This window comes from Pholis gunnellus, assembly GCF_910591455.1.
Source record: "Pholis gunnellus genome assembly, chromosome: 19".
Taxonomy (NCBI): domain Eukaryota; kingdom Metazoa; phylum Chordata; class Actinopteri; order Perciformes; family Pholidae; genus Pholis; species Pholis gunnellus.
Window position 1 is genome coordinate 490665 of NC_136546.1, and position 60948 is coordinate 551612.

General features: G+C 42.2%; 1 protein-coding gene across 3 annotated transcripts; it reads right to left on the bottom strand.

Moving 5' to 3' along the window:
* Nucleotides 1-32446: 32446 nt before the first annotated feature.
* On the bottom strand, nucleotides 32447-60545 carry bcl11bb (BCL11 transcription factor B b). Of its 3 annotated transcripts, XM_079180780.1 has the most exons (4): nucleotides 60339-60545; nucleotides 59922-60214; nucleotides 52076-52459; nucleotides 32447-36259 (listed from the first exon to the last, which is right to left on the bottom strand). In XM_079180780.1, exons 2-4 carry the CDS (start codon nucleotides 59983-59985, stop codon nucleotides 34203-34205), a joined length of 2505 nt encoding a protein of 834 aa, XP_079036906.1. In that variant the 5' UTR covers nucleotides 59986-60214; nucleotides 60339-60545; the 3' UTR covers nucleotides 32447-34202. The 3 variants fall into 3 exon arrangements, with proteins under 3 accessions (XP_079036906.1, XP_079036907.1, XP_079036905.1); XM_079180781.1 differs by having other exon boundaries at nucleotides 52076-52456; nucleotides 59922-60545; XM_079180779.1 differs by having other exon boundaries at nucleotides 59922-60545.
* Between the last annotated feature and the right edge of the window lie 403 nt (nucleotides 60546-60948).

Consider the following 60948-nt stretch of genomic DNA (forward strand, 5'->3'; position numbering starts at 1 on the left):
AGACACATAGTGAAAACATTAGTATCACACCATCACACAGTAGTCTTTCACGCCATCGGTGCTCGTACCTACAAGGACCCTCCATTAGCCTGCCTGTGTGTTTACATTCCAGGGGTCCGTTCACAAATGATTTGGATGTATTCTTTTTTTCTGGCTACTATTATTTATCACATGCAAAATGGGCTGGGACACGGTGATGTATGCTATCAGCAGTGGCAATGATAACCAGGACAATAATTACACAAAGCCCGGCTCATCCATCACCGTCACTTATCACTTAAACAATCAGGCGTTTAAAGAGAAAGAGGGGCGGAGAGGAGAGGGAGGATCCTGGACTGGGAGTCTCTGTTCCACATATCAGTTGAAGACAATCCAGGCTGCCCTAATAAACAAAGTGCCATCAGTGTCACTGCAGTCACATGAGGTAATGTTTATTAGAATAAAGGCATTTTAAGGTAAGCTTCCACATTTAATAAATTGTTGATTGATACTTGAGAATAAGTTCCATAGCTGTCCTGGAGCTCTGGATCCTAGTTTGCCCAGTAGTCATAGAATTGTACATGTTCAAAGTTCATTCTTGACCTTGGAAAGAGCGATTAAGAAACATGAAAAATATGTAAAAGATTCAGAACATAAAAGAATAACCAAATCTAAATTTCAACATTACACGTTCACTGGGCAAAGCTCATGAAAATCATGTCAACATGACCGAATGCTCAAGAATGGAACTTGGGGTAATATAATATTGTTCTCTATTGTGTTTTTTTCCAAAGACAAGAATTCACGTTCAACCCCAAATTATTGATTGTTTATTGCAAATTACATTGCCCCCCTGTTTTTTTTTCTGTGATAAAGTTTTATTTAGTTTTAGACTAAATTGCAGGTACAAAACTCGTAAAAAGTGAATACTTGTTCAATATAATTGAAGTGATAATCTATCGCCATTCTAATACACATGATTGCACAACATATACAGAGAGAAAAGGTTAACTCACACAGTGTTTAATGCTGGATGGTCTAAACATGTCTGCGCTGCACTGACAGTGAACTTGAACCCTGAAAACCATGGAAGAAGGGAGTAATCTGGAGACTGAAAGATGGCTTGAATGACAGAAAGAGGGAGACAACCCAGTAGTGAGAGGTCAGAGGTTATGTAAATACTGAGAAAGCCCTCTGGGTTGGGTTGATGAGCTCTCACGTAATGACGTTGACAGTTCCTTGGACTCGTAACCTTTGAACTCTGAACCTACGATGTATTGGCCTATGAAGGGAAAAGAGAAATTTCACTATGGTAGACACACCCACATTCCAACTGTGGATAAGAGAGACAAGGGGAACCTGACCTTTAACCCACTTTTGTGCGCTGTGCTCCTCGACATCCTCACTTTAACAAATCTTTAACAGTATAATTTGCAATGGCTACATGACCTGTTTGAGAAAAGGTGGTTAAAAACTACAGAAAAGGAGGAGTGAACATCTGCTGCATGGAAGCACCAAATAAAAAGCACTTTACTCCAGTGTTTCATTCCCTTGTTTATTGCAGCAGGATTGTGAATAAGTTTCCTTTGAACATGATGGATCATTAAAGTAATAGTGTACTGTGGTTTTGTTCTTTTTTTGCTTAGATGTTTCTTCTTTTTAATACAAATTTCTATCTTCCTGTGTCTCTCCTGAGAGCTGCCATTGCTCTACTTACCAGGAAATACTTTCTAGATATGCAAATCTATAGTCATGAGAGAGACCAAAACTGTGTGCATTTGCAATGAAAGAGAGGGAGAGAGACGCACATGCTTGGATATCTTGTAGCATGAGCAAAGTAGGAGCATTTAAGTAACTCATAGCAGCACATGTGGGTCTCTGAGTTCATGTGCATACAGTGCATGTGTGTGGGTGTGTCATTTGTGTCTCTTAATGCAAACACTGGCATACTGTACATATTAATGGATGTTAATTATGTTAATTCTCGTATATATATATATATATATATATATATATATATATATATATATATATATATATATCTTTACATATAGCTCAATTTCCATCACTTACAGTAGACTCTACAAGATAGCCTCTCAATTAATGTTGGGCCTGGTAAACGTAGCAAACAATTTCATTAATTAAATGGTACAAGTTTAAAAAGTACTATCCAGTGTAACCATTACAAATACTGTAACAGGAATTTATCATTAAAATGTATGGAACCTACTTGTCTCACTTGATGTTGACCTGTCCCAGATGACAAAAGATCACTCCAGTTATGAAATTCCCCTAGTTCATCTTCTCTGTCGACAGATCAGAGACCACCCTCCCTCTCATGGTTATGTGTGGTCTCCTGATTTCATCCGCCTCCTTTTTGAAGCTCTGGGTAGAGTTCATCAGCGATAAGTGACACAGTTCAAAGGGCTGGTGGCCAGTCAGTCGGTTTCCCTATTGATCAAACTCAGCGCACTATTATATCTTTGACCAACAGTTTGTCTTCTGTCATACATCATCAGAGTATATGAAGCAAAAGTAAGGAGAACAAGTAAAGGCTGTATTGTATCGTCTTACAATCCTGCAGTCAGGGAAGTTCATCTGGGAAGCAGTATCATGATCTCGAGTGCAGTTTCCTCCTGTTTCTACACTCTATAAGCCTTGATTTTGTGGATTTTGGCAGTAAAAAACTTCATAACCACAACATCCTGTATGCACTGCAACTCCCTTCCACAATGAAACGTGTTTAATGGTATCCATCGCTGATCAATTGAATATCTTCAGTGCTGTCAAGCGAGCAAACAACTTCTGTAACATTGACTTTAACGACATATCATCGTAAAGTAACAATAGATTTTGACAATAGATCAATGACCATTCCGGGAAATGTATAGACAGATGGACACCATATGTTTGTATGTGCCAAGAGTCCCATGGGAAAACAGATCAAAACTTGTCAAAAGTGGCAACCAATATTTCCTATGGCAGATTTTTTTAAATGAATTAATTGCAGATTTAGAGTTCAACATTTTCACCTAAACTCCCCCAGTTGACTGATTCTCCCCTGCAATCAAATATGTTTCTCAGAGCTTGTTAATGTTGAGTTTAACATATTGATCTCAACAGTGGTGGGCCATCAGGGCCAGCTAAGCCTTCTCTGCTGTCCTAAACAGAATCATAAAGTTATAGCTATTTTATAATTTAATAATTGTTCACAAATACATTACATGTATTCTAATTATTTTTCCCATTTCCTTATTTTCTCATTGGACAGCTCCTGTCTTCCTCAGTTGCTCTGCTTCCAGCCTGCAGCACTGCTTCCAGCACAGCTTGTTTTAAGGAGAGCTTTTATCCAATCAGATTCAGCCTCTATTTCTCTATGTAAGGAGAGAGGCCCGAGATCCTCTCGGTAGACTTTGCAGTTTAAGTAAATTGGGACGATATTGTTGATTGTCATAGTCTTCAACCAATCAGATCTTTAGTTTGACATGTTGGGCGTATTCTTTGACGTGCCAGTGGCACAGAGGTAGCCTGCTAAGTACGTCAGCATTAATGTGCGCCGTGATTGGTCAGTGGGCCAGCGTGACTTTTGTCAAACAGAAAGCTAGCTAGCAGATCTTAGTATTTAATAAGAGTTCAGGTTGAAACATATGTAAGAGAAGTTATGACATTGACATGATATTTTTAGCGTTTTGCTTGGTGTAGATTCTTTCTTTCTTTTAACCTAGCTTTGTTTTTTTAACACTCAATGGCTGAAGGAGGAGGAGAAATGGATTTGGGAGTTACTGACTTTGTTAACAAAGAAAGGAGGATGGACTTTGTCGTTAAGTCAGTATTTCTCAAACTGTGAGGCGCGACCCTCTAGTGGGGTGCAGTGGTATTACAGGTGGGGCGCAGGGGGAAATGCAGAATTTTTTTATTTCAAGAACTTTATGGAGAACTTCACATATTACACAACTACAAAGTTGTGTAATATGCCTTTACTTTCATGTAAATGTTTAAGTTACGCCGTTAACAGGTTACGCTGCGCATGCGCGACGGCCAAAATCCTTGGCGACTCACATGTGTAGCTTAGTGTGCTTCCCTTCGCCACATCCTACCTCTGTGAGATCGGCTTTTCTATTGTTGCCTCTCAAAACAAAATACAGATCTCAGCTCAACATTGAGCATGAATTGAGAGTGGCCGTATCAAGTCTGCAACCCCGTTTTAAAAAGAGTTGTAGTGGAAAGCAGCTCATTGCAGCCACTGATACTGATACAACTTGATGGCTCGCACATATCTGCACTCATGTTGTTTGGTTTTGCACAGGTTGCACGTTATTGTTGTTTTGAAAAGATATGCAGTGTAAAACTCAGTAAAACTCTTTATTGCCAAATATTTGAACTTGTTTTGTTTAGTTTTTCACAGGTTGCACTTTATTGTTATTATCTTGAAAAGATATTCAGTGCAAAACAGGTTAATTGCAGCCACAATAAGCTATTTTATGCCAAATAGTTATTTTTTGCACAGATAGAACTTTATTTGCATTGTTCTAACAAAGTGACTTTACATTTTATTTGTTTTTGTCTGATGGAGCAATCTGGTTTACTTGAAAGTGATTGCAATTTTCTTTATTCTATTATTTGAAAAAGCACAGATGGAGGAGTCACAAAATGTTGTTATTTCAAGAAAAATTCAACATGGACCATTTTGTTATCATTTTGTTGGGGCGGCGGGGCATGAACATTTTTCTAACTCCAAAGTGGGGCGTGACAGAAAAAGTTTGAGATCCATTGCTGAAGGCAATTTTGGTAAGTGCACTGCCTTTGTTTTTTACATCTGCAGTAGCGTTACTACTGTGTTCATTTGTCTATCGTATCGTTTTTATGAATAATATGAATGGCTCTTGCTCTAGCGCTGCAGTGTTGCTGGATTGATTTGTCATGCTTGACATTTTATGTTGTCATTTAAATATATGTGACTGGTTTGTGTGAGTTTGTTGTTGTCATTGTGTTAATTACATTGATTCTGACTTGTCCATTAATGATGAAAAATCCCGTCATCGCGGGGTTATTTTGCACATTTTATTCTCTGTTTGAATCAGTAGGGAACAGCTAACTGCTGTTGTTTCCCCACTAAGCTAGTTAGCTTAGCCTCACTGAACACACGCGGGGCCTCAGCTGTTTTTTGTTATTGTTCCGGGTTCAAAAGGTCACACAGTCCGTTGTCTGTTATATATTATATATATATTTATATATATTTCTCACAATTTAAGTTTCTCCATTTTCCAAATGCACTAGTATTATTCAAACGTATTGTTCGGTTCGTAAGCCTCGTACCGAGCAGTTTAATACGAATACGTGTATTGTTACACCCCTAGAAACAAATAACCGTAGCTCAGTAGGACAGCACAGAAGGCCCAGGTATAAAATGCACGGCCCGCCACTGGATCTCAACAAAAAAAACAGCCCTCTGATATTTCTGAAAATATTTTCCACAATCTAGGTGAAATATTCATAAAAGCCAACCAACGCTAGTCCAGTGGTAATATATAGTATATAACAGGGTGGTTAGTGTAAGACTGGAAACGGGGGCAATCGCTGTCTGGCTATCTCCAAATTAAGCTAAAAACTACAATACTGATGAATTGACACATTTTGTTGGATTCATAACATTAACGAGAATATAGAACCCCCAATTTGTGGTTTAAAGTCAGAGTGTGGGACTTTTACATATGAATGTTACATTCAAGTCTGTGCCAAACAAGTTCACAAGATGCTGATTCAGGCTTCGGCCACCAGGGAAAGCTTTCTGTATTTCTCAATATACCAGAGTTGTGGTGTCTGGTTTTTATGGTGACATTCCTGCGCTGAGAGCACCAGGAGAATGTCAATTGGAGATAACGCGCCAGGTGCGAAAAGTGGCCAGGCTTATTGAGTATCGTTGCCACTATGAGGTTGCCAGGAGACCATTGGAGCATCCAGATGCTGGTTAACATATATTTTGAGATTTTAAGAGAACCAAGTTTGCTGTTTCCCACTGCTTCCAGAATTTATGCTAAACTACGCTAATCTCTCCCTGGCTCTTGCTTTATATTGATATTACAGACATGACAGTGTATCAATCTGCTCTTTTAGCTCTCAGCATGAAAGCCAATACCACTTCCCAACTGTCCTTTTTCTTAGCTGGGTGGGGGCTCCAGTTGGCTTACTTTATCAACCAAATCTTTAACTGTTGTCTTCACTCTTTCTTGCTAATTGGTTTAGCATTCATCATGTTAGCCTCTACTCATGGCAGTGGTTTCTTGTGACGCTCATCTTAACGCTTCTACAGAATCAAAAATTGTAGAAAAGTTAGAAAAACTTGATTATAGAATAAAACAACAAAAATGTCCTCGGCCAGCTCTTCTAATGGCCCAGCTTGAGTGACAAAAGAGGGTATGGCACCCTCGTCAGGAAGTCAATACCGTGATTAACACTGCCCTTCACTTGAGCCCTGGTTCACAATTTAGCAGCCAATTGCCTTGACAGTCATTACCTAACAAGTAAATCTCCACTTCCAGGTTGCAAGTAAATAACAATCAGTAAAAGAATAACTAAAACTATAACTATATAGGCAGCTATAACTATAAAGGTGAGAGGAAACGTGTTACCTTGTATTTTCACACAGACGCCTTCCCCTCCCACCCCCCCCTCTGCCAGTGAGTGTCATTCAAGATGTGGCTTTTCCACACTTATAAAGGACACATAAAACACACATTGTGCTCTCGTAAAGAACTAACAGAGGCCAGATTTATGTGCTAGGGTCTGGATCTCAAAATAGAGGCTGATGCTGTCACTCAAATATCTTTGATTTACTGCTAGTGTATTGGTATGATTACCAATGTGATTACTTAAAAATAGGAGATGAAGTCTGATTAGAATGAGCAGAGGAAATGTAAATTCTCATTGAGTGTACTCTAGAGGGTTCCCAGGTCACCCAGGAGCCCTTTCACTACCGCCGTTGATACTTAGAGACAACCCTGTTCCCCATCAAGCATGCAGTCATTAAACACTCCTCTACTCATACAGAACCAAATACTCTACAACTACAAAGAAAAGAAGTCAAGCCTTCTGCTAGAACGAGTACAGATGATCACTTCTGCTTAAGCTGAGAAAAGAATGAATTCCTTCTTCAGCGCAAGGTGTCACTGACTTTACTAATGTGTCTTTAATGCAGCCCATTGCGCTCTTGGATGTGAATATCAAAACGTTTAAATCGACCTGCTCACTTGAGGCAGAAGTAAGTCTTGTAAAATGAATTATTGATGCCATGCGAGGCTCCTCTCTGACTGGGAACAATGTAACTTGCACTGGTGAATTCATCTGAGCTCTTTAAAATCAAGGTCTCTCCGCTCGCTTTCATGTTCTGACAAGGATTCAGTCTTCGAGCCACAAGACATTCCTTGATTACCAGTGATGTCCAAGTCTTTCTCACAGGCACTTCAGTCCTGTTGGGACAGAGCACATTATTGTTGGGATACCTGCATAGTTGCATGATTGGTGTCAAATAAACATGGTTCTGAGCTACAGTGCTAGAGGTCTTTTTACCTGTAATTATGGCATGGCTAGCTTTCCACTGTGGGACGGCTGCCAGCTTGCTTTGGCTTTTATGGGGCTTCTGGTCCTTTCTTGTGGTTGTCATGCTGCAATTAAAACTGTCTCCAATCGCTGGGTGGCAAAAGGCGCTGAGACAGACTCTTGTCTCTCTCACACACAGACACATATGCATGTGTAGTTGTATACGCACCCACACAAACACACTATGGAGCCTCTGGCTGGAGGCGATGGGAAAGTGTGTGATATAGGAAAAACATAGTTAATTACATTTGACAGGTATCTATTAAAGTGCATTCTTAGACCTTAGAGGCCTTCACACATCTAATGGAAATACACACTCAACTGCTGCCCATGAATAAGAGGGCTTCTCAGCCAAAAGCTTGGGCTTTTTTTCCCTTATCTCGCCAACATCAAATGTCTGTCAGCGAATAGACAAATCACCACTAATCAAGTCCACAAAAGTATAAACCAAGGTCTTATATTGGTATTCAGATGCGTTATAATTATTTATTCAGGGAGTCTTTTCACCTTTAAGTCAACAAGCACTTGAATTCATCCACAGAAGCACCAGCCTGTTTATTACAGACAATAGCAGTATGATTGTAATCATGGCATTTCCCCCTGATTTTGCACTTAAAGAGAGGATGTATGTATTGCAGATATACTTGAATCATGACCTGCAGGTTTAATGTACAGATGCATAAGTGTTTGTATCGATAAACGATGACATGAGGGATTGTTGTCTGTCTGTTCGACCTGAGAATCTGCCTTTTTTGTCATTCTGCTCTGTCTGGTTTTTGTGTTCACCCCGTCTGTCTCCGCAGTCTTTACTGGTCTTTCATCTAATCTGCCTGAAGACTCCGTCACATCAACAGTCTACGAAATCCAATTTAGGTGTTTAATACAAAATATTGCACTGGCTACAATAAAGGAGACAGACTCATCAAATAAAACATGTATATTGCATTTGAAAAGTCTCTCCTCCTGGCCAAGAAATAGTCTGTTGTTTTTACAGATTAAACTATTGACATATAACGGGTTATTTTGTGAGTTGTGGTGGGTCTGGATAGTTCAGATACAAAATGTATCACTCAGGCATGTGATGTTACCTTGACCAGTATGCTTGGGATTTTAGCTTTTGTCACAGCAAACACAAAGAAGAATAGCGGTGAAGGAGCAGGCAGATGTCTGATGTAACTAGGCAGGACATAATGGGAAGCTGCAGTAAGGACAAGGACATTCAAACACGGAAGGATATCTTGAGAACTGTAGAGAGGTCAGTGTCATTTAGACTTTTTGCCCTTCCAAGAATTCAACACAGATCACATTTGGCTTACTGTAACATGTGGCATAGTTTGTCTGGTGTGTTTTGGAAAAAATATTGTCTAGTATGAAAAAATAATGATGAAATGCAAAATGTCAAATAGCGGTGTCAAACTAGATGGCCACCATGTTTATACACCTGGCCTCTTATGTGCCTAAAGGGAAATAGTTGGTGTATCATGTGGCGCTATCAGACACATTTGTGCATGCTTTGGGCTGTAGGCATTTACTATGAAACCTGGGAAACGTGTATTTGCTGGCTCAAGCCATTCTCTTCACTTTAAAAAGAGTTGTTTGTGAGGCGTAGAGACTGGAACACAGACTCTCTGACTTATTGATCAGTGTGTTTGTTAATTAGCCCGGATAGTAAACCACAAAGAAAACATCAGTGAGTGCGCAAGAGTTTTCTCTCCATCCTGATTTGCATCTTTTTCTCTCCCTTTGCAACTTGCTCTGATCTGAATTTTCTGTTTTACAAAACACTTTTTTCCGTCCTCCCACACCCCTATGTTCTTCCCCATCATATCTCTTCTCATTAGAAAGGCTCAAGAATCATAGACAAAGCCAGGGCGAGATTATAATGATAGTTGTGTAGCCTGCCCCTCTTTGTCTCTGTCCACATTCCTCTAAAATGAAAGACGGCAACAATTACCTTAGTGTCTGATGCCTCAAGTCTCTTGGCATACACTTTGAAGAGCAGGTTTGGTTCCCAGCCGATGGCTGGATTTGTCTTTTTTCTGAAATTACTGTCCACGTCAAATGGCTGATAGAGCTCCATCTCTCTCTCTCTCTGCAAAGTTGCATTAGTTGAAAGCCAGCATTTGTTGGCATGGAAAGGAGTTCTTCATGTATAGGCCAACCCTTTGTTGAACAATTAGTAGTAGTTCTTGATGTGTTACGGACAGTTAATCAGGACTGACTCTGAATATTACCACAGGTCAGGGGAAAGGCAGTGTGTGGTATTTAAATAGACCATACATCAAAGCATGGCAATTTGAGAGCGACATGTCAGTCTGGAAAGTGTTAATAGCCTTCCTGAGCTGATTCCATCCAACCTCCTGCCAATGTCAGAATCCAGCTGAATTTGCTCTCCAAGATGTCCTTCTGAGGTGAAAGCCAGCAGTCAGTTGTTGCTCCGCTGGTAGCCGTTTCCGATGCTTTGGTAGCATAGCATCAAAGTCATGGGGCACACATATATTCTGCAGGATTAGAGTAGCGTAAAAGGACAGCCCCAGCCCATTCACTGTTGGCACGGCCGCCACAGCCTCGGCACAAGTGAGTTTTTAATGCATTCCATTTAACTTTAATTACTCCAATCTCTGCGAGGGCACACAGGAAGAAAAGGCCCGGGCGTTTGTGCCGAGCAGATTACCCCACTGCCCTGCCAAGTCCGCGGCGCGCTGCATCCTAAGATAGAATTCAAATTCAAATGTGGGCTAAAGAAAGTGCAGCTGTCACCCCTCTGGCCTGCGAAGCCCCAACCGGATCAAAGATGAGCTGTCCTCCTCCCCTGCCCGTGTAAAAATGAGCTGTCCTGGCCGTGCCAGTGTCTCGTCCCCCTGGGGCACCTAATCCTCCTCTCCTGACTCCACACTGACAGTCTGAATAAAGGCATTAAACCCCGCAAAATAATTACCAATTAAAACGGATGGAGAAGTCATCAGGTAGTGACTGGGGGGAGAGCAGGCAGTGGCAGCAGAGAGGGATGGAGCTGTGGTGGGTTTCTCTCCTCCCTGCCAAGAACAACCTGTATTTTCTCCTTTATGGGTTATGGTTTTGCAGTTCTGGATGAGTGAGTGACCTTACAGAGTGATATCAGACCAGGAACAGACTTCTGAAAGCTTCTTGGATGTCGCAGAAAGTTTGGGTGAGGCATCCCAAATGTACGGAAGCCAGAAATCAGTGGCAAAGTTTGCTAAGCCACTGGAAATAAGGGTGGTTGTTTTATCTGGTGCTATTCCATCTGGGCTGCAGCTGCATAGATCTGAGATGTTGTGAAACTATGGAGATCATTGGACATGTGGTTGTGTGTAGAATATAGATGTGTGTTGGCATGCATGCAAGGACATAAATGCATTAAAAAGAATGTGTTTGGATGTAAGGGCAAACACCACATGCGCTTGTGCAAAAGAAATCTGGAATGTATGTGTTTGAGTGTGAACTGGCCACTGTGCTGTAAATGAGCGTGTGTGCATATGTGTTTGTACCTGTAGATCATTGTTATGGGGGTGTTTGCAGACTAGCGTGCCATGAGGCCCGGGGCACTAATCCACCAGCGCCACACTGCCGAATCCAGGTAAAGTGATCCTAAAGCCTTCTTACCCCTCTCCCTCCTCTGTTCTCCCTGCTCCCCTTTGAGCTCTGTCTATTAGCAGTGGTGGAGATCAGACTAGTGAATATCCACTCAAAAGACCAGTCTGGACCAGGACCCACATTCTGACAACTTAATCTCTTCTTTGACGGCAGGCAGAAAAGGAGTGCATTGCCATGTGACAAAAGGCTCCTGACTTGACCATATTCTTTTGAAATGCCGTCCTCTGGTATGGGAGACAACCTGTATTCCTGTCCTTTGTGCTCTAGCATAAACAAGTTCCCTAAAGACTCTTTTACTTTTGAGTAGTTACTTGTTTATTATTATGATTTATATGCAATCAGTGACCGAAACTCATTTTCAAATATATATTTGTCTCTTGGCGGTGTGAGTCTTTTGATGGGATGATTTTGGCTTGACTCACACAGCTAATAAAAGCCACACTTTATAAATCATAGTTATACCGAAATGCATGTTCATACCAAGTGTTTCACAACGCTGATTGAGCAAGGTGTCTCATTCCAGAGCTTCAACCGAACTGCTCCTCAGTCTATGACTTTGTTGCGGTATTCCACTGATCACTTTTGACCCGAGGGATGCTTCCCATTGCTCATATGACTTGTCTGTTGGTTTCTGTATCTGTGCCAGAATCACCCTGGGCTAAGTACACTGGGCGTGTACACCGCTGTGGACGTTGCAATGTGTACAATGCATACATGTGTATGTGTAACTGTGTGAGAGGAGAAAAGTAACCCATAATTAGACCTCGACTTCTGGCCAAACACATATTTGCTGAATGCGACATACTGTACACAGAAAGCATGTACAGTACATTTAGGAGAAATTTAAAGATGATCCCATTTTTTTGACTGTGTCTCTCTCTCTCTCTCTCTCTCTCTTTGCGATTAAGCTCAGGATCAGATTAAAACCTCTCTTGTTTCATCTCAGTATCCCACAATTATCATGTTATGGTCAAATTATTATCTTGATTTACAAACTGAGCTTTGCTGCTGCTGAGGGGCCAAGTCAGCCTGAAGGTGCCCCTTGTATTCCATTTGTTGTAAATTGCAGCCCGCACACATTTTATGGGTAAAACCTTGATCCCCTTGAGATGACAACTCTGCTGTGTCCAGCCCTCATTGTCGAACCCTTTCCAGCCTTAATCAACTATTGTGAGACTGTAATCTTAAGGAAAATATGTCACAGTCATCACATAACTAAGAGATTATGCTTTGTTTTAACAGGTGAGCTCATCAAAGTCAAAATATACATATTTGATATATATATATATATATATATATATAAAATACACATTTCTTTCTGTCATTTAATCTATATTTGATGTTTTTATTAAAATGCGTGCTATTGGTTATTTACTTGCAATTAAAAATATAGTTCTAATGTTATAGTGCTAATGTAATCATGGTTACATCGATCAACCGCTTCTATCAACGTATAACAAGCTTGGGACAGAATCATTCCAATGTAACTGTTGTTTAAGTAATTCACTACATAACAACATATGGATACAAATTTTAAACTACGGTAAATCACTTATTTTTCATGATTCTTTGCCTTCATTTTTTCCCAATAGAAAACGCCTCCTCGAAGCTTAAAACAGCTGGACTGTATTTTGAAATGTCAATTAGATGATGATCTGCATGACAAATACATTTTATTGACAAACATTAATGTTTGATGTGCTATTTGTGTGTAGCGTTGTATTGGGTGTCTTGTGTGTTCTTTATGGTATATCTTTGTATTATGTCTTTTCCTTTTATTGTGTTGTTGTCTTGTACTTGTTTGACCTGCCAAGGGACTGCAGATGTAAATTAGCTTAAACTACAATTACAAATAATGACTTAAATAAATAAATAAATGAAATGACACTAAAAGAAGAAAGTGGTTATAACAATCATCCACTTATAGTGATCAACTTGAGCCAGACAGAAAGTTAATTATCAAAAGTATCCACTGTAACTTCTTTACTTGCTGTAAGAATAATGTCATAGCAGCAGTTGTTCTGTACTGTGACCTTTTGTCTGTGCTAACAGTTTGAATAACAGGCCTGTGTGTCACTGTGAGACAAACTGGTGGAGCAGCTTTTGTGCCACAGGCCAGCTGACGTGGGAATGGACTAACATACTGTAACACGCTGCAAGACATGAGAGAGATAAATGTTTACACAAAATAATGTGTTCAAGCAACTTTATTTAGAATCAGAGACATATTTTTTAATATGTATTACTTTGAATCTAACAATTATTTGTATTTTACATAAAGTCTCCTAAAATGTACCTATGTGCTCCAACATTCCTTCTTTTCTCGCGTTAAAGGGGTTTTTGGGGGGGTTTTCCTTTTCTGATGTGATGGAGGATGTTGTATGTGTACAGATTGTAAAGCCCTTTGAGGCAAATGTGTGATTTTGGGCTCTACAAAATACATTGAATTGAATTGAATACAAAAGGTGTTCAGACATACAGTAATGTATATGATGCTGAAGCGTGAATAATTGGAGACTGCAGCCTCGTCCAAAAGCTAAGCTGATGCTTAATCTTTTCAGACGGTGATTCAAACAGTGCTTGCAGTTAACTTTTCTATTTACGATTAAAATGTAGACATGGCACGCATACAACAGTGTTAGCATGGCAGGAATTGAGATAGTCATTAGCTTGTGATTGTTTCAAACCCCCGTTAAGACCATTTCTGTCATCCATTAAGTTGTAAAAGAAAGCGCTCCACAATTAAGTAAATAAACATAGCGTTCAATGTGCTTGAAAGTGTCTTTGATAGAAAGATGGGGAACTTTGTGAGATGCTAAGGTCGAAGGACCATTTGATAGTTTAAGGAGGGCAAGGATTTCTGTTTTTATAAAAAGAAAGAGTTCTATGTAAGAGAAAGAAAAGGCCTTCAGGCCTTGTCAACCATGTTCATTAGGAACCCCACTTTAGTTTTGATGCATTTCTAGTCATTAGCCAGGGCACTATATGTCACAATCCTCTTCAAAAGAGTAAAAACACATTGTTCAAATAATTGCCCCGTGAAGGACAAACAACCAGCATGTAAAAAGGCATCATTATTCAGGTGCAATCACTAGCGGGGACTTTAAGGCCTTTCCTCTTCTTTGCTGTTGTTGTAGAAGGCCATATGATGTCAGAGTGCTTCTCTTCAAAAGTAAGAATTAAAGACGGAGTGATTTGCCAAACAGCAGCATGAGAGTGTCTGTGTGGACTTAAACGCTCTTTAATATGAGCTGCTGCTGCCATGATCAACACTTACGTACATTACTATGAGAATCACATTTCTTGGTCTAATGATATTGTTTCATAAAGGGATTGATGCAAACTTTCCCAAAACACTGTAGCCGTCAGTATCAGGAAAATGTGACACAACAGCAGCCATCTGGTTGTCAATCAGACTGTTGTAGATATGACATTTGTCACATTTGCTCAATTTATTTTAATTGATATGCATAGTTAATGAGCTGCTTTCTGTCAGACAGCAGTAAAATGGCAGCTTGCTGAACTTCAAAATCAACATGCATGAATGACTGCCTTATGTGTATCATTTCGCTCACTTAAAGTCATGTTCTGACCACCCATAGAGGTTAAATACAGGTACCTTCCCCACCAGTCCATAGTTTAGGCCTGTAGGATTGACTTTGAAGTATCCTTAAGAATACACAGCAAGTCCAGCTGCCTTGACTTGACATTACAGATATACTGCTCTCTGTTCTCACCTCAGGATGCTCAGGAAATTCTCCGGCATCGAGTACATACGGTAACTCCTTTAAGCGTGCTGTCATTTTCTGTTCAAACTAATACCTACGAAAACAACAACTAACCTGACTTTCACCAAGGTGACCGCCCTTCATGACAAACCAAAAGTCGAAGTTGAACATAATTGGAATCATAAATATAGCACCTGTGAGGTATGACAACAAGTGATAAGGTTTAATAAGATACAGGTGTGTTAATAAGACCTAGACCTTCCTTTAACACAACCCTGTTGAATCCTGCACATGTGCTAGAGGAGTGTCTACGGTAGGAGGAAGGTTCAAGATTAAAAGATATTTCATTTTAAATGACACTTGAAAATACTGACACTAATTAGTGTCATATTATATATATCTTTTTTTTCAGAAATGATTTCTTGAGCATTGATTGCACCATGAACATGAATTAATCAGATGCTTCCACTTATAATATGTTGGCTAACATGAAACCTAAGGTGCTGAGGCTGCAGGGTGGATTTCGTCAATATGCACATGCCACATCGAGCTTCCAAAAACTGGCTGAGTATACAGAAATGAGCCCCAAAGCCGTCTTTATATTTATTAAATGATCTGAATTAAAAAAAATGCATTGTGTATTTCAGTGATATTCTTTTAAACAACTAAAAAACAGCGAGAGAGCCAGGGTGTCTATGCAGATGTAAAGTTTAAAATGCACACTCTGTCTGCCAAAACAGGAAAAGCAAGGGTAGAAACGGACACATTTTTGGCAGCCCTTGATCAAATATATAAAGTAGTGGCCACAAGGGGAGAAGTAAACAGATTAGAAAAGCTATTGACATTTCCACATAGCAAGCAAAAGGTGTGGAAAGGCAGCAAGGATGATAAGGTGTACAGGCATACGGTCCCCTCTCATGTTTTATGTATCTGTGATCACAACTGATCGTAGGAGAAATTAATCAATAACAAAGCCGCCGGGATGTGTGGATGACACATGCCACTGCCCCCCCCCCCCCAACACCCCTTGCCACACTCCTCCATTCTCCACCCTCCTTCATTTTCCTCACCCTATCCATTTTGATTCGGTGGCCTGTTGTTCGCCCACGTCTAGGTGAGGGATTTTTACATCCCCTGCGTGCTTGGAGGAACTCCATATGGCCGGGATCAAAGGTGTTGCTGGGTGCATGGTTCTGCTTGGTTGCCAGCCACCGCCGTTAATTAGAAAACAAGATCAGAGGCGGTATTAAAATCCAATTAAGCCCGTATGAACAGATTGCCAAGTGATGTTCACTAATGCATTACTGAGCACCATGCAAATTTTAGTGGCAGCATTTGGCTTTATGTTACGTGTTTGTGTCATTAAGAGTGTGTGTATTTGGGAGTATCTGAGTGTGTGTGTGTGAGTATGTCTATGCACAAGTCACTTGCTGGCTATCCGAGGCTCTGTGACATTGCCTGATCTTTTCCTTGATACACAGCACTAATCTCATATAAACAATCAGCTAAAGCTCTGCAGAGCAACAACACCTATCCACACAATAAGATTGGATGATATTGCTTCTTACAATTAAAGCATAATTGAGAATGCTGAATTATTGATCCATCATAATTGAGTTCTCTTCATTTAATTTGAATGAGAAACTAATATGATGCACAGAAAATCCAGCAGATTTGGATAAATTGCCTGAGAGTATTCTGGTTTGATACATTTGTACTCCTCTGGCCACTCAAAGACATACATTACAAAAGGGACAGGAGTGTTCCATTTAAATCATTTAAAATGTGAAATGGTTGTGAGCAGATATAATCAAACCATGTTAAGGAATTGGATGAGGCACATTAAGTACATAAAATTATTTTGCACAATAAGTGCCTTTTAGTCCATGAGTTCATTCTCCACAGCAGACAGACAGGGCATCTGTACCAAAGACTGACAAGTGGATGCAGCTGGTGGCCTATGGCCCGAAGCCTCCACATTATCACAGACGAGGGCTGTTAATGTTGGGCTGAATGGAGTCCCTTTTGAGATTCAAAATAGCATTCTGATTAGAAAGCCAGGAAATACACATCTGAAGTGCCGGAAATTGTCACAATGCAGAACCACGGCACATTTGGCACAGTCTCAAGCTGGGTATAGAGGAGTAAGATGTTAATGAAGAGATGTGCCACAATCAAACCCATTTAGATTTCAGTCTCTTCAGGATATATTCTTCAGGTCATGGGTTGGTTCAAAGTTTTCTGCTTTATATGATTATGTGAAAGATAACTGTAGTTTCATTTTGCACTGATGATTTCATCATGTTTGTTTGTAGTTAAATGTTTCTGAGATCACTCTTCTTGAGGAGCAACACAATAGGCATCTTGGCTTCTTCACTGTGCCAGATTATTACATATTTCCTTTTAACATTTCAATAACGTGCTGTCATTTATTTTGTAAAAAACGTTTAAAAAACAATTACATGAATTACATGAAAGATGTACAAAAATATGTTACGAAATGACTTACCTTGATAACTGTATTACAGTGTGGTCAGGTATTACGACATTTGACAAAAAGTGAATGATTTCTAACCTTTCAGAAAATCCCAATGTCCCCCCTAAACCCTCAAACCCTGAACCCTCAAGGACTTACTGGCCTCACCTGGTAAGTGGGTGAGTGTGAGAGACTGTGAGGGCTTGAGATGGTGTAAATAGGAATGGGACAGCACTTTGCTGCAACATATCACATAACGTGACATGAAAACGACAACAATATGATGTATAATTGTGTGTATTTATTTTATACTTTGTACTACCTGATTTGAACGTCTTCAGACTCTTTCCTGACAAGATGAGAAGTAATTTCATTTAATCTATTTACTTGTTTTTGTCAAAACAGCTTCAATGACAAAATCAAATATTTGATGAATAAATAAATAAATAATCTCTGATTTCAAGTTTATTTTTTGTTCCATCTTTAACCCTTAATGTTTCTGTGTGCATTTAATTCTCCAGACTGAACACACGTGAGCCGTCCTCTTTGTTTACCTTTTTTTGTACGTCTCCATGCGTCCACTGGTTACCCCGTGTTTAACGTCACATTGCAATGATTTGTGGGTAATTCCCTTCGGCAAAGTCAGCATCCTATGCTGATTTACGGTCAGTGGTGTATAGTAACGAAGTAGAAATACTTCGTTACTGTACTTCAGTTGTTTTTTTGGATATCTGTACTTTACTTTACTATTTATATTTCTGTTGACTTTTACTTTTACTTCACTACATTTTGCAAAGAAAACTGATACTTTGACTCCGATACATTTCCCCTGAAACCTTTGTTACTCGCTACAAAATAAAATCTATCTTTAGAAAAAAAATGAATCATGAGACCAACGTCGGGGATCGTGGTGGAACACAGACTGCAAGCAAGCAGGTTTGGCGAATCAGTGGACCTAGCTTGCAAGTTAAATCATTGGTTAATCACGTTAATGCGCAACTGCAAACAAGTGCTCTCAAAGCCACAGTTTTTTGATTTCCAGTGATGCCCAGGATGCTCGCTAGCGAGCGACTACATGAGTAGAATTCCACTCTACGATGACTGATTTCATGATGGAAGCAGAAATGGAAGCACCTGCTGCTCCCGCAACAAACGACGGTCGTGACGAAGACCAACACCCGTGGCCATATTTGCGAGAAATGTTTTCTTATGTTGGAGTGAAAGATTCTTCGTACCGGATGAAGTGCCTCTTATGCTTACCCGAAGCTACTGAAATATTGGCATTCAAAAACTCCCCATCCAACCACAGGAAACACATTGGGGTAAATTAAGATGAATCCCATGAGCCGCAACGTTAATGTTTAGTTATCATAATGATCATAAACCTGTTCAGATATCTAGCAGTGTTTCCCACAGAGTATATCTTTGGGGGGAGGGGGGGGGGGGGAGACAGGTGTCTGATCTTCTAATGTAGCTATACATGGTGTATGTTAGGCTAACGTTCGCTAGCTATCGTAAATCAAATGAGACAATTAGTGTAGTAGACAGATCGCTAGCGAGTTAGTGAGCTGAGGAAGTGTTGACAGTTGTGAGATGTTGTTGATTTGAGTCATCATAGCTATAATCATTGCAGCACTAGTTAGCTAACGAGAGCGCCGCATTACGTTTTGTAATACTTTAGTATTGATCATGTTTTGATATTTGAGTCATTTTGTGGATGATCAGATCGAGTTATGATGGTAGCAGTCGACCAATTGCAGATTCAGCTTGAGCAGAACCTTTGCCTGTTGTGTTCAAATCAGGCCCATAGTTCATAGTAGATGCAAAAGTATACTTATGTACAATATATGATGTTGAACATTGTTGCTCCTAGATGGCCAACCCAATTATTTTCAACACAACTCCTTGTCCTTGGTCATGGTGGCCACAGCACTTAAAAGAATAAACTTCATAATTCTCAAAATTCTGACCCTTTGCTTTTTTATTAACAGCATTTACTTGTACTTTTACTTTCAATTATTAAGTACATTTAGTATCAGAAAACTACTTTTGATACTTAAGTACAGTAAATATCAGATACTTTAAGACTTTTACTCAAGTAGTATTTTAATAGGTGACTTTTACTGGAGTCGTTTTCCAGTAAGGTATCTTTACTTTTACTCAAGTATGGCTTTTGGGTACTTTATACACCACTGTTTACGGTAAGGGTTCATAAAGGGCTCAAAATGTGTGAGAGAGCCTCAGACACTGGATGATTTGACAGTGGGACAGCCCTAAACCCTCATGGACTTCGCGGGAGCGCGCCTCAGAGTCCTCGAGTCCGTGAGGGGGGAGATTGGGATTGGGCCACTCACTGTTGAAGTTTCCGCATGAGGGACACACCTTTATCAGCATTCATTCGCTAGCAGCTGTGTATCGTTAACTGTTCTGATTGGTCAGTGCAGGTCACCTGCAACATTTATAAACCTTCCACAGGATCATTGTAGCACTTGAGCTGCTCATTCACCATAATGACTGTTTCTCTCCACAGTAAGCAACCATTTCTTTGTGCTGTTTTTAATGATTTATGTTAAGCATGTTGTGCTTATGCTTTGTCTGCTTTTCAACAGTGTTTCCCCCGTTAGGCTGACTGGTAGTCAAGTAAAGTTTCCTTTTTGTCCACATTTTAAAAGATGTGTCAGAGCTTCTCCTAATTATCTCTTACTACTAGCTGCCATGCTTCTGCTGGCTCTAACTGGATGGTGCCTTCTGGTGGATTTGCCCCTGCAGCGTCTGGTTCTGGGGCTACCTCTAAAAGTGCTCCTAGCTACCCTGAGTCCAGTGTTGAGAGAGGACCAGCAGCAGCTTCTTACAGCTCAGATTTGTTTGTTGCACCTGTATTATTCCAGATATGCCAGTAGCTCTTCTGCAGGCCCAACACCCTCAACTTCTCGTCAGCCTGCCTCTACTCATAAATAACTGATGCTATTGTTAATTTACTGAATTAGGTCCACTTTAGCTTTCAGACCCTTTTCATTTCTTAATTGCTGTAGGTAGTGCATGTTTAGCTAAGAAACCTTGCTATTAAATTATTTGCCTTGTATTCTACTGAACATCTTTAACTTCTGCTCCTAGGCATTTCCTGTTCCTCCAAAATGTCTTTTCCAATGAGGGAACTTCCACAAGAGCACTCAGTGGTTTACCTCCAGTGCTCCAGAACCACTTGGTCCTAGCAACCTGGCCCTTTTTCTCAGAGTACCTGGCAGGTGAGTTTTCCCAAGTGCATAAAAGCTGTGAGGAAGGGAACTATGAATCTGAGACAAAAGAGCAAGGCTTGCAGCCCCCACCTCCATATGTCCAAGCTGTGGGTAGGCACGGCTTTAGCAGCGAACCTCAAACATCAGGCTTGGTCGGACGTTTGGTTGAGTATCCTTACCCTTATGACTACATGTTCCTGAATTGCCAGTATTCTCCAGGCCCAGTCACTCATGCCACAGATGGGGGACAACCATCCCAGCACTCAGGAGGTTGAGACCATTGCCACTTTACAACCATAGACTGTCAAGAGGCTCAGCCAACCTGTAGAGCGGAGTATTAGAAGAATTATGGTCTGTAATTAGTGGTGCAGCCACTATACAAAACCAGCCCAGACGAGTTGGTGTACAAGGTACTTACTAATAGCTACGCCAGTTAGGACTACACCGTCAGGAAAGCTCGAGCAAGGTAATGTTTAGTGCTTCGCAGCAACCAGAATATTTTCAAAAGTTTTTTCCTATATAAATTAAAAAAATATCCCAAAAGTGATCGAGGGGCTAAGAGATGAAACCACGGCCACTTCCAAATGACGAAAGCCTCATCGCAGCATCAACAAATATGACAGCTAAAGCTGATGACAGCTAACTACGGTAGCTTGGAAAATCGCAATATGCTATGTGGCACTGAATTTTATTTGAATTTACTGTTTATCCAGTGGCGGGCCATGCATTTTATACCTGGGCCTTCACTGCTGTCCTGCAGCTGAAACACAGCTATGGTTATTATTTGTTTCGTGCAGAAATGAAGCCAACACCTGTAGATAGAGTGCGTCTCCTCGCTTCTCTGACTGCAGCTGGGACTGCTGCGCGAGGCTTCTGTGAGAGTACCCGCCTGTGTGTGCTTTGGGGAGGCGGCGGAGGGGCTCATGGCAGCACGCGCTGCTCGTTCACGAGAGTGCAGAACGTACGTGCTTTAATGTCAAAACACCAGAAAAATCTCCAACAACACCAGAACAAGTCGGTAGATTTGTCGCTAGTAGCTTTTAACAAAAAAAGGGTTAGGCCACGAGGGTTTGGAAAGTCCCCAGATTTAGCGAGAAAGTCGTCAAGTTGCCAACACTGGCACTGGCTAAATGTGTCCCAAGAGCAACATTGGACGTAACAATAGTTTCTATCACATATTAAACCAAACAAAGATCCATCTTCATAAAAACAAGTTGTACAAATAATACTGCAAAAGCAATGCTATTTAGCTGCTGTTCCTCCTTTCTTTGTTAATAAAGAGTTTAATACCACAGTTGTTCAGTACTTCCGTGCGTTTTAGTTCCAGTAAGAAGTCCTTCTCGATTCATGGACGCCAGTGAAGGCAGTCGAGCCTCCCCAGTTGTATTTCTTGAATAAGTTTTAATGCGTTTGAGGGCTGAAAATGTCCGCTCCACAGAGGCAGCAGATATTGTGATTGTCAACGCCCAACATGTCACGCTATCCCACTGACCAATCACGTATGACTAGGCCAGCTAGCAGCCTCTGACACGTCAAAGAATACACCCAACATGTCAAACTAAAGATCTGATTGGTTGAAGACTATGACAATCAACAATATCGTCCCCATTCACTTAAACTGCACATGGATTCACTTGTGAGTCTGCAGGCCTGGGGCCTCTCAGAAGCAGAGCAACTGAGGAAGACAGTAGCTGTGCAATGATAAAATAAGATAATAGGAAAAATATTTTTAGAAATTATAATACATGTAGTGTATTTAAGAAAAAATATTAAATTATAAAATAGCTCTAACTTTGATTCTGTTTAGGCCAGCAGAGGAGGCTTTGCAGGCCCTGACGGCCCACCACTGTATTTATGAGACCACTAATGAGACAAAAACTGCACCCCGATCCCTCGCTGGAACACTACTTTGCTGGGAGGAGAGGGGTGCCAGCTTCAGAGACGGATCCTCACAGCAACTCAAATTCAGCCAGCGCAAACCCTAGCAGCTCCATCTATCTCCAGAGAGGCCGTCCACTCTCCTCGTGGCTGTGGTCTCCTAGTAGCAGGAGCACTGATGCTGACCACTAGCATGCTGACCGCTCGTTTACTGTAACCAGTGAAACGTTAGCATGAAAACATGGGGGGATTAGCAAGCTAATGTTAAAAAAGCTAAATTGCCAGCACCGCCACTTGATGGTGACCTTGTGTTCACAAATGTTGTGCCAGACTCCAACATACCATGTTACCAAAAATAAGTCAATTAAAAAGACATTCATGAACACATCCAACTGTCTTAGGGCAGTCAGTGATCTATAGTTTGGTTTGAGCTGTGTCTCAAACAAGGGTGAATCAATAACCTCAAAGAGTCTCCATTGATCGTTTAATCACCTTTATGACTCCTCAGTGGTACCATTATGGTTTCTGCAGCGAAGCCACAGCAGCCTGTTTCAGCTAAATAACAGCAGCATCAGCAGGATGTGTTTATGCACAGCGCACTACGCTGATAATGGATGCACTCCGAATATTTTGGAATTGTATTAAATTTATTCCTGAGAGAACAAGAGAATTACGAAGTCTTCATCTTTAACACTGGAATTGTAACAAACTAAAATCCTCTTTTTCTAATGGTCTTTTCAGGCAAAGGGGCAAACAATGACCCACAGGAGAGAAATGGCAATTACCTCTGCTAAGGTGCCCACTTCACACACCTGTCACAACCCATCATGAAAGGCCGATGGAGAGGGACAAAAACGAGGGAGTTCTCCCTCGATGACCCTTCAGCTTTCATAGTCTCCCCTCTTTTTCAGCTCAACTATTAAGACATAAAGGGGTCAGTCCCCAGACGGCTCCATCTTGCATCCCTCCCTCACACACTCATCTCTGAAATCAACCCTTGTTGTGTTCTCTTATTTCTAGCCAGTATGCATTGACATCAAGATTATAATTCTAGCCTGTTTTTTATTCTGAGAAAATGAATACTTCTAGATTTTTGATTTTGTCTTTCCTGAGTGACTTTTTTTTATTTTAATTTATCCGCCACAAGTCCTAGTTACTAGTAACTGACTTCATTACAATCATACACAATTTAACTGAAATCAGATAAACGGGAGATCAGTTTGAGACACATAATACACAGAGCAAATTATTTAATCGTTTGAGTGATTTGAGCAGTGCTCTAAAACTGAAAAAAATGAATGTACATATTGCCATATGTTGCAATTTGGCATCTGGCATCCTCCTGTGCGAGTTGATGTGAAGGTGGAATCTGGTTTGACTTAACTATGTGGCACATGCAGGCCTAAACAAACATGCATTTCAGATGTCTGCATGTAAAAAACAGATAAAAAGCAGCGACTATATGAGGAAATAATTTGCTAATAAACTTCATAGATCTTTGAGCTTCAGTGTTATTTTTTCAAGTGCTTTATGGTTCCCTCTTAAGATAATGAAACTGAAATAAAATCCCATGAGGAAACAATCTAAGTTGTATTTACAGTCGTTCACATCAGTGTGATTTCCTTTGATGAGATTTGATCATTTATTGTAAAATGTACTCATTTATCTGTCTAACCTCACACACTCAATTTAAGGTTCACAAAGAACATCAAATCCTTTATTCTCAGCAGAGATTCCTCACATTTGAATACCGCTGTGGTATGAAAACCATATCATTAAGTACACGGCAGAAATAGAGGAAGCATCAGATCCCATTACCATGTACAACTGCTTAACTCTTGACTTTCTTTTTCACAATTCACAGGATGTATACAGACCAGAGTTAAAATATACCCCCAGCCATTGCAAACGGTCCAATTGCCTTATGATTAACGCACAATAAAAGAATGTGATGGCTTAAAGAAGCAGCAGGAAAAGCTGCCCAGTGAAAGATGGGTGTATGGCGCACTCTATAATTAAGCCAGTCTGCACTTGATGAAAGTAGATCACACTGGCGGGCTACGGCTTCACAGCCAGTTTGTTTTTACGACATAATTACAGTCCAAATCAAATGAGAAGATTTAATATTGCACCACGACTAGCATGTACCCAATGCCAACAATGACATTGACCCCCCTGAGGCAAGGTGTGCATGTGTGTGAGCGTGTGCTGGGGGGGGCAGGTCGGGCGTCAGGAAGCCGACAGCAGAGAAGCTTCCCCACCGTGGTAGCTACCTGTGTCTGGGCCCCTCTGGGAGGTCTGACACCAATGGAATTACGCTGACAGTGGGAGATAGGGCAGGAAAGAGAGAAAAGAGTTTGTTTCTGAAAAAAAGGAGGGAGGGAGGGAGGGTGAAGAGGAGAGGGAGAGAAAGTTTATCTGTAAGGAATCAATCAAGTAGAAGCAGGCTAGGGAGCGGAAACAGAGAACGAAGAACTAAGAAATTGAAATAGATACAGATGAGGTTATGACAGTCAAAGCAAGTGATGGAGACTGAAAGCAGCCGTCATTAAATACGCAGACAGAGAGGGTGTGTCTGGAGCGCAAAGATAAATAAATGTTATGCTTGACTATCTCCATGGTGAGGTGACGGACAATGTTCAAGAGGGCTTCAGGAGGAACCCACTGAGTTGTTTTACTGATAAAAACAAGATCAGTTGAAGGCAAATCAGTGTTAAAGTGGATCACATCAGGTGTCTTCACAATCATGTATGTTCACTCATCCGTCTTATCGTTATGAAGAGTTTTAAGGGAACCAATTGTCAGTCTAACTGTGAAACATAGGATTACAATGTTCCTTCGTTTCTTTCTTGGAAGTCATTTTACAATACAATCTTATAATACTGTTGTATGTCATAACCCCACTGACCAAAAAATAAAAAGAGAAAGAGAAAGATATAATAATATGAGCTACATACAGAATTATAATAGCCATAATTATGTGAATGTGAGTTAAAGAAAGATTGCAGTTTTCCTAGTTAAGAAATTTTCTGAATATAAGGGAGGCAATTATACCAACCATGAGTTGTCATGTGTGTTTTGAGATGAGTGCCGTTCTGATACTTGATGACATGATTGCGCCGTAAACGGCCAAAACCTCCCACCGAGTGGCTTTAGTGATTTTCCTCCCTCTGAAAAAGTCTGCGTTTCCTGTCCTTTAGTTACACGCTCGACATAACCACAAAACCTTTGTTCGTTTGGGTCAGATTCTCCCAGAAGAGAGAATCTTCCCAAGGCAAAGCTGTTGAGTGACCACGCTCGACCACACTGCTCTCTGTCTCCTGACCACCCTTCTAAATTGCTCTCTCTGCCCCCCATCCTTTCCTCCCTCCTTTTTCCTCCTTTTCCCAAGAGCATTCAGCTGGGCCGGATTTACTGTGTGTCGCAGGGCGAAGCCCAGTCTGCCCGCTGGGCAGGCAGCACCATTTGACTGGGTACTGGTCAGGGCCAGTAGATTAGTAACTGGATATCTACAGAGAAAGTCAGGTCCCTGCGGTGGCCTTGTGGTTCTGTGTGGCCCAGGACACGAACCACAGTCCCTGCTGACACCCAGTTCTCTGAGGACGTGGTTTTACTCCAAACCCTGATTTCCCATCTCCCGCTCCGCGACACTCTGTCTGTGACTATAGGGCCTCTGCCCAGTGCGTTCTGGTGAAGAGGATACAGCACATCCTCACCACTGGCGCTCAAGGCCACTTTTCTCCCATGGAGCTGGACACACAGGCGGGGGACTTCTCCTAAACAAGCTTAAAAGAGAGTTTTTTTAACCTCATGTCACATGTGAACTGTGCAAGATGGGTTGGTGGCAGATAAGTTGCCGGAATGGGTCTGTGAGCACACATTTGTGTGGCCTGATTATAAGGAGAGCAGCCCTTGTAAAAAAAATACACAGTTCAGTATGAGTGTAAGGTTTTGCCAAAATATAGAAACTATGTTTTATAATAAGATCCTTGAGGTTGTGATATGATTTGCAATTTTGGAAGCCAAATACACAACTTTGTTCTACATCATGTCAATCAGATGAGCAAAATAAGTGTAATGCCATACAAAAACTGTCCCTTTATGTGTTTTAAATATATAAAAAGAGAGAAACAAGATCACTTGACATATGAGATTGAATCCATTTTTCTTTTACCCTTTTTGGAATCATTCAAAGCATCTGCAACTACTAACCGTTTGCAGAAAGTCATGCTATTGCAATTGTTTTGTCGATGTTGTGCCATTGCTAGGATAAGAGCTGTGGGTCATCAACATGGCACCCAGATGTCATCTTCAGGCACACACACACACACACACACACACACACACACACACACAAACAGTTAGGAAAAGTCAGAACCCTCCTGCAAACACCAATGCCTACAATCATTATTTATGTAAGCAATTTCATTATTTTCAGACTATGTTAACGTAATACTTATATTTTGACGTTGAACCATGCATAATCTTGTTGCACTGGGACACTGAGTCATGGGTTGTTGTGTGTGGCATGAGTTGGCAACCATCAGAATTTCTCCTGATTTGACTTTCTCACACAAACCCGCCCTTTACAAGCTCTCTTTCCTTTCTACACTCCACTATCTCCACTCCATTGTGTCTCTTCCCTCTTCTACTGTTTTCTCTTTAAGGTAGGACACACACACACACACACACACACACACAAACACACACATCAATGCATGCACTGTTTTTGTTATGCTATTCAATGGCCTGGAGGCTCAAGTGAGGACAGGCTTGACTGCTGTTGGCCTGATATCAAGAAATACCTTATGGGTCCCCACACTCATGCCAGGACTCATTTATGAAGCATGAGTCTGTCAACAGCTACCTTCAGAAATAAAAGCTGTGAGTCTCACTCTCATTCGTATTGTTATCTAAGAACAAGGAAGGTATACTAGCAGTCTTCTCTGAAGTAACACTTTGGAAGGTGTCTTTTTTTAATCAATATACTAGTACAATGTGAAATATTATTTGTCAGATTCTGATCAAGATTTAGTACCTACCATTCTTGTGTTCTGTCTTTCCCCAAGATTGTTAACTGCAAGCTAGCAAGATTCCTCACTGACAACATGATAGGTATTTCTTGAATTTCAACCCTAAAATATCAACTCACAGACCTTAAGACATCACACTTCAACAACTGCTGCAGTTTGCATTGCATTGCCTCTTATAACTGAACAAGACTAGGTGAAAACCTATGCTGGTAGCATCTTTTTGACGTGGTTAAGCTACCCTTGAGTCAAATATTTGGGGACAGCTTCAATTTAATACATTTAACAGTATAATCAACTATTTGTATTATTATTATTGTCCTTTTTTAGTTTAGGAGCATAAATATAGACAGTGCAGTTGTGATGTGGCCCGTGGGTTGGGGGCACCCATAGCGAGACAACTGCCCTTACCAGAAAACAGACCTGACCCAGTGAATGTCATGTAAAGCTCCAAACACCAAGATTGAACACTCAGTTGCAAATAAAACGCATTCCCAGCCATAAAATGTGCAACGCTTCTCCAATGCTGAAATACTGTTCGTACAAATCCTTTTCCATGCTGGGTCAGGGCTGTGCTAGCTGTGAGGTTGACCATCCTGTCCAGCTTTTCCTGAAATGTCCTTCTCCAGAAATCTCTCCTCTGTTATGAAAGTTTCTCCTCCTTCAGCCATTGAGTGTTAAAAAAGCAAATCTAGGTAAAAAAAATATATAATCTACACCAAGCAAAACACTAAAAATGTCATGTCAATGTCATAACTTCTTACATTACTGTTACTACTAATACTAACTTCTGCAAGCTGCTTGAGCTTCAAAACAGTCACGCTAGCCCACTGACCAATCACAGCGCACGTTAATGCTGACGTACTTGTAGGCCACCTAGAAGGCTCTGACATGTCAAAGAATACACCCAACATGTCAAACTAAAGATCTGATTGGTTGAACACTATGACAATCAACAATATCGTCCCCATTCCCTTAAACTGCAAAGGGATTCACTTGTGAGTCTGCAGGCCTGGGGCCTCTCTTCTACCTAGAGACACAGAGGTGAAATCTGATTGGATAAAAGTTCTACTTAAAACAAGCTGCAATGGAAGCAGAGCAACTGAGGAAGACAGGAGCTGTGCAATGAGAAAATAAGATAATGGGAAAAATATTTTTATAAATTATAATACATGTAGTGTATTTATGAAAAATTATTAAATTATAAAATAGCTATAACTTTGTGATTCTGTTTAGGCCAGCAGAGAAGGCCATGCTGGCCCTGACGGCCCACCACTGATTTTAAGGCATGTGAGTGAGTGAGTGAGTGAGTGCGTGAGTGAGTTAGTTAGTTAGTTCAGGTTGTGAGCATGAAGTATAGCTCAGTGCTTTTGCCCTTTTCTATCAAGAAGCTATGATTTGAGGGTAGAGACTGAGGAAGGAGATGGAGGAGGAGCCTACTCTGGAGGCTTGGAGGCTGCTTGCCCCATGCCAGGCCTTTGGTGGGTTTCTTTTTTGTTTATATATAAATAAATAGCAGTCAGGGAGCAAAGCTAATTAAGGTACGATTATAAATAAATAATAATAATAACTAGATAGGTAAAAGAGAACGACAATTTAAAAGATAATGCATTAGATGTATGAGTTGTGTGGAATCTAAATTGAATGGAGTTAAATGTCATCATGGGGGGTGATGGGAATTTGATCTTGATAGTTATGCTGGTTTGTTTTGGAGGATTATGGAAAGTTCCAGTAGCCCAATGTCCCTCTTGGATTAGCTGAATGGCTTTCTGTATGTATTACTCTGTGAGGATTATGTTTCTCTCGGATGGTTTTGAGACTCTTTGGATGTAATGGGTACTGATGTACTGTGGCAGTCTGTATGACAATTTTATTGTTTTATTTTGGATGCTGTTGAGACAGTTTACCGATGTGGCTGAGGAGGCTGATGGGTCTGTAGCTCGTAGGATGTTTTGGATCTTTGTGACTGTGGCTTTTTGCCTGGGCAAGGTGAAGTGAGTGGCAGTGGGACAGGTGGTGAAGAGGAGGGAGAGCAAGATGAGGTAGGTTTCTGGTACTTTCTTGATTCGGCTGGTGTCTACGTTGTCTTTTTCAGGGGCTTTGATTTTCATTTTTTTCAGGTCAGATTTGGGGATGATTGGTTGTGTCAGTTGGTGGTCATCTGCTGAGTTGAGTGACAGGAAGGGGTTTGTTGTGGCCATGTCGGCAGTTTCCTTCCATTCATGATCAAAGTGTGGATCTGAGGGACAGGGATGAATGTTTTGGAGGTGATAGCTGAATAGAGTTGCTTTTTCCTGGTCTTATCTCGATGTATGAGAGTTGGTATGTCATTTTTGTTTTGTGCACCATTCATGATTTTATTTTCTGCAAGAAACTGTGTGAGTTGTAATTGTAGTCATGAACTCCAGCCTCCTCCTGCTAAGAGACATAGAATGGTATCTGATAATCAATTATATCACAGGAGATTTAACAAAATACTCAACCAACAATGAAATTACAAAACATTCTAAAACACATTTTTAGGCAAGTCCTCAATCAAAAACAATTAAAATAGCATTGCTCTCACCCTGGACATAAACTGTTCGATCCCTCTGACAGGAGGCTGCAGTCTATCAGGACCAACACCTCACGCCAGATGAACAGTTTCTTCCCTTCTGCAGTTGGGTTCATCAACAAAGCCCGGGACCCCCACTGACTCTTACATCCCCAGGACAATTTCCTACTGTTACACACTAGAACACACCCTTGCAGTTTCTTTAATTAAATACACTTGCCACTTTTGTAATATACTTGTTTTAAAGTACCGGTATCTGTGTATTTGTTTACCACATTTTACGGTAAATTTTAATGTTTATATATTCTTAAATTATGTCTCGATTATTGCACTGAGTTCATTGTTTATTGTTATGCACCATTCACCAAGTCAAATTCCTTGTATGTGTAACGTACTTGGCAATAAACGGTTCTGATTCTGATTCTGATTGACAGGTAAAGTGCCCCTCCATCTAGACCAGATGTGGTGCCTTCCCCTGGTAACAGCCCTTACACAAGCCATTGGCACCCTCCTGTATGTGTCTGGGTCTAAACAGAGGGTGCCATCACAGCAGAGGAGAAACACGTGACAAACAATTAGTTTTCCTTACTAACAATAAATGGAAATGTTCAGTGCGAAATCTTTTCCCTGTGTCCTATTTATAAATGCATGTTGTGTGTTTTATTACACTCTGACCCAGGAGAATGTTGATGGTTTAAATCCTGCATAGGTCCGCCACTGTTGGCTGGTAGTTGGCAGTAATACAAGGTTCCACACCCTAAAGCCAACCTCAGAATCAGAATCATCAGAATGGTCTTATAAACAGCTTTTTCTGCAATGTTATTTTGGCAAAGCCCCTTACAGAAGTTGATAAAAAAAGTACGTCTAGTTAGGACTAGATTAGAATTGTGGTGCAGCAACAATAGAGTTATGCATTGTAGTTGTAGCTGAACACTAAACCTAGTATGTACCTATACAGCTGTTCCAATGTGTGCTATTAATCACAATGGTAGAAGAAAAGGAGGATGAAATAATCAGAATGAAAAGTTGCTTCAATCGTAGAGCAATTGCAACATTTATTGAAGTGTTGACTTTCTTGTATTGATTTTTCAACACATTACAAAAATACATATATGTTCAAAACAGCAGATGTGTACTGTTCTGAAATCACTTTTTTTCACAATGATGCACCCCCCCCCCCAAAAAAAAACAACAAAAAACAAACAAAGCAACTTTTGTACAAAGAGTGTAAGTGAAAGTTGTGAAAAGTGAAATATGAAAATGTATTTAAAATTACAGTTGTAAGTGCCACCACAAGACCTTCAACCAACCATGAGGAAAAATAAAAGTCAATGTTCATGAATGTCTCATTAAATTGATTTGGAAAAGGATTCCTGCTCAATGCATTGCATTCCCCTTCCCAAAGTTCTTCCTTTAGGATCATCTCATTCATGTAATTCTGGTCTTTTTTGTTTTACATCCAAGGAGGATAGCTTCACCAAACCAATAGCAGAAATTATCTCAAAAGAAAAAAGAAAAAGTCAATAAAACAAAACAAAAAAGTCAATAATGGCACCACTCTTGTTAGAAAAAAATCTGGCATGATTCTGCAATATTACATTTCAAAAATGTTCTTCCCATACAGTGAACAAGTAATCATACAGAAACATATTCATGAAGATAGAATCCCTCCACCATGATAATCATACAAAACTGCTATGGCATTCAAAAACATTTGAAAGAACATTGGCGAAAACAATACTTTATTATCATTTAAACACTTACACAGAGTATTTTATTAATGGCATACTTCAACACTGTAAACATGTAAGCCTGAATGTCCATGTGTGATTTGGATCTCTGTCAGGGTTCCACTGTTCATCGTTTGGATGTGATATATTTCAGTTGTGTGCCTCATTTTGGCTGAACTGAGTTTCACTAGAATGAATACACTGTGTGTCTACAACAGGATCGGGATTTCTGCTCTCATGGTGTAAGCGTAACATGCTCTTCAGCCGATCTCACTTCTTATGTCAATTCGCTGTTAATATATTGAACTAGCTTATGGAGAACTGCTGTGGCCTCATCATTTCCTTTTTAAAATTAAAAAAAGAGGAATTTGCATTTAAGATACAGTATAATCCTTTTTTTCTATCAAAACAATTATACAGATAAAACCTGACAATAGGTCGAAATAGCAGGTCAAACTTTCAAGTGAGGATGATTGAAAATTGCAGTAATAAAATGAAAGATGTAGTCTCAATTTCCTTTCATGTGGCTTTACCGTCTCCCTCCCTCTCACGCTCACTCTGATGGTCCGTTACAAGATGTGGCCAGTAGATGTGCATTTGGGTAAAGAAAACACACTATTCATATGCTTCCAATTTAATTTGAACGACTCTCCTCCCTGGCCAAGGTCTTGCTCTTTCTCCCTCCATTTCTTTCTCACACTTCTTCATTTCTTAGTTTCAATCTTTAATTTTTACCATAAGAATAGCCCCTACTCAAGGTCGCATGGCCATCCCCCTTGCAGCTGTGCTCAAAATTATCATAACTCATAAAATAGCCTTTTTTTTTCTCCAACAGATTCATTTAAGGATGAACGATGCAGAAAATAAAAACTGTAATCCTCAAAAGTCACTAACATGGACATTGTCGCAAAATCTGTTACTGGGAGTTAAACCCATATCACTTTGTGAGGCGAATGAACAGGCTTCCCTTTAAAAGCCGCTCTAATGCATGAATCTGAGCTAGTGAACTGTGAAAAGACACCGTCAGAGAGAGAGGCTTAGAACACACTGCAGAGAGAAGAACACACACGCTAACACATAATGATGTGAATTGCATTTGGAACCATTTTGTGGATCCTAAGGGGACATGGGGAGTCGACCTGGGTCAGAGAGTGAGGCTACGGCAGGGAGATGGAGACACAAGAGGGACATGGAGAATGATTTAGAAAGTGTTACAATTGTTGAAGTAGCTTTAGTTTAACAAACTGCCTTTGAGTAAGCACACATAGGATGAGGGAGTGGGGGAGATAATCAGGTGGGTCTGATGAAGCAATAATGAATGGTAGTTACACTGAGCATATACTGTCAGAGATGCCAGCAGCTGGTCTTCTGATTGTTTAGTTTTAGGCCGTATTTCACGTACAGTCGGGGCTACTTTAACATATCAAAAAAAGAATATATTTACAAAACATAAACAGGACTGTTCTCCTCACAATAATCATAAGTAGTCTTAACTTATTCAACATATTAAATATGGTATTCAATCCTACATTGGGAATGTACTGAGCATCAGTTAAAGGTACCTCCATTAAGTGCAACCTTTATTTATGTCCTGACTCAAGCAAGGACAGCAATACAGCAACTGCATTTTGAAATTATTCACATGCCAATATTTTCAAGGACAAATTCCCTGAATAAATGTAACTTATCAGGTCTTTAAGATAATGTTGGATTTTTGAAATCCAGCATGTTTTATTGTCAGGCTGACATTCAGTGCTTTAGGCCTGTATTAGGGAGTGGATTGTAGTCCGCTGCTGCAGTTCATATAAAAAACAATTATTTTTACTTTAAAAATCAACTGCTTTGCACAGTTTTACTCAGACATGATAATAAGCTTCCTTAAAGGAGAAAACAAAGAAAATGTGTATTAATGGTGACTTCTTCCCAGTTATCGCATTTGAGAAAGAAAAAAGTTTTAGCACATTTCAAAACTAACTCCATATGAAATCCCACAAAGATGTACCTGCACATGCCAAATATCATTACAAAAATCCAATAAATACAGAAATTATTGCACAGTAGAAAGGCTCCATGGATTCTTAACTGATAAAATCCTCAGACAGTTTGCCAAGAAATACCATATTGTGCATTCCAGACAAGTTCTCATTAAAGTTTCCCTTTGTTTATATTCTCAGGTGGCAGTTTCTGTGACAAGAAAAAAAAAGATGAACATCAATCAGTCTACATTTTTTTAAAGAGAGAGAGATTATCCAGCCAAGCCGCCTAGCTGAAGAAGTGGTTATAGGGATGTTGTGTGTGCATGTGTGTGTCTGCTTTTGCTTATGTGTGTGTGATTGTTTGCTTGTGTACACTGTAGGCTAAATAACGAATGGTTGCTGGCTTAACCTCTGTCTGCCTGTTCCAGTTTGACCTCACTGGCCATCAAATGTTCGCCATGCCATTTCTTCATGTGTTTCTCCAGCGTGCTGTAGACGCTAAAGGGCATGTGGCAGATGTCGCAGCGGTACACATCCTTCCCAAATTGCCCATGGGTCTTCATGTGGCGCGTCAGCTTGGAGCTCTGGGCGCAGGCGTAGCTGCACAGGTCGCACTTGTAGGGCCGTTCGCCTGTGTGGCTGCGTCGGTGCACCGTTAGGTTGCTGCAGTTCTTGAACACCTTGCCACAGTACTCGCAGGTGTCATTCCTCCTATCCTTAGAGCTCGGGGGCCTGCCGGGTCCAGGTCCTCGCAGGAGGTGAGGAGTGCTGCTGCCACTGCGGCCAGAGGCGCTACCTCCTTCCATTATCTCCCCTGGCGGGGTGGAGAAGCGGAGGCTTCCCGTCTCGGAGGAGGAGTGCTCGGAGGAGGTGGCGAACGGCGACTGACGGGAATCTGTGAATCCCAAGAAAGGTTCTCTGATGAAGTGGCGTGAAGCAGCGTAGCCTGCCAGGAGCTGAGAGTAGACATTCTCCGGGGAGATGAGGGGTAAGGTCGGGGGAAGCTCCAGCTGTTCCTTCTCTATTTTGATCCTCTTGTTGTTGGAGGGGTTTGGGCTGGTGATGGGGGTGGGCCGACGCTGGAACAGCCCAGGGAAGCAGTCTGCTTCAGATATACTGATCCTGCCGTTCATTACAGGCCTCTGCTCCACCTGCTGATCTCGCTCTCTGTGCTGCTCCCTCTCATTCTCTCTTTCTTCACCCCTCTCTCCACCATCTCCATTAGGCTGTCTCTCCAGGCCTCTCTTGTTCGGGTTAAGTCTAAGGTGATTGTCCAGATGGTTGTACGGGTGCATGATGCCCACCCCGCCACTGTCACTTACTCTATCCCTGTTTAGGGTTTTCTCCCCCGGACACTGTCTGGGGCCATTCACCCTATTCTGGCTGAACTCCGGGAAGTCTTCGCTTAAGTTTGAATCTGGCCGACTTCCATTCCGCAGTTCTTCCTCTTCTTCCTCTTCCTCCTCTTCTTCTTCCTCCTCTTCTTCCTCATCCTCCTCATTGTCTATCCCCATCCCTCTTGAACTTCCCTTCCTACTCTTTTCTCCACCCTCTCCTCCCTCTTCTCTATTTTCCTGTTCTGGGGAGCCACTCATGGACCCAGACTTGTTGTGCATATGTGTCTTCATGTGCCTCTTAAGCTTGCTGGCCTGGGAACAGGCATGGTCACATAGATGACACTTGTACGGCCTCTCTCCTGTGTGACTGCGTCTGTGGACTATAAGGTTGCTCTGGAACTTGAAAAACTTTCCACAGAACTCACAGGATTTGGATTTCCCCGGGGTCTGGTTCTGACCCTGGGTGTCAGGAGGGCTGGAAGAACCATGTCCCCCCTGAGGAGTGGGTGGCTGCGGGGCATAGGTGAGAAACGCCGGGGGCTTGGCGCCTGCCTGGAAAAGTGTGGGACTCAGCAAGCGATGCATTGGTGGCACACGGTTGGGTGAGAGAGGAGGTGTGGGCCCCCCATTATTGGTAGTGTTGCCTGCCAGTTCTCTCAGACGTCGGGAGAAGTCCATGGAAGGAGGCTCCATGGGGGTCATCCGCATTACCCTCTCAAAGGCACTGGGGTGCTGGGACAGCAGCCCCATCTCCTCTGGGCCCAGCCGCTCTAGAGCGGGTCTAGGGGGTGGGGGAGGGCTGATAAAGGGTGGCGTTGCAGGCAGCCGGGTCTCCATGTACCCTGGTGGAGGGGGGTGTTCCCTGAGCAAGGGCGCAGCCATGCGGAGGAGGTGGAATGGGTTGTTGGTGTCACCAAGGAAAGTGGGGAGAGGGGAGCGGGGCAGGGCATCAGCGCACAGGGGAGGAGGCAGAGCCATGCGGGGAGTGAGGGAGCAGTTGACTGGGTGGTGGTCCAGGTAGATGCGGATGCCATGAGTGTGCTGGGCATGCTGAAGCAGGAACCAGGCGCTGGTGAAGGTCTGCTTACAGGTAGTGCAGATGTAGCTGGATGGCTCATCTTTATCTGTGCGCCAGGAAAGAGAAAATCACCATCAATATTGTAAAATAAAAATAAAAATAAAAAACACTTTATTCATTCATTTGAACCAACGTATTACTTTACAATGCCGCCATATTTGGGGAGTAAAATGAATTGTACTTAAAACGTGAACTCTCTGTTTGTGTCTATGCATGAGGGTTTTCTTTGTCTGTGTGTGTATGACATTTTTAGTGTCTGTGTGTCTACAGGCTAATGCAGATGGCAGGTACTGCCCTAAGGCCACAACACATTATGCTAATTCTAATGTCAGCTAGGCTTTAATATACAGATCCATCTCGTCTACTCTGTCATTTCCATATGGAGACAGGGGAGACAGCAATGGAAAAAAGCACACCAATGGGGAAAATAGGAAATATGGGAGAGGGGGAGGGAGGGAGGGAGGGAGGGAGGGGGAGGTGTGGCATTTGAGAGAAAGAGACACACAAAAGGAAAGACAGGAGAGGTGATGGACCCATGTGTAAACAGTAAAGCCCCCTGGGGTCTTAACACAGCATCCACATGAAATAAAGCTCTACGTCACTGGTGTAATAACAACTACAGTACAGTGATTTGTTGTGACTGTACACACACACACACACACACACACGCACACGCACTCACGCACACACATACAAACTCTATGTCACTCAGAGAAAAATTGGCCTTTTAAATGGCACGACTTAATAATGCCAAATGAATCTATCAGTCACTATGGCACGGCCGTGTCAGCCCGCTTATGAGTCAGAAAAAGAGCCTTGGCCAGGATTCATCTAATTCAACACAGGCTAGCATTGAACACAGTCTTGTGTTTGCTTGCAAGGCATCTGCATCTACTTTATCAGCAGCAGCTACCGCAAGTGGAGTCGAGTTGGTACGGTGGTCCCAAAGCTTGAAGCCTGGAGGGAGAAAATAAAGACGGCGAAATGACTTTTGCCCACAGTCTTGTGTGATCAAGAACAGAGCCCTTACAGTAAGATGGCTGCCTCAAAGCCAACCATAGTCATGGAATGTAAAACGCAGGCAGTACAGTTACATGTGTGGCGATATTCTCTTTTCCCTTTCCTTCCCTGTCTCCGGCTTCTCTCACAGCACATATCAGTAACACACACACTTGTATCGTGCAGAACAGATGAGCCAAGGCTGATGTTGGATCAGTGTCTAGTACAGGAAGCTGATTTGGCGGTGTGATCGGTTTGGCTTTCCCCAGGGGAGAAAGGGTCAGAAAAAGTTAATGAGGGGCTCATTTACTGATTCTGTCTGTTTTTCTCTGCTATTAGTGGGGCTCTGGTGTAGCCGTCTCTCTCACTGTTTGTGTGGTGTGGCACATGACCTGACTCCTGCTACTAACGTGTGTGTACAAGCGTGTGAATGCGCATGTGTGTGGACATTTATGTGGATGTATTTTTGTGCTTGTATGTCAGTGCATTTGTGTGTGTGTGTGTGTGTGTGTGTGTGTGTGTGTGTGTGTGTGTGTGTGTGTGTGTGTGTGTGTGTGTGTGTGTGTGTGTGACAGTGTGTGTGTGTGTGTGTGTGTGTGGGGGGCGAGTGGCGGGCTGCCTGCCCGTGTTTAGTTTGGCGAGGCTTCACACGGCCGCTTGGCAGCCAAGAGCTGGACAGCTTAACAGCTTGAACGTGGAGAAGAGAGTGAAAGAGGAGAGGGAAGAGGAGGAGAGGGGGTAAGAAGAGAGGTGGAGGGACTTTAAGGGCCAGGCGTGATTGGGCACGTCTGGCCATGCACGTACAGTGACACACACATAGAGGGTATTTACATGGCCCCCGGGGACCAAGAGGGGTCTATAGACTTGGGAGCTGTGTAATCTCATCAACACATGAGGATCAATATGAAATGAAGATGAGAGATTGGCAGAGGGATTGATGATCTCTCTCAGTTTATCAAATAGTTGTTCTTATTATTCTTATATGTCTTTTGGTCTGCACACATGGCTTCATCAATACAAGCTAAACTATTATATACCCCTACAACCTTCCACCCCACCACCAACATATTTGCATCTTGTCATATCTTACACAGCCATGCCATATGCTGTTAAAGGAAGCATGGCAGCTAATAGAGTGGCAGCTGATGGCTGCTGCCTAATGACGGACAAAGACAAATTTAATCAACTTCCCAAACAAGCAAGCAAGGGGAGGAGGGGAGGAAAACAAAAGAGAATATAAAGATAGATAGATGGATAGATAGATAGATGTTGTCGCTGCTCAGTGCTCCGGCCAATAAAAGCCTTCATTAAAGAATCACGGTGGGCCGTGTCATGCTTCAGTTTGTAGTAATTACAGTCGTCTGCCTGACAAGGCAGGGACCCCTCCACTGCTGACCGCCAAGGTCAACTACCAGTTAGAATAGTTACATTCTCCTCTCCACGTAGTCACTGATGCTAGACCAAATCGGACAACTTACTCTTGCACACCATATGCCCACAGACACGCACACTGACACTCACACACGCACACACACACATATGCTGTGTAGTGAATAAGATGAAAGGTTAAATTACATGGAGTCAAAGCTGGATTCTGTAATATGAAGCTGCATTATGAAATGAATTTTGCCGGTATTGGTCATTTTGCAGGCAGTACAAATGCCTGTAAAGCTACAGGGTGATGTCATTCCGTTGAAATAGTCCAAATCTTTGACTTAGCAGTAATATTTCTGCCCAGGTGTCCACCCAGGCAGACTTGCATGAAACAGACAAACACAATACAGACCTAAGAGCAGTTTAGGAGCACAGTTCTTTGTCCTGTGCAACAAAACAAGGGCTAAGGGCCAGGAGGCCTGGAGGAAGTTATTAAAACATTGGCACATGAGTGGAGCTGAGGTGGGCCAGTAATAATGCTCTCCTTCTCTCCTGGGTTGTTTTTTTACTAAACCACCGGGCCAATTAACCCAGTCTTCAGGGACTGAGATCTGAGCTTTACATCAGATTTTATTCTTTCCAGATTGCCTTTTATAGCCATGATTTTGCCTTAAAAAGTACAAACAAAATGCCAGTGAATGAAGGGGAGCCATGGTATTGACTGTTTGCATATGGCCAGCGTAGAAAAGTTGGTGTGAGCTTGGCGGGGTTGAAGTAGACACCAGGCGTATGGTGGAGACATGTGGATTTCTGTTTAATTTAGAAATTCACATTTGCCGTGCCCCCAGCCTGAGTTTGATTTATGTTTTCGAAGCATGAGCTCCCTGTATTTACATTACACTTACATTTTGGGGTCTTTATCAGATGCTCTAATCCAGAGGGATTTATAATAAAACCACAGAAGAATAACGAGAATCCACAGGCTCAGCCCTCGAAGAGATGGACACAGTGAAGCTCCACAGCTGACACTGGATGGTAATGAATGCTCACTGATGCCAAATGAACTCTTATGAAGCTCAGGAAAAAAAAAATCGTGATTGAAAATGAGTAGCCTTTGAACGCCAGGCCACCAACTTCTCTATATTAATTTAGCACAAGTTTGGAGTGTGTAGAATAATGTTGCTTAACTGTAGAAACAGAAGACAGTGTGGTTCCAGGCCTGAGAAGGCAGACGATATACTACAGTACATGTCACATGTCACTGTGGCATTCCTGGGGTCAGGTTCGCCGTACTGCTCCAACATTCCATCAAGGGCGACAGAACGCCACATTGCCGGATTTGCATACAGAACAAAGCCGCCCGCAGGCTAGGCCACTGGGACACAAACCTGCCCCTGCAGCCCCTCCCACACAACCTCACAGCACACACACACATGCACACACAGGCACAAGCCCTGGGAGTACGCGTGTGTGCACCTGTCAGGGGTTAGCTGACACCTCTGCTGCTGGCAAAGCAGCTCCTCATTAGCATGGCTGTGATCTCGGGGTCCCCAGGGGTCCCAGCCTCCTCACCTAGCCCCCTTGCCCCCCACCCCCTTACAACTCCGCTCCTCTTCTCCTGCTCACATCTCCCATCCATCCCTCCTGCTCTTCTCCTCCTTCTTCAGTGCTCTGATGGCTTGTTTGTCATGAAGGTGGCTAATCAGGAGACACAAGGCCATGCAGATCAACCTTGTGTGTAGGTGTGTGTGTGTGTGTGTGTGTGTGTGTGTGTGTGTGTGTGTGTGTGTGTGTGTGTGTGTGTGTGTGTGTGTGCGCGCGTGTGTGTAGGTGCGTGTGTAGTGTTTCATAGGGCATTGGGAGCCCGGTATGTAAACTCAGCGAGCAGGCGCTCACTGTCACACAAAGAGAGAGCTGGAGAGACAGAAAGAAGGAAAGAGACTGTGGAGGGTGGCAGTAGCAGGCAGGGGGTAAGGCTCTCACACAGTGTGACTGGCTCCATGCTAACTCAAACCAGCTTCGGCCTGCTAACCATATACATCTGTGTGTGTGTGTGTGTGTGTGTGTGTGTGTGTGTGTGTGTGTGTGTGTGTGTGTGTGTGTGTGTGTGTGTGTGTGTGTGTGTGTGTGTGTGTGTGTGTGATCAGCTGAAATGCCTGAGAGAGGATTTAAAGAAACAGTGCTCCTCAATGTGTTTGCTAGAAAAAATATTTTCTATATATTTTCTATTTCTTCAGTTATCTCTCTCTCTCTCTCTCTCTCTCTCTCGCTCTCTCTTATTCTCTTCCTTTGCTCTTATGTCCACACTGAGCACCTGTACAAGGTACTCCACCCTGACCCTCATGCGTCCTGGGATGCGGGTCAAATGAACAATAAAAGGGATCAGGTATCTCCAACAACTTGATCACAGGCACGCACACACACATTGAGCGACTCCAGCTGTACAACAATGCATGAGTGGAACAGACTCTCATGTAGCACGACCAAGGGAGCACGTCACCGCAAGCTATTCCACATAGGGCACATAGGATGATCTGTGAAAAATAACTGCAAAGGTCTCTCTGTCAGTAAAGAGCTATGACTTTTGGCTCGGCTTCTAGGACAGAGAGGGAGGGAGAAAGAGATAGACAAAAAAAAGAAAGAATGAAAAGAAAAAGGGCGCTCCATAAAGTGCATTAGCTAAGCTCTCATTGGCATTTCTCTAAGCCTGACTCATCTGCATCAGCTCCTAACTGGTCCCAGCACCTGTATTTGTGTGTGCGTAAGTGTGTGTGTGTGTGTGTGTGTGTGTGTGTGTGTGTGTGTTGTGTGTGTTTTAGTTTATGTGCACACACTTGTGGGGTCTGCTGTCTGTCATGTGACAAATGGATGACACTCATTCGTGCTTGTAGTTGCGAGAAGATGTAAGACATGGGAGCAAGATGGAGGAGAGGATGAAAGAGGGAACGGGAGGGCGGAAAAGAGGAAAACAAAAGAGGAAAAAAGAGAATGGCAGACAGTATGGGACACAGAAGAAGAATTGCACTTTGTTTTTCTTTATCTCCTGCATTTCCATTTCAATAGAAGTACAACCATTTTAATCTCTCATCACATACCCATTTTACCATGACACAGCAGCAGGGAAAGCAGAGGCCTACAATAAAAAACCAATGGCGTCACCACTAGGTTGAACTGTAGGGGTGCAAGCATGCTGAATTAAAGGATAAATCCACAATTAATAAATAGAATATTTACAAGGTGAAATATTTTCCAGAAAAGGTCCCCACTGATGCTACAGACGAGCGCAAAAACACCAAAATGTTTGAATAGGTGACGGCATCAAGAGACAAAAATTCAAGCTGCTTTGACAATGAAATGGAGACCGACTTTGTGGACTCACACAATGTTTGTTCAAGGTTTTACATCCAAATGAGCTCCAGTCGTACCCCTCGGGAACGCTCACTCGTCCAAAAAGTAAATTTCCTATTCGCTGGCAGTGAATAGGAAATTGACTTTGACATGTGAGTGACTCGCAAATTCTGTTTTGTGGGTATATTACATTTTTCATTGGGTCAATCATTTTAAAGAAATGGTCAACTAAACCAAACTAAATTAAATTGAGCATAAGCATGGAGACACAGTGCTCATCTCAACCCGTGATATGCACGTCTCCTTTTGACACGTCACATGCGCGTTCAGTTTACCTTTCTTTTGTGTGTGTGTGTGTGTGTGTGTGTGTGTGTGTGTGTGTGTGTGTGTGTGTGTGTGTGTGTGTGTGTGTGTGTGTGTGTGTGTGTGTTTGTGTGTAAGTGTGTGTGTGTGTGTGTGTGTGTGTGTGTGTGTGTGTATGTGTGTGCGTGTAAAAATAGAAAGAGAAAATAGGAAATAACTGTTCTTTTGTGCCTCTGTTTGTGATGTATGTGTGTATGGTATCATCCATGTACGTAGGCATATGTTTGCAGGCACATGCTCATTGTGTGTATCTCAGGCTTCCATTCTGTGACAGGGTGCTATATTCTTTCAGCAGTAGTAATGGTCCCCAGCTGGCTTTTGCCCACTGGAGCCAAGCAGTCAGTCCCACTTAACTAGCAGCCCACAGGAAAATACCACCGTGGCCCTGAATGAAGCACACAGGCCCTTCCAACCCAATCAGCCCGCTATAAAACTTGCCCCTCACATGCTTCAGACATGGCGTAGAGAGCATTCCAGTGATTGGGAAAGAGAGTCTGAACATTCATGATCTAATACACTATTACTCCACAAATTCTGCAGTTTTTTATGTAATTCTGGCTACTTAAGACTTTGAGAGGATACAGTGCTTTTTCCTCACGTTCAAACACAAAGCAATGGCTGTGACAGTCACAGGAGAAGGCACAGGAGTGGTGCATCATCTGAAACCAATTTGCAAGCTATCTACAAAGTGTTAGCTTACTAAACAGGAGTAACAAAAGCAGAGAGTGTTAACATAAAAAATGGACCACAGATATTAAGCTCTATATTTAACAGCTTCGCACGATCTTGGAAAAGAGGTCGTGAAGCCCATTTTGAAAAGCAGGATGTGGGTGTGTAATATGCTTGGAACTCTTGAAGCAACGGTTCAACGTTTGGGTAAAAACAACATTTGCTTTTTTGCCTCTCTCTCTTGAATATAAGGATTCATCAAGGAGCTGGTCAGATTAGCTGAAGTGTCAAAACACCATGTTGTGGTTTTACAGGCGGTTGTGCACTGGATTATTTCTTGCAACGGAGCAGTGACTTCTTGGAGCCCCCTCAGTTGATCTGTACTGTTCTGTTTTTGCACAAATGAATCAAACAAGATGTAACATGTTACTGTGATCAGTGTGATTTAGAGGTGCTAGCAGATGGATTTTGTGACCTTTGGACAGAGTCAGGTTAGCTCTCAGCAGGTACAAGAATATGTGTATCATTTCACCTGTTATCTAGAGCTCCAGTTCCCAATATTGTTATGTGTAGCAATGCTATATGTGAGACCCTCACACTATTAAGAAGAACGATGCCGATAGAAAAAAAAAACGTCTAAACAAATTATGATGCAATAAGGTAACATGAGACTCTGTGCTCTCCTCTCTGTGTCTCGTCTATAAGCTAATGTTGTGATCCAGTGAAGGCTGGTTACACAACATTATTAGCATCGCAACGGTCATGTCTGCAGGTGAATTCTGTTCTCTCTCATGAGTCCTGAAACATGCTCAGGTGTGTCAAACCGTCCTCTTGGCTTGTCTGGATAATCTAACCTTGAATACCTCACCACGCACGCACACACACACACACACACACACACACACACACACACACACACACACACACACACACACACACACACACACACACACACACACACACACATACAAACGTGTGTTGGGTGTGTATGTTGCATTATGTCTGCATTATGTGTTGTGTGGGGGGGGGGGGTTATTACTGACTTTGGCCTCAGGCCTCCCCGTGTGGGTTACGTTGTGACCTCTATCTCTCGCTCTCTCTCTCTCTCTCTCTCTCTCTCTCTCTCTCTCTCTCTGTCTCTCTCTGTCTCTGTCTCTCTCCCTCTTTCTCTCTTGTTTTCTCTCTCTCACTCACTTATTTCCCTCTTGTTTTCTCTCTGTCTCTCTCCCTCTTTCTCTCTGTCTCTCTCTCTCTCTGCCACTTCTTTCGCTCTTGTTTTCTCTCCGTCTCTCTCTCTCCCTCTCTGTCTCTCTGTCTCTCTCTCTCTGTCACTTATTTCCCTCTTGTTTCCTCTATGTCTCTCTGTCTCTCTCCCTCTTTCTCTCTGTCTGTCTGTCTCGTTCTCTCTCTGCCACTTCTTTCTCTCTTGTTTTCTCTCTCTCTGTCTCTCTATCTCTCTCCCTCTTTCTCTCTCCCTCTGTCTGTCTCTCTCCCTCTTTCTCTCTTTCTCTCTGTCTCTCTCTCTCTCTCTCTCTCTCTTTTTCTCTCTCTGCCACTTCTTTGTCTCTTGTTTTCTCTCTGTCTTTCTGGCTGTTATCACACTGATACATTTCTTGCTCCTGGCACGGCTCCTGCATAGCTTATGGTTAAAGAAAGCTTTCATCTATCCAGTGCCTTTAGGACACACACACAAACACACTCACAGCCACTCACACACACACACGCGCGCGTGCGCGTTGGTACGTGCCGGCGCTGCCCCGCCAGACCACAGGCCCAGACAAGCTCCGCTGGCACCAATCACCCTGATAACATCTTCAGCTTTATTTCATGTTGGCTTGCTCTACTCAGCTCTGGGAAAGGCAGACACAGAGAAGAGGGCTTTCTGGAAAATATAAGTTACGGCGGTACACAGGGAGAGTGTAGCCCCTTAACCTTGAGCAGTTAACTCCCATGTCTGCAATGCCATCTATGGACATGACAGTGCAAGCCTTCTGTCTTCCAAGAAGCAGACCAGAGCAGATGTTTCTCCACTTTTCTCATAGATGACAGTACTTTTTTTTGTTACAGTGAAAGTAAAAAAAAGAAAAAAGAACAGACACAGTCGTATTTCTAGTGAATAAAGCCCGGAGGACAACTGTACGCCTCCTCTCAAGTGTCTGTTCAACCAATAGATAAAACAATCTATCCAAGCTGGGTTATATTTACCCAGGTTTTAAGATGCCTCCCCCATCCATACATCTCTGTAGTCCCCACTTCATTAAAAAACTGTTTGAAATATTTAACATCAATGTGTCTTTCCAAAAAAAAAATGATTACCTATGAAAATTGTGCGATGCTGCTATTATTATTTTTTTAAATGTTAAATTGCATTTTTAAATGCCATGTATTGTGGTGGAGGTAGACATCTCAGCTTTACGTATGCATATCAAAACCTTGTTGAACTGACCCTTTAACGTTACATTAAAAATAATTTCTCTGTTTTTGCATCTTTCTTTCGACTTCATTCAACCTTAACTGCTTACAGGAAAAAGCCACTGTGTATGACAGAATACTATATTTTGTATCAATGTTGTATCAGTATGCACACCCCTGATTTACATCTAAGTGACAAACCGACATAAAGCAGCTTACGTTCATCATGTGTTTGTGTCTAGCATTCTCTCTCGGAGTAATTGCTAGAGACAAATAAGTGGATGAAATAAGGGCAATCGTAAGTGTACCATGAAAGGCTTTCAATATCTCTTGTGGGGAAGCAGCCTGTAAAAGCAAAATACAGCCATAAACGCTGTCTCCTCATTTTCTTCTCCCACAATCCCACCCAATCAGAGTAGGACGCTAATAAGATAAGAGGAAAGGAACAACAACATTGGAGCAAGTAGGATTACCCATGTCTGACTTGCTAACAAGCGCAGTCTCTTTTCCTTTTCACAAATACTAATGGTAGCCCTTTTCCTCCCAAAGGCAAACACACGCTACTTTTCAAAAGAAAAATGTGAGTGAACGCCCGGGTCAGAAAATCTCCCCATTTACTCCTGAAAGGGGCATATTATATGTTATGCACTAATGCCTGGCAGACTGCATAATAGCTGAACACACACAGACACATGAGGGTTTATCTGCACGTCTGTCATGAAGACCTCTATAAGGAGTGTTTCCAGAGTGGCAGAAAGGTGCACATGTTGCTGTGCAGGTTCTCATTTGGGGTTTTGCATTTGTGAGCATTTGAAAGTGTACATAGACATGCATGCTTATACTGTAATTACAGTAGGTTCTTGATGAAATGTACAACATTACTCAGCATTGATGACAGCACACCTGTTATCAAATGTCACAGCCAGAGAGGAGAAGTGAGGGCAAACTCCAATAACTACAGTGCAGCAGTGAAATTGCCTTGATTATAGCTATTTATGCAAAGAACATAAACACATTCACAGATTCCCACTGACACAAGACAACTTATGGTCCACAGCAGCGAGACCATGAAGTTCACATCAGCACTTCACTCAGAGCTCAACACAAAGTAGCATGTTTGTGTTGAATACCAAAGCGCCATCATCACTCTCCATGCGTATACAGGGACGGGGTGTGAGGTTTCTAATGCCTCTTAAGTAAGGCTGTTAAGGAGCAAAGAGTCCACACATCTGGAAGACACAGTCCATCGGCACATGCTGAAAGTTAGCGGTGGCGCTCGCAGTCCAAATTAGTGGCGAGTTTTATTCCCCCGCTGTGGTAGGAAAATATCAAATCTGCTGCCATATGAGTGCCATAAAGCTGGCTGTGGAGCGTTTGATGCCTTCATGTGGGAGCCTTTAAGCTGTGTGTGTGTGTGTGTGTGTGTCCTTGTGCATGAGTGTGTTTTGGTGGGAGATGGGAGTCATTGTATGCATTCCACCACGCACACATGTTTTGTGTGTGTGGCTCTTATGTGTACTCCAGCATGCATGTTGAGTTTCCGTTTTCATGCATAAATGTACATTTTTATCTGTGTGTGTGTGTGTGTGTGTGTGTGTGTGTGTGTGTGTGTGTGTGTCAGTGTCAGGTAGCTGTGGCGGTGTGCATGTGCAGCTGTGCCATTCTAGCAGCCCTTATAGACCTAGTTGACCCTGCTGGATGAAGCAGACAGACAGACACAAGCAGAGTCAGACGGCCCCTGGGGTGGTCCTGTCTGAGGCGCAGTGTTATGGGCCAACAACTCTAGGGGCCCATACACAGGCAGGAACACATACACTGTAATTGCACACACACACACACACACACACACACACACACACACACACAGATCTGTATGTGACACCTAATGCTTATAGATGCAAATAGTGAATTTATTTGACCTTCATTTTTGAGGCATGTTTTGCTCTGTGTTTCTGCAGGAGCATTATCACTGCTAATCTTATCAAATCTTGCTTTTTCACTAATTTGTAAGGATTTAAATTTAGAGATTGCAATGACAAATAGTTATTTGCATGCAGTGAATTATTGACTTCTTAGATTCAACCAGGGCCTATAAGTGGCTGTGATGGGTGTGACTGCAGTTGTTTATCCAGAGCAAGTCATATTTTGTATTTAACTCTTGTTACAAAAATTAAATTTCGCCAAGCTTGTGTATGTCGTTGCAGTAAAACAAATCGCATTACAATGTAAACCTCAAAAAGGAACATTCTCTATTCTATTTCTAAGCAAAGGTAATGTCTATAATGTCCAGGAATGTGTATCATGTTGACATTCAAAGATAGATTTGTCTTTTAAATACCTCTAATATTGCTATATCTTGTCTTGTCCTTTCTCTTACTCTTTTCCACTTTTGCAGCTTAAAAATTCAAAAGACAAATACATGAAAAGGAGATATGGTATTATGAATTACAGTGTTTTCATGTTAGCAAAAAATGTATTGAGTGTACTCTGGTTTTCCCACAGTAGAATTAGGAAACACTCACAGAAACTGGGAAATGCACACACACACAAATCAGAAAATGAAAAAAGAGACAAATGCCTAACAGCGGACACAAGATAAATTCCCTGGCAAGCATTCAAAACACTCATGTAAAAACACATAAACACACAAAGACTGCACTTGCAGGCACACACACACACATACACACCACATACACAACTGCCACCATGTAACCCCTAATCACAACCCCAGAGCTTGGACATCAAATGAAGCAAGTTTTTTTTTAAATCATCAGGAGTAATTAACGCATTTTCATATGCAAATGTGATTAATGCAAAACTACAAAGTCATTATGCAAATCGACTTTTCCTTGAGCCTCTGTACAAATATTCGCAGCTCAAATCAGGGATCAGTCTCGCCATCTTTCTTTTTTTATCTCTTACCCCTCTCCCTCTCTCTCTCCATCTCTCTTTCTCTCTTTCTCTCTCCCTCTCCCTCTCTCTCTCCCTCTCTCTCCCTCTCTCTCTCTCTCTCTCTCTCTCTCTCTCTCTCTCTCTCTTGGAGTCGAGATAATGTGTAAGTAGCATGTGAAGTTATTTCTAACTCACACAGTGTGTGTGTTTTCATGCGATGGGCCGGGGCTATGGCATTACGCCGCCTGCCTACTGATTACTGGCTGCTTGGCACTGGAGCGAGACAGGGAAGCCGGCGTACAGGGGAAGGTATGAATATGCAAACGCCTGATTGCTTTTCATGATTAAAGCCTATTTAATATGGAAATGAGAGCAAGCCAGGTGATTAAAGGAGCATTGGGTGGTGGGGCAAAAAGAAAAAAAGAAAGATAGGGGGAGAAACAGAGAGAAGGAAGAAGGGAAGATGGGAGAGACACCATCAAATCCACACCAGTGGTGAGGTGTGGAAAATGAAAAGAATGAAACAAGTGTCGAACATTGAAGATTTTCACGATAAGTTTTATAGGTTACACCGCATGTTTTCATCCAGAAACAATCATGAGTCATTACTGGTGTAAAAGAATTCCTTGTTGCCCACCGGCTTAAGAAAAAAAAAGTGATCTTGTCAAGTTAAAAACAAGCTTGCACTTAAACACAATTTCACAAAAACTTGTACATGTAGGTGTGACAGTTTTAAAGTGGCGGTTATCTCGTTTTGATTCTTTGATCATAAATCTGGTATCAAATCACGCCTGTAAGTAGCTTAAACGAAACAAACCAAATCAGAATCTTCAGCCTAATATGGTGATTTGCCCACAAAAGTGACAGCAGGGAGATCAGAGGTGGACGGAGAGATAAAGAGAGAGAGAGAGATGTTGAGGATGTCGCTGTCGTCTCATGAAATATTTACCATGTCATCTATACACAGTGTTTGAGAGTGAGAAAGAAAGAGACAAACAGAGAGAGAGAGAGGTTGTCATGATGTGACTTTGCCCTTATGTACTGGATGTCTTAAAGTGCTCCGAGGGGGCCCGGCAGCCGTCCTGGGAGGGGTTCAAAGCAGGGCCAGGGTCGTCTTAGCATGGTAACGCTCCCCTAGCGACAACCTCTCGCTTGCCTGGTGACACGCATCATTCTTCACAGACATTGCGCACACACATGCACAAATTCATACAAGGCACACACACGTATTAACATACTCTGATAGAGCCCACACATATACCCACAGAGTGCATGCATCAGCAAGAGAAACTCAAGGGGGAAAAAAATAGGCCACAGAAGGGCTATTTTTCATCTACACTGAGTACGAGAGAGTGTGTGTGTCTGTGTGTGTTTGTGTGAGTGTGTTTGCACCTTTTGGGGTTGAATCTGCTAGCCTTGCAGCATGTTTGCAGTTTAAGCAAGCAGGCTGACAGACAAAGAGGCCAGACAGGATGTTATAAAACACAACCAGGTGAAAAAAAAAAGAAAAACAATCCCGGGGAACAGAGGGTTAAGGGTTATGCACACAGCACAAGCTTTTCATGCATGCAAGATGATTATTATGAGTATATGTGCATTGTGTGTGCAGGTTTGATGCATATTTTTTGTCACCTGTGCTGCAAATATTTGTGAATGACCTGGCTGCAAAGTTCTCAATACCAAGTGCTAGGAAATGTGATGATATTTGTGTGTGTGTGTGTGTGTGTGTGTGTGTGTGTGTGTGTGTGTGTGTGTGTGTGTGTGTGTGTGTGTGTGTGTGTGTGTGTATGTGTGTGTGTGAGTGTGTGTGTGAGTGAGTGTGTGTGTGCTACACACTGGACTTAATTAGACCTAATAATGTAATCTAATTTGGTTGAAACCTGAGACTGCCTTAAGTGGAAATCTAATGTGTTGAACAAAGCTCCCCTCCTCTCTTTCATTTGGGGCTTGGAGTGCTTTCATGTCCTGTTCTCTTAGTGATAAGACTGTCTGTCTGTCTGTCTAAGTGACTAACTGACTGCCACGCTAACAGCTGACTCACACACTAACGCTTAATGTTTGTCTTCTGACCACCTAACAGACACACTGCCATACAAACTGGGTTGAGACTTTTTAATGCATACGCTTTTTTTAAAAGTTCCATCTGTTTATTCGACAGCAAAAGGACTTCTAGGTGATTCTAGGTGAGTTGCTGCAAAACGACGCTTAATGCTCTGAAAATTGACAAAGTATTACTGAACAATTACTTAACTTTTATTTTTAACTAAAGAAATTACTTGAAGAATTTCTGCAAAATTGTCATGTTTTTTATTTTCAAATATTATCTGCAGCATCCAACACTGTGCTGGCATGTTGTTTGTGATCTCCTGCAATACATCTTTCCCACTGCAAAAGATGGTGTCCACACACAGAAACTGTGCATATAGTGATGACAAAAGATGTCTACACTAGCTTTGATTCTGTTTATTAATCAAATGTGTCTATAATGTCCTTTGTCCCAAACGTTATACATTTAAGGGATTTTTTTACAATATTTTGCGGACCAGTTTAATCTTTAACAACCCATACAGTAAAAGCTGAATGTGTGTGTGTCATACAAAACAACATTGAAACTAAACTACATTTAAAAGTCTCTCCTAATGCAGTATAACGCAAGCATAAAGCTTCCTTTTTTTAATAATTAGAATATTGTGAAAAATATAATGTGTGAATTTTACAGGTCTCCAATAATATTATAACAATGTTTACTGTTTTATAGCATTATTCTCTGAGGACTACTCATTATAAAGACCTTATAGGACTAGAATGCATTTCATGTACATACATATCATTTAATATAATGCATAAGTCTATACCCTTTGCTATTTAAGTCTCTTCATACCAGTTTAAGACACTGAGGTGACCAGTTTCTGTGTTAACTGTATAATCATTTTACATGTCATTCTGGCCGTCTCCCTCCTTTAACCAAGTCCCTCTTAGTCTACTAGAGTCTGTGTAATCCTGGATAGCCTTCCCAGCTCTCGGGTGTGATGGTGACTGTCTCCTCTGATAACTTTGAACTGGTTTCCCTGCAGCGCTGGCAGTCTACAGGCCTCAACCCCCCCCCACAGCCAGATGAACGGCCTTGCTGCTTTATTAATCCCCTTCTCCTCACCACGCACTCAGATGAATTTTAATCAGCTTTCTTAACCTTTTTTTCATATGCTGCAGGATTTCTTTACAAATGCTCAGACACGTGATGTGCACTCACACGGGCAAAAAAAAAACACAAACACACACACACACACACACACACACACACACACTGGGGGCGGCTCCTCTATCACCTTCTTCCTCGCCTTTCACAATTGGTTTCAGTTGAAGAAGTCCTTCAGGCCTGCCAGTTTGTTCGGTGTGTGTGATTCTGTGTGCATGTGTGTGTGTGATGTTTTACTTAGAACGGAGCAGAATAGACATACAGTGCGGCTCTCACTCACTAATGAAACCATCCCAGGCTACATTAATCCCTCCTGAAGGCCACTGTCAAAATAACAAGCAGCTGGGATTCTTTAAAGAGAGCTATCTGTCTTGGACAGGTGAGAGATGTGTGTGCGTGTGTGTGTGTGTGTGTGTGTGTGTGTGTGTGTGTGTGTGTGTGTGTGTGTGTGTGTGTGTGTGTGTGTGTGTGTGTGTGTGTGTGTGTGTGTTTAAGATATGTGCATCTATACTGACAAGAGAGTTCTATTCAAAACTTAGAATTGAGCAGCTTAGCTGCTTAGCTAACTGCATCTTCATTTAGATGCACAGTGTGTTCCAGTCTCCGTACCTCCTCTTTCCTGTTTGGGGCAGATCCCTCTGGCCGGAGTCAGCCTCCTTTCTAGATCTTCCTCTCTGCCGGGGGTCACCTGGATGCCCACCTCCACCGGAATGGACCCTCTACCCAGCTCCAGTGACGTGGCCCTTGGAGAGATGGGAATGCCAGGGATCCCGCCAGTCTCCCCAGGCTTGGAGAAGGACTCCGGTCCGCTTCGGGGCCCCCGGCACAGACGGCGCTTGTGCTCGATGAAAACCAGGATATCGCCCAGAGGGAAGTTCGTCTGGCACTGGCCGCAGGTCAGCATATCATGCTCCCTGGAGCCCACCCTCCGAGGGCTGAGGGTGGACAGCTCCGGAGATGGAGATACCGCCCCTGAATCATGATTGGCCTCTGCTACAGAAATGAGAAGAGGAAGGTGAAAGATGTAAATCAGTTCCTTGTTTTTTCTAGAGTTCAATAAAGCAAGAAGAAAGACAGTGAAAGACAAGCAGAGAAATAATACAGGTTTAGTTATTCCTGATAAAAGCCATCTCTCCCTACTGAATGAGATGATCATTACATTCACAGCTGTGTCACTTTCATGGCATAAAACAACGCTGCTGTAAAGCTACCTAGACAAACACCTGCACGCCTTATCCAGGAGAGATCTGCGTGGGTGGGACCCAGCACATACACTATATGTATATGTATGTGTGTGTGTGTGTGTGTGTGTGTGTGTGTGTATGTGTGTGTGGCCAGGAAGCTATTCATCTCAATGTGCAGGCTGGGTTTCCGGTGAGGGCCTTCGCTACACTGAGCTGTCACAGGTACGGCTGCCTTCACCATGTGGGAGCCCCAGCTTGTGCAGAACAAAGTGTAGAGTAGGCCACATCCACCAGCATGTGTGTGTGTGTGTGTGTGTGCGTGTGTGCGTGTGCGTGTGTGCGTGTGTGCGTGTGCGTGTGTACGCGTGTGTGCGTGTGTTTATGTGATCACAGAATAAGACAGAGAAAAGAAAAATGATAGAAAAAAGAGACATGTCTAGTGTGTGTGCACATGAATGGAGCAGCACACAGGTGAGTTGGAGCACAGTATTCTCCACAGACAGAAAATCTATAAAGCCAAACCCGGGGTCCTGTTAAGAGAGTAAATCTCATTCTTCACAGATCTGACACGGTCATTAATAACCATTGCACATTCATTCCCCCCCACCTCCCCTATGGCGTAGACTGAGTCCCTCAGCTTAACGTAAATCCCTCATGGACAACCTCCATTTTTTAAACACTACCCCAATCTACCAGTATAAAAAATGTGTCCTCTTCTAAAAAGCCCGGAGGAAACCTGAAGCTCCAGAGACTCTAGGGCGTCTGAGTGAGCGGGTACCCAGGGAGAGGTGCTGGTGCCTGGGAGAGGAACATAGCCATTTTGCCTGCCTGTCTCTGCTGCTCTTCTACTTCTAGCACCCGCATCCCCGCCCCTCCCCTCTGCCTCTCTTTTCTCTCTTTCTCCAAATATGACACCCTAATAATTGCAAAGATTAGACAAAGAGTGTGTGTGCTGGTTTGTGTGTACCTGTGTTTCGGTGTAGTTATCAAGCAGACATCCTAAACTCTCTTATCAACCTATCTCAAACTGCCAGGGAGGCGTTGCTCCTCTAAATTCCCAGTCATAACCGTTAAACTCTGTCACAGTTCCGGCTGAATATTACACACATTCTTTCTCCCAATTTTTTATATTTCAAATATGTCTTTGCGACTATATGAATCAAGCACCTACCCACCCCCACACACACACACACGTTCCAGTCCCCTCACTTCGCCCTGGAGTGATGATCCGATGCCAAATATCTTTTCTCTAAATGGAGATGGGTTCCTGGATGCCTGCCAAATAATTTCCATCTCATAATCTTTGGCGGCAAAGAAGGAACACAAACACATATTTACCTACAGTTCACAGCTTGTGACCATGATTCACATGAAGCAACGTTCCAGAGTGTTCACACAAGCCGAGTAACTGTGCGCATGCATGCGTGTGTGCATATGTGCAACGCATATAAGTAGGACTATGCAGGAGAGCTCAGCTAACAATATGGCACACTCTTATTTCTGATGCTAAAGACGCACATCCTTGTGTGTTCTAAATGAGTTAGAAGACGACACCAAGTCAACAAGATGACAGACACCATGGGCAGTTGAACTTGACTTCATCGCTGCGAGAGACGAGAGAGGAGAGCCTGTTTGTTAACATATGGTTGAGTGACATGGCCTGGGGGCAGAAGGCAGTAAATTAGTAGGCGTTGGCACTGTCACCGTGCCGCTGGAATATCAGTCGGACACCTTCTAAAAACCGCACCCCTCACTGAAATCCACTCACTCGTCTATCCCGAGGCTCACCTGTGTGAGAAAAAAAAACAGGTGCAAGAAGGAACTGAACATGGAATGCTTGCAGAAAAAAATAAAATAGATCAACCATGGACACAAACACACTGAAATGGAAAACACACATGTGAGGAGAATAACACACGAATGTAGCCTATCATGGTAATAGACAGTGTCTAACTCTGTATAAACTATGTGAGAAAAACATGCTTGATAGTTAAGAGAGCAGAGCAGACGCACTGTCAAACATGCCGTCGTTGGGAAGGCGTGATGATCGCAATGAAACCCAGCTGTCTAACATGACATATACACATACTTTATTTCTCTTTCTTGTTCTCTCTGTGTCTTGCACACACACACACACACACACACACACACACACACACACACACACACACAGAGCTATAGTAAATGACAGTCCTGCTACTCTGCCTTATCAAGTGTGAGTTAAGTCAGGCAGCCTTAGAGCACCCCCTATCAGTTTGATGGGGAGAGAGTCAGTCAGTCACTCCACTGCCGCTGCACACTGCACAATATGGACCAGATGGGACAAACAGCTGAAGACAATGGGCCTCTTTCACCGATATTTCCTGTTGTGTAAAAGGTTGAAAAAATATTTCCAAATGTCCGGCCAAAAAAGTACTTAATGAAGAAACTGTGTTGTCAGAGGAGAGGGATTATTTAATTTGCAGCTGACATTTTTTTAATTGCAAATATTACAATACTTGGGTATGTGAAAATGTGACACCTATTCACACTAGTGGCCAGGTGAATCCTGCAAGGTAGGTATATGAGGTTTGTCTCATGTCCTTTGATATGAATTGCCCTTATTAGTTTCACTTATCCTAATTATTGTGTTGGTATACTCACGCTTATAAATGTGTTGTTGTTGTTTTAATTGTTGCCTGAGGAGAAGGTGAAGTTGAATAAGAAAACTGAGAAAATGAATTTTTGCTGGAATCTGAAACATTTGTTATTATTTAATGATGTGAATTTGATGAGATTCTTCAAAGCAGCATTAAACAGAAACCATGAAACTGTTTTCGGTTGACGCTCAAGTCCTGACCTTACACAACATTTGAATACAAGCTGCACACTGTGTTCTGCTGTTAGAGGCGGAGGAAGGCCAGGGGCGCTCATATGACAGTCCACTATACTGTATGGGTTCAGACCTGTATCCCTTTCTTTGTTTTCCCTTTCCATTTTCTAAGCTGAAAATTCATGTACACACACACACACACACACACACACTCATTCACACAAGCACTCACACCTATAAACCCCACAGGGAAAGTCGGGTAAGATTCACGCTGTCATTGAAAATAAATGACACCAGCAACATTGCAGATGGTTGCAATAAAAAATTCAAACAACAAGCGGCCTCGCTTAGCCTATCCCTTTTTCTCGGCTGCGATTGCCAATGAGAGCTGCAACAGTATGTGTTGTGTAAGGCCAGGCCCGTGTGTTTCAATATCTTATCACCATTTAATCTGTAGCAGTCTCATTTCTTATCATAAATCTTAGATTATCAGTTTGAAAGTGAGCAAAATACGGCTCTGCAGCTGACTGTGACTTGTCACTAAATCGCTATAAATGACTTGCAAGCTATGAGGCATGACATTTGGGGATATAAATCTAATCTGCCAAACAATTTTAAGACATATAATAATAAATATAATAAAAAAGAAGCATTGCAAAATTGGTTGAATGTGTTCAATAATATTGATATATAGAAAGAAAATCTGAGAACAAACTGCATTGGCACACAGTAAATAACACATCGCTCACCAATCATCTCCGGTGAGATTACCATCCGGTTACCACAATGTGTGTGAATATTTACTGTGGTGTTGCAGTGCGTACGGTGGGTTTCTCCCCCAGCGTTTGACAGCCATATGGTGCGAATAAAGACGAAAACATTAACTGTTTCACAAGTAGCATGCCAATTCTAAGAGTAAACAGTTATCGCGAGGCGTTTCCACGGCTGGATCCAGAAAACAATTATCTGTAATAATTCTGATATTAAAGAAATACCAGCCGCTGAACAAAGGGGGGCCTGTGATACTAAACACCACTCGTTCCACGTTAAAGTGTAAATAATTCATAACGATATTCCAAAGGTTTCTCTGCCATTTATGTGACTCCAAACTGAACCACTGACTTAAAAAGCCTAAAAAAAAGCAGAGAGGGGATGTTAAGTCTTAAGAAAACAACGGATGAGCTGTAAACTGATGGTCAAATTCAACTTAGACAGGATAGCCTGATATATGTGATTTGTTAGTGCGGAAACAGTTTGTATATGTGGTCGTGCATTTTGATGGTGATAAGTACGGTTTTACAGTGTATGCTATTCGTGTGTGCCTGCTTTCCTTGGTGCAAACTTGTGCATTGTGTGCATTCATTGCAGTTACAGTCACTTATACGTCCCTCTTGACATCTGGCCTGGCAAGTAGATCTCCAGAACATAGTCTTCAACTAAAAGCCTATCCAGAAATATGCTGATATTCAGGTTCTCCGCACTTCCAAGTAGAGTGTGACCTATAAGCTCATGGCTGCAGGGGACGAGGCCGTGTTTAGTTACAGTGAATAACCCCTGATCTGACATGTGGTTGATACACGCCGGCACCCTGCACAAACTTCTTATTATTAATGGTGTAAGGACATACATGTGACTGGTCTTGGCAGCTGACACTGCCCTCGAGACCGACCTACTGACGAGGTCATATTAAAAATATTAAACAATAAGGTCCACTCTTTTCTTAAATGTTCTCTGACACTGTACATATGCAAAGCCATCAATACGTGTTGACTTTATCAAATTACGGTTTGGTTTACCCCCAGCGCTTCTCAGATCCTCCAGCCTGAGGTGTGATCCTGGCCCTCTCCAGACCCACCCAGCTTAATGAAACAAAGACATGCAGCCTCCAGCCATTAAATGTTAGGTACATTAAAATCCTTCCGTCCATCATAGCGAGAGGAGTGGTGTCATTATTAAGATATATACATATGGTAAACATGGCTTAGGCGTTTTATGCAAATACAAGTGCATCTGTGCACACACACTCGAGAACACATTGTTCCCGTAGAGAGAGAACAATTAGATCGAAAAAATAGGGCAATTGTTTTTTTTTTGTTTGCTGATCTGTTCAAAGTCCAGTTTCGGCATGCATTTCATCTCCTTGATACTATCAAAAAGAAACAAACAAAAAAAATAGCTGCAGGTCCAGTCCTTCCTTAATCTGACATGTGTGCCTCTCAGGTCATTGAGGCCACAGTTCAGCAAGCAGGAGACCGTGTGTATCATGTGAAAGAACAGGTAGGACGAGATTCAGGCCCAGATGGCAGCCCAGCGTTTCAGCATACAGCACTTGCTCTAATAGCCACTTCAGCGCAGCATCAACTGAGCTGAACATCGAACATTTGTCAGCATTTGCAAATATCTGAATTTAAGATGTTGTTTGACACATGAAGTCTCTGCTGACAGGTCAGCGGTGATTCACACTAAAACCAGTCATTAACAGCTTTAGGCAAGAACAGATGCACCCTGGAGACACTTGAACGCAGCTTCAGCTCGGACAAGGAAATTAAGGAATTTAAAGCTTAATCTGTGACAAGTAATATCAGTCTAATTAGGCAAGTATCTACATGCAGCACCCCAGGTTCAGTTTGGAGTATTTGCTGACTGTACAGCAGGTGCTGTGAGGTTCACTAATATGTAAAAAAAAAAAAAAAAAGATGTCAAACAAAGTGACCCATGACTGGAAAGAGGGAAAGCAAATATTTGACAGTTAGTTCAAATTTGTACCAGTTCCCTAAAGACAAATGAAAATGTGCAAAACGATGCAATCATTTGTCATAATTCAGGTAAATGTTGAACAGAGACACACATGCCTGAGGTGAAATGTTGCACAATCGTAAATGTATTGAGGGGTAACAACTTGGTCACCACCTTAATTAACTGACTGTGACAGTGGAGAGAATAAACTGTCAGATCTATATTCAAGCTGGATCAATATTTGTCATCATGCCTGAAATCTGGTGAGGACGCGCCATACTTTCTCAATTAGAAAACAAAAACACCGGTCATAGCAAACATTTAGATTTCTCATTGCTCGTTGCTTTTAAAATAACCGTAATTTTTGCAAGTGAAAACTCTATAGGAGACAGTCAGTGACACGAGAGAGCGAGAGAGCGAGAGACAATGTGAATGAAGTAAATGATTAGTCTAAATGCTAAATGTGTCGGGTGGGACGGAATGCGTCTAACCCTTTCCAACACAAAACAGATTGACCGAAGATTACATCATCAACTTCTGCAATGAATTACCCAGATTAGGCCTCTATGAAATTGGATTTAGGCAAAGCAGAGCGCTGGGAGATGAAGGTTAGATTGATATAATTGATTTTAAATTGGATTATGGAACTTTTTAATCGTATGCCACAAAGAAGAAAATACATACTCCCGCAGATTAAATCTGCGCAATTTAAATACAATTTTGGTCGCAGCTCTGAAAAGCTTCAAACAAAGTTATGACCCTTCGTTTTTGAAATATCGTATTTATAAAAGTTCAGATTCGCGTTCCTTTGTGTTGAGTTTTCTTTTTTGGTGGGATTTCGAACTGAAAATATTTATTTGCACAATTCAATTTTATGTTAAGCTTTTCAAAGGTTACCTTGAAGTGCAAAAAGGCCTTTATGTGTCAAGAAAAAAAATATTTAAAACTGTGTGTGTGTGTGTGTGTGTGTGTGTGTGTGTGTGTGTGTGTGTGTGTGTGTGTGTGTGTGTGTGTGTGTGCGCGCGCGCGTGTATGTGTGTGTGTGTGTGTGTGTGTGTGTGTAGAAGAGAAGGAGATTTTTTTTATTAAAATAGATTTAAATTAAGATACAAGTTACCCCGTGCAAAGTCACAAAACAAATAAGTGTATGAAATGTGTATGAAACAACTGTTTCAATTGGGTAACATGTTTAACAAAGTACATAAATATACACGTTGCCACATGTTGCAAGACACTGGTGAAAAAAATCTAAATTGTGTTGTGATGAAATGTTGCATGCTGGCACATGCGTGTAAACAGACACAAACACACACACACACACACACACACACACACACACACACACACACACACACATTTAGTCCGACAGTCCCACCAAACCATCTCTAGTTAAGTGATATGAAGCAGCAAAAGGCGCATTCAAAATATCACTGGATTGCGTTGATCATTTTCAAAGGTGTAAAACAATATCAAGGAGTACTCAAATTCATTTGAATACGTGTTTTCCACATGGTAAATCTATTTTCACAAATGTAAGTTACTGTCGGTAATTAGCTCCGTTGTTCGGCACTCAGAATAAAAACAATGCCTGAATATAAACCCAAATAAATACTTTTATTTTTCCTTGAAAATTAGAATTAATTAAAACCATAGTCTATAAATCATTTGAACAAGTACACTTCATTACACGAGAAGTGAGTAGCCTTGTAGGAATTAAACTCACCTCGTACTGTCTCCCTGTGCGTCAACGATAAGTGCTGCGGGTTCACCTGCTTGCGGCGGGACATTGCCCCGGCATTTACTCTGGCATCGCCTGGTGAACGGCACTTGGAGTCGGCTTGGACCGTGGTGTCGGTCCTCTCTGGCGAGCAGGTGACCAACTTTTCCCTCTCCTAATCCCTACTGTTCACAGTCTTCAGTTGCAACTTTAATGCGCGCGAAGGTGAGTCGGACAGGATAGGAGCGCAATACCAGTTTGTCCACAATGTCCTGCAGCGTCTTCGGAGGAAGCAACACCTGGATTGAGGAAGCCAAAGTGTAGTTTTAGGAAGCAGTTGGCTACTAGCGGCAGATGAGAGGAAATATGCACAGGTATGTTTCGCAATGACCGTTTGCAGATAAAAAATCCTGGACTGCCCACCTCTGCAGCGACGGTGATGACAGATGAAGTACGCGGAGCAGTCCACTGGTGATGGGTTTTGGTTCGTATTTGGCTCCTTTCCCCTTTTCTTGGTTTTAATGATATGATTATATCATCTGGGGTCAAATGGCTCCTCTTTATTCTAGGATTCCCTACAGTCCTTCTATTTCAGCAGTGGTGCGCTAAAATGACCCTTTGGCACTGACTCCTCCTGCGCGTTTTGGCATCGGTGCGTGGAACGGCAACTCTTGGCTCTGGTGGCAGAAGCCTCGCTGATTGAGAGAGAAAGCGCGAGGGGGGGGGGGGGGGGGTGGAGAGAAAGAAGAGAGCACGCGGGCAGACAAGACACCTCCTCCTCCTCGTCCAACAAGCACAGGTCCGATGCTTCCTAGTGTCCCACTGTGTCGAGGCTACTTCTTGTTGACTCACACGATGAAAGCGGCTCTGCTTGAGAGGACCCCGCTTTTGTGTGTGTGCAGACTATATGCAGCCTGTGTTTTTCTTGTGTGAGTGTGTGTGTGGCTGGGGCTGCCTCCGTGGAGTGGGACGGGATTCAAGTTCAAGTGCGTCCGTGACGACACCACAGGCGCGTGTAGGCAGCGGACACATG

What these genes read in the sequence shown, in the direction of transcription:
- bcl11bb (XM_079180780.1), bottom strand. Translation starts at nt 59,985, where the DNA reads ATGTCCCGCCGCAAGCAGGTGAACCCGCAGCACTTATCGTTGACGCAC. An exon ending in GCACAGGGAGACAGTACGAG is followed by an intron (nt 52,460 to 59,921) that starts GTGAGTTTAATT and finishes TCATTTCTGTAG; the next exon opens with CAGAGGCCAATCATGATTCA. An exon ending in CCCCAAACAGGAAAGAGGAG is followed by an intron (nt 36,260 to 52,075) that starts GTACGGAGACTG and finishes CCTGGCGCACAG; the next exon opens with ATAAAGATGAGCCATCCAGC.